Source organism: Vanacampus margaritifer, chromosome 1, assembly GCF_051991255.1.
Source record: "Vanacampus margaritifer isolate UIUO_Vmar chromosome 1, RoL_Vmar_1.0, whole genome shotgun sequence".
Classification (NCBI taxonomy): Eukaryota; Metazoa; Chordata; class Actinopteri; order Syngnathiformes; family Syngnathidae; genus Vanacampus; species Vanacampus margaritifer.
Window position 1 is genome coordinate 26,897,700 of NC_135432.1, and position 72,089 is coordinate 26,969,788.

Sequence of the window (72,089 nt, forward strand, 5' to 3'; positions counted from 1 at the left end):
CAGAAGTCCACCAGGTAAATGTCTCCACTATTCAAGATTTCGCTCAGCAAATTAAAGATGAATGTAGTGACCTTTTTGAGGAAGAGTTTGGGAAGCTACCAGTCACGCATTCAATGACACTCGACCCAGAGGGGAGACCTGTAGTTCGGCCTGCACACCGCATTCCTGTAGCAATGAAAGACCAAGTCAAGGCTGAGCAGAATGGAGAGGCTAGGTGTCATCACACCAATCTCACAGCCCACTGACTGGGTATCCTCCATTGTTGCTACAAACAAAAAGGATAAAAAAGAAATTTGGATTTTCATCAATCCAAAAGACTTGAACACAGCTTTGAAAAGACCACATCATCCAATGCGAACAGTGGATGAAGTTGCATCACAAATGTCTAACGCAGTTTTCTCTGTCCTAGATGCGAAAAACTCATTCTGGCAGATATCACTGGACCACAAATCTTCTTTGTTAACCACTTTCAGTACCTGCTTTGGTCGCTACAGGTTTCTGCGAATGCCGTTTGGAATGAGCTCTGCCAGTGAAGTATTCCAACGTTCTATGGAGCAGATCTTCGCTGGTTACCCCTGCACGATCATTGTGGATGATAAACACATTGGAGGCAAGGACATTGAGGAGCATGATGCAAACCTGAGAAAGGTACTCAACAGAGCCAGAGAAGTCAAACTGAGACTCAACCCGATCAAATGCAAGTTCAGGCTGGAACAGGTCAGTTATGATGGACATTTTTTTCACTGCTCAAGATCTGAAAGCTGAACCATCCAAAACAAAAGCAATCAGCAAAATGCCAGTGCCGACTGATGTTCAAGCTTTGCAAAGATTTCTCGGCATGACTAACTATCTTGGGAAATTTATCCCCATTATCAGTGAAATCTCTGCTCCGCTCCGACAATTAACACACAAGGACACTGAGTGGTTATGGCAGGTAAAGCAGCAACATGGTTTTGAGACTCTAAAGGCACACATGTCAAGCCCCCCAGTACTGTCATATTATAATGTTTACAAACCTGTGACACTGACTTGTGACGCTTATCAATATGGACTTGGCGCAGTGTGCCTGCAGGAAGGCAAACCTGTGGCTTATGCCTCACGCACCCTCACTGACACAGAGCCTCGGTACACCCAAATTGAAAAAGAGCTGCTAGCAGTCGTATTTGCATGTTCGAAATTCCATGATTACATCTATGGCAAACCAGTGACCATTGAAACTGACCCCCAACCCCTGGTGACAAGGATCAAAAAGCCCATCGATGTAGCGCCAGCCAGACTACAACGCATGATGTTAAGGCTTCAAAAGTACAACATCCACCTCGTGTACAAGGGTGGAAAGCAGCTGCACTTGGCTGATGCTTTGTCAAGGGCTCCCAGAAACGCCAGAACTCAGCTCGCTGACGAAATGGATGATTTTGATGTGATGTCAGTCTGCGAGCACACTGCCACCGATCCAACTCGTCAGAAGCTCAGCTGTAATACCAAGAACGGCTGGCCAAACAAATTGCACAACCTCCTGAATGAAGTACGTCCCTACTTTCCATTCAGGGATGAACTGATGGTGGAGAATGACATTGTCAAGAAGGGTCAGAAGACTGTTATCCCTCTGTCCTTACAAAAGACTTACACGTGCATTCTGCACAGGGGACACCCAGGTGCAGGGGCCACAAAACGGAGAGCAAGAGGCATCGTGTTTTGGCCAACAACGACAAAAGATATTGAAGAGGAGGTACAGGCGTGTTCAGTGTGTAACAGTACAAAACCACACCAACAGAAGGAGCCGCTTCTCCTCCGCCCTGTTCTAGAGCTCCCATGGTCAACTACAGCAGTAGATATCATCGATTGGCATGGCCAGCAGTATCTGGTACTTGTTGACTCATACTCGGGCTGGTTCGAGACTGACCTGTTACGCAATCTGACATCTGCTACAGTCATTTGGAAACTCAAACATCACTTGTCAGTCCATGGAGCACCTGACACCCTCATCACGGACAATAGACGTCAGTTTACAAGTCAGCGCTTTAAAGATTTTGCAAAGCAGTGGGACTTCAACCATGTGATATGCAGCCCTGAGTATCCCCAATCCAATGGACTGGCGGAGAGGGCGGTCCGTAGTGCTAAAGGCCTCATTGAGAAATCTCACAGAGACAAAACCGACATCTTTCTCAACCTACTCAACTTAAGAAATATACCTCGTGATACCAAACTTGGATTTCCAGCACAAATATTGATGTTACGACAGACACGCACCACTCTACCAGTCTCCAAAAGACTGCTTGAACCCAAAACGTGCAAGCCTCAAGAAGTCCATGATCAACTTTTCAACAAAAGATTGACCATTTTGTTGCGACAAAACAAGCCGACCTCTCCAAGGACAGTTGGTAAGGCTTTAAACAACCAAAATATTTGACCGCATCGGAGTTGTGAAGGAAACATGCAAAGAGCCGAGGTCATACCTGATTCAGTCAGAAGGACAATCCTACAGGAGGAACAGGAAGAACATTTTACCTGTTGCTGAACCTACACCGACGCAGACCAACCCGCAAGACCCTTGTCAGGACACTGAGCCGAATCCAGCAAGGCGGGTGACACTTCCAGGGCATGAGCAAGTTGGACAGAACATGGACAACGATCACTCTAAGACCCAAAATATCAGTACCTGACCAGTCTTGCTAAAGAGAATGGTTGTACGCGCGCTCCCGCGAAGACGTGCTGGTTTTGTTTTGTACTTCCTGTTGTCCACTTTGCAGTAAACACCACGTTCTGCTGAAAATGTATGTCTCTTTTTATTACCACCACACAACATGGGGGAACACGACCACCGGCAGTTCTGATCGGGTTTGTTAACAGGAAGAAAATGATTGCTCTTTTGAGAGATAGCTACAAGCTTAAAGGTAAACATGTCTACGTGAATGAAAATCTCACAAAACGAAATGCTGACATTGCCAGAAAGGCGCGACAATTGAGAAATAATGGATTTATCGAGAACACATGGACAAAAGACTGTCAAATCTTCATAAAAATACGGATTGTGAAAAGAGTGGACAAATTGGCGGAGTTTGAGAGACAATAACTGCAATCAGTAATTCACATCATTAAATTGTAGGTTATGTCTTACCCAAACGAAATTATTGTAACATATTACTTACTAGTTAACCCAAAACTGGAGCTGCTATGATTTGAATAATGTAAATATAGCATATGATTACTGACACTGCAAAGGTTAACTCTTGTTTATACACCTGCATTGACAACATGTATTGCTGTTCCTGTAAGAATGTAAACATTGTCTGTCTCTATTTCTCTTTGGACATTTGATGTAACATGCAAGGCGGTCGTGATAAGGTTGTATTGTGTCTGTTGTAAATAGTTACAATGGAGTTGGTGAACATGGTTCCGGGATGCAACTAGCGGAGGCTACCCCGCCGGGTGGGCTGGCCTTGGTGAGCGCTCTGGAGTATCAAGATCTAAGCATTATCGGAGGCTGGCAACAGTGGTGGCTGAACTGACCAGAATGGAGTGAACATTGCTGTGGACGCAATGGGCAGAATGCAAGCCCATCTACTCTTCTGGAAGCCACAACATGTGTGAAAGCTGATCCAAGGTTAGCAAAGACACTACTGGTGAAGGAACATGCGCTCGCCTTGGCTGCTCGCCTGGTTGGGTAGGCCTGTTGGTGGCATCCGGGAACTGATTTACCAATTCAAAATGATTGGTACTAGCTGCAACTTATACACGGACATTACTCAAGATGAACTGAGCGAGGAGTGTGCAGACTTGAGTCTGGGATTGATAACGATATGAATCAATGACCTTCATAATCAATGAATATGACCGTTAAGCCATGGCTTCCGTCAGCCCTTCTTTCGGATGTCAATTTAGCAAATAATATTATGTGATCAATGTAACCTATAATAATATGTCAGAAAGGAAAAAATGAATAAAACAAACAAAACAAAACAAACGTTAAAAACAACAACAGGATAGTCAAAACACTCCAGCCAGTCTGAATCATTCTGTTCCTTACAATAAATTACTTCCAAGTTTCCTGCAAATTCTCCTGGTGATAAAGTGAATTATTTGCAAGTAAATTGTTTGAATTGTCCATACATGTATGTGCCCTGCAATTGGCTGGCGACTAGTCATCTGGGATAGGCTGGGCCAAACTGCGACCCTAGTTTAGATTAATCCATTGCAGATTCAAACTGTCCCCATTATAAAAGCTTTTTGTGACAGTACAAGGCAATGTTTTGTTTGATACACGTCGGAAAGGTATCCATGGTAAGCGAAATACAGCTAAAATAAGGTAGCATGGTGGTCTAATGGTGAGCATGTCTGCTTTACAATTATAAGGATTGGGGTCCAATCTCACCTGCCCCCCTCCGTGAATTCTGCATATTCACCCCATGCTTGCGTTGTTTTGCAATAGGCACCCTGGCAACAAAACAACCCCCCCCCCCCCCCCTCACACACACACACACACACATTTTAGGTTAAAATATCTATATCCTACTGTATGTTTGAATGTAAGTGTGAATGTTTGTTTGTTTACATGTGCCCTGCGACTGGCTGGCGAATAGCCCAGGATGTGTGTGACGGACAGCAAGGAAAATAATGTCAAACTCCTCACCCTTTTAAGTTGCACGACCTCGAGGAGATAAAAGGTGTTTGTGGAGCAATACTGCCACCAAGTGGCATGTTGTACTGTTGGCGTGCAGCTTGAGAGCATATTTAGCTTTGAAGTAGCTAATTGCTTTATTGATGGGTACCGATTAATGAATCAATATACAGTAAAGAGGGAAAAGGAAAAATACATGTTTTCAGCACAGAAAACCGCATCATTTTATTATTATTATTATTATTACAGATGCTCCCCGACATGTCTTTAGTGCACAGAGAAAATTGTGGGCCTCAAGAAATCAGACGTCCGCTGTTTATCCATCTAATGACTTTGTGTAAGAGATTTGGTATTGAAACAAGTAAATGTACTTTTTGTGATGAAGTAGAACCGATCTGTACATTTATTTTTTGATTGTATCACAGACATTGTGGATCGATATACATGACTGGCTTCATCCGAAAATTATTCAATTAAGATAATATTTCTCAAGAAGATGTATCTGTTAGATGTTATTGCTGGTTAACGTTATTCTTATCCTTATATTTTTTTCTACACAAATGTAAATTCTTGAAAATGAAAAGAAATTTCTGCTATTTTCACAACGAGTTTGTTTCTTTTTCGAAGAGCCTTAGACTGATGAAAATGTATTTTTTTATTTAATGTATTTTATTTTATTGTGTAGGCTATTTTATTTTTATTGTATACTTGTTCCTCTTAGAATTTTGTAGTGTGCTATAACAAAAGCCATCATTTTTGTACATGTTTGTCTTTGATGCAAATGTGTATGTTTGAAAGTTGTTCAATAATAAAAAAATAATTAAAGAAAAAAAAATCAGATGTCAATTTTTGTTATAACCTAATGATGCTCCAGTATCCTACAGATCATCATCTGTCTAGCCTAGAGCACCACCTTTTTGGGCATTCTGATAAGAGGGAATGAAGTTAGTAGATTGAGGACCTTCTAGGCTTTTTCAAGAGCACTTCTGGCCTTTCCGGCATAGAAGTGACCAACCAGCTTCTTGCAGACATCCACAGCATGCGCTATACGTCCATCATGTCTGAATGCATTTTCTATGGTGAAATAAAAACAGTAATCATTTCACATGCACAGTATTTTCAATAACAACATGTTCATATTTTATCACTTGTATTTGAATGGGAAGTCAACCCAAAACTTTCAAAACAATAATATGTTCAATGCAGCCCTCCTAGTCTAAACAAGGTATTTTTGATCAATATTGCATTTGTGGAATATGAATTAAGTAGCAACATCCACCCGTTTTTATCCATCACAGAGGGCGGCCAATTTACCAGTTGCAGACATAACGCGCAACTCAGAAAACCGTTGAGCCATGATTGGTCGTTAGCTTTGAGCAACTGTTATGATGTATGTCATTTTCAGTCAACAGCAAATGGCAAAATGGCCAACCCGAGATGGATAAAAACAGGTAAATGTTGCTGCTTAAATCACATTCCACAAATGCAATATTAATCAGAATACCATGTTTAGACGAGTGAGCCTCCTTAGAACATATTACAAAACGGAAAATTTTGGGGTTGACTTCACCTTTAAACATATATTGTATTACTTCTGCATGCTGTGTTCTTTATAGGTTTTAAATCATCACCCTCTTAAAATAATTGTCTAAATCATCTCCTCATCATGCAAAAGGTTAAATTTTTTTTGTTTTTCTTGAAAAATCTGAAAAAAATGACTTAGACAATTATTTCAACAAGGCACCAAAATATGACAGCACTGTTTGTCTTTCTTGGAACTTGAAACTTGAGTCTAGAGTTTCACATTTCATGCACACACACTCACACATACAAAGAAATATCACTTACGTCATGACAAGAAATTGATATTAACTCATTCACTGCCATAGATTCATTAAAAAAAAAGATTATTAAAAATTAGAGGCGACAGGCAATTAAATTTTGTAATCATAATTAATCACATGACTTCACTAGTTAACTCACGATTAATCACAAATTTTATATCTGTTCTAAATGTACAATATTTCTTTTCTATGTTTTCATACTCTTGTTAACAAAAGTGGATAAAAAAAATAGTTGAAATGAAATTTTGACTTTTATAGTCGTCAATGGCAGTGAATGAATTAAAAATAAAATAAAAGATTATTTAAAAATTAGAGGGGACAGGTGATTAAAATTTTAATCGTAATTAATCGCATGACTTCACTAGTTAACTCACGATTAATCACAAATTTTATATCTGTTCCAAACAACAAAAATTCTAGGTTTTCATACTCTTATTAACAAAAGTGGAAAAAAAATGTTAAACTAATAGAAATAGTTCAAATGAATTTTTGACGTCGATAGCCGTCAATGGCAGTGAATGAGTTAATTGTTTAAAGCTAGAATAACATTCATGGAAGCAGAATAGGCAGATAGTTTAACCGACTCTCCGATGACGATGTTATTAAAACCAAGTATTAAAACAGTTTACCCACCTACATCAAAGTATTGTTCAACGTATAGTCATGACTCACACAGGAAAAAGCAGACTGAAAACAATTACAGTAAAAGTGCTGTTTATTTATTTTAGTATATACGCAAAGAGCATCTCAGACAAATACATTTTTTAAACATACACTGATGTGACAGACGGACTGACAAAAAGAAACAGAAAAAACAATCTGTTATGTAACAACACCACACAGCTCTTTTTTTATTTGAACAAAAACACCCTTGAAGAGTCACTTTATTGCACCAACATGCTCACACTTGATCATGGTGTCAGATTGTTAAGGCACAAACAACACTATACCAGAATACAATACAAGGTCCTGTTGTGGAATTATCCTTATTTTTTTCTGGAATATAACGCAAGGATCAGATGCTATTTTGAACTTCAGTAAAAATAAAAATAAAAATTGGCTCAATCAATCTCACATGTCATTTCATCATCACATACATGCAACTGAGTTCTCTTCCTAGAAATTTTACATTTGTTGACATAAGAGAAATTATTGTCCCAGGATGCGTGCTCCCAAATAAAGCAAAACATGCCAAGAGAAAGTTCCAACATTCATGATGTTTTTTTGTTTTTGTTTTAAATCACAATCAGTGAGCATTAAAAAAAACTCTATTCAATCTCATGAGACACAGTCATACATTTGTGGGACTGCATACAACTTCAAACCAGTTTCCAAGTTAAAAAGTTACAAATTACACTTTGTGACAAGGTATAAAAAAGTGCAATGTCCTGAATATTTGATCAGTACACACACTAGCCTGTAACCTCCAAAATTGACTTAGCGCTGCTTTTGTACAGTGTTATATTTGTTCACAGAATCAACCACTAAAATTCCACCAATCATGTTAAACAAAACAAAAAACAACAACAAAAAAACAATAAATTATCCTAAATGCCCCACCGGTAAGGTTAGCTTAATATTTAATTTAGGTTCTCAGACATAGAACAGAAAAACAAAAAAACAAAAACATTTTACAGCCCAGATCAGAAAGGTATAATTACACTATTTTGGAATCACACATATCAAGGTCCATCATACTAAAAAGAAACAGTCATAAAGTCAAGGTTTAGAAAATAAACCGGCAATGACAGACTTGTGCTGCAAACCATTTAGCAATTCCTCCCACACATAAAATTAGCTTTCTTACCTAATATAGGAGACTAAATAAAGATACTAAGTCATGATGGTTATTATACATAAATGGGTGCTCTCTGTACATACAATGTTTATACACCGTACTCTATATAGGCTACTATATAATGGAAAACAGTAATTGTGCATGACTAATTTCCAAGCATGGCAAAGCTGCAAAGAGGATTTTGTAAAAGTATAGAGTATATTTCAATAGAAGTTAACATGTTCACGTAGGTTCACCATTGTATGAACTGTAACTGAGCAAGCAACCTGGCTCATTGCCCTTACAGTATTTTTGGGGTAACTTCCATGGCGGGTGTCCAACTGTCTTCTTGCCGGGCAATTGAACCTCTACCTCAAGTTGCCAAGGAAATAGAATGTGGAGTGTGACAGGCTGATGGCCATTTTTTCAATTAAGAATGGGTGGGGCGTAAATGCTTGTGACCCGTGCATTCTGCCGGCAACAGGTGACAGCTCAACAAATGTGACAAAGAAAAACAAAACAAACCGACTTTGATGTGCTTCCGAGATAGGCATTTGGGGCAATTTTGCCTAGCAACAAATGACCATAACAATGTGTTATGTGACCAGTTATTTTCAGCGTCGCTTCACCTATTTTGCTGACCCTGTTAGCTAATCTTGCCCCACATCCTCTGCATTGCATCAAGCAACCAATACAAATCTGTGACACAACAAGAAAAAAAAAACAATCTGAGTAAGCAAACTAATTAAGTAACTGTGCCTCATAAATTCTTCCTAGCAACAAGTGACCAATAGAAATACAGTATTCAGTGTTGCTGAGCCTGATATTTAGCTAATTTTGCCCCACATATTCGGCCTTGCATTGACGACCAATATAAATGTGGGCCATGTATTCTCTACATTGCTGGACCTGCTAGCTAACGTTGCCCTATGACCTCTGTTAATAACAAGTATTACATTTGGCTAAACCTGCACAGATTTGAGGAAATGTATATTGCTTGGATATGATCACTCTGAAAAAAAGTTGATTCCAGCAGAAACACAAACAGCATAACCGCCAGAATTGAATTAGTGTTTATGTTGCTTCCATTACACATCGTATACCAATGATGCTAACTATACTTGCTCATCTGTTACAGCTCACACAAAAGAAACTCCTCCGAGCAAAGCAGGCCCTGAAAGTGCAACATCCTCTCATCTCACATGCTGCACAATTAATGGGATGTTAAAAAAAAAGAAAAAGCACTCACATAAAAGGTGCTGCCATGGTTACGACCAGCATATCGTTCTCTTTCCTTTTATTCCGCTCAATCACCCCCAGCCCCGCTGATATATGCTAATGTTGTGTGGTAAAATGCACTCATGTCAAAAGAGAGAGAGAGAGAGACAGAGAGAGAGAGAGAGACAGAGAGACAGAGAGAGACAGAGAGAGCACTTCTTTATAAGTTACAACAGGAGGAGCTATTTTCTAGTTACGTCAAGACGACCAACTTTTCAAGAGCTATCTAGTTGAGGTCAGCAGTAATTTGATTTTGTGTGAGCAAAACAATGCAGTACACTGACCACTAGAGGCAGCATGCAGCGGCAAATGTAGCCTTGCTGGTGAAATGGACAAAGCTCGCTGGTCACCACAGCAACTCAAAACAAATAATAGGGAAAAAACTAAACAGATCCTTTGAAGCATTGGGTGTGATGGAAGGCTGTGTGAAAAAGAACATGCAAAGGTAAAAAGGCTCAGATGGCCCCAGAGCCAGAAATTAATCTTTCATTTCAGTATTGCAGTAATATCCCCAGTTACAACACATTAAATATGGAATGATCTGCATTAGTCATTAACTGGATTCTAAAACTAAAAAATAAACTCAAATTAAAATTAAGCACTTCTCAATCAAATTCATTCAAATCAAATTAAAATCAAATTTGCATTTTGTGGAGTCCAGTCTGTCCTCTATGTTACATACTTCATTACATCTTGAATCAAACTAATAGCATGTGAACCAACCAACTCTATCCACAAACATTAACAGGGCAACGTGATCTGGCGAGGACCTCAGACAACAATTAGCCCGATTGTACTTCAGTTAAGACCACCGTCAGTGCTTAATTTGGACGGACTTGCATATGCCTACATTATACCATCACCATTCATCCATGAATCATTGAGAAATTAATAAAAAGAGCTCATAATGCCTTACCTAGTGATTGAAAAAAAAAAAAAACTGGACCGACAAACTGTTTTTTCTTTTGCCCATACCTAAATCAATAAACTAGTGGAAATCGATTAAGTCGTATTTGCATACAACTATTTAGGACTAGGAAATGTGGAGGCAAGGATTTGTAACTTCTCTAAAGGTGTCCTTTGTAAAACATTCATTTGGGGAAGGCTTAGGAGTACAACTGGCATTATAAATGCAAAACAAAGATTTGTCATTATTGCACTACAAACCTGAGCATACTGCAACTTGAACTTGTACATCCATTGTCTTACTATGGTTTGGCCTGACTACTAGTTAAACCATAGAGCTATGTACTGTACAATCTATTTTCAAGAAGGTGGTTTCCTTGGAACTTTGACTGGCCTCTCTCTACATGTTGCGTCAATCTACGACGAGCCTTATGGTGATGTTGTAGTGTTGGGAAGGCGTTCTCTGATCCAGCCCGTCACCTCCTTCAGCACGGACTCCGACACCTCTGGCAGTTCGTGGTGAAGGGAGTGGTAGGCTCCCTCATACACCTGCCAAAATAGAATGCACCCGTCACAAGGGTCATGGTATTGGTGGAGTAACTGGTGTATGTAACAACAGACTCGAAATTCTGCACAAAAATAAAATTTTCCAGTCAAATTCATTTAAAATGTTACAAAAAATCAGTATACATCAATGAAAATCTAGCAACACAAAATTAGCACAATAATACTTTTCAAATGGGTCGTCATCCATTCATCCAATAGAAAACAAGCACACACTGTTGGCACCTTCATTTTCTTGTCCGAGCTGGGCGCCTTGTCATACATCATTTGGGAGCCTTGAATGTCGCAGAGCTTGTCAGCGTCACCGTGCAGGAGCAGGAAGGGCCAGCTGATGGACGGGATCTCCCTCTCAATGCGAGCCGCCGCCCCCATTAGCTGCATGCCGAATGACACACGCATCCCGCCGTGAAAGTTCAGTTCGTCAGCATCATAAGCCTCCACCTGGAAAGAGATACACATGCTATCATAAGACACATTTCCTTGCTGCTCTTTTGTCTGACACACAAATGATCTACAACATGGATCAGCAACCTTAAATACTGAAAAGATTGGATTGGGTCTCACAAACAAATTAAAAGAAAAAGAAAGAAAGAAAAAACACTTGGAGTCACAAAATCCTTTTGCATACATATACTGTATCCTTTTTTCTTACTTGCATGTATACGAAAGTAAGGCGTGTTGCATTTATGAACTGAATGAACTGCTACAGAGAATATTACATTTTATTTCTGCATGAAACAAAAACATTTTTAAATCTGAAAAAGACACTTGGCTCAAGCTTACTTCCAAATAAATACTCCTCATAGTCATGGTCTGTGTTTTGGTTTTGTTTATGGGTCATGTTATCCTTGTGTGTCTCCCTTTGTCAATGTCTCGTCAAGTTTTATCACGTCCTCCTGTTCTTGTCATCCGTCCCTGGTGTTACCCAATCAACTCGCCAAGCCACGTGTGTCTTGTCCAGGTGTCTCTCGTTGTCTCGTTACTATGTGTATTTAGTTCCCTGCTTTCGTTCAGTTCTTGTCCAGTCATTGTCATTGGGTGGGTTTCCAACCACCTATTTTTATCCGAATTTTCAAGAATTGTGAAAAAGAAGCTGAATGGAAACGCCAGAAATTCGCAAAAAGGCCCAAAATTCGCAAATAAGTTTTAACGCTGGCGATGGAAACAGGTTTTGCGAATAAGCGACTACAAGACTAGTGTCGGTCCCAGATGTGATCGGGCTGCTCGATTCTATCTCCTACAGATAACGTCACGCTACAGGATTGGCTGGAAATTGTCCGTTGACAATTGTTCAATAAAGTTATATTTTTAAAAAATGACGGTAAAACATTGGAAATAAATTAATAACGATGTCATTGAAATAACAAAATGTATGGACTAAATTTGTAAAAAGGTGAATAAACCTAGGAATATAAAAGCAGGATACTTTAAGATTGAAGAAATAATAAAATAGATTGAAGTGCCTTTGCTGAAATAATTGTATTTGTTATTCTGCATTCTTCAGAAAGTTTTTTCTTTATCCATAGTATATTTATGTGTCATATAGCTCAACACATCTTCTTGATGCCCGGTGTGCCACATCGACAGTTGTGTGCCCAGGCTTGGGGCATAACGGAATACATGTACCGCCGTTATGTAATCAGATTGCAAAAAAAATGTAACTGTATTCCATTACAGGAAAAAACATGGAATCAGATTACAGGTACATTTATTAAAAATGGGGATTACTTTGAGGGATTACAATTTCTACGATGAAAGAGCGCGCGAAAAAGAGGGCGAGTGAGAGAGAATGAGAGAGAGAAAGAGAGAGATCGAGAGAGAGAGAAGGACAGAGTGAGAGAGAGTGCGTGCACGCCCGCGCGCGTGGGACAGTTGTTACATGTCGGGGAGGTGGGAACGAACGAACTAGACCAGTCGTGACTTCCATACGCGGGCAGTTTGAAAAAGCTTCACGGACGGGAGGAGGAAATGACGACCGGTATTCACTGGAACTTACTCGGAGCAAAAGTTTGAGCTGAGAGTCCAGCGGCATGCTACGCGCTGTAGCTTCTTGCTAGCTAGCCCGCTAGCCTACAACCATAATGTGATTTACACCTTCCAAACAAATCTTCCTCCCAGCAATTCACTATTTAAACATCATGAACAACACATACACGGCTAAACTTGTGACTGGGATAAAAGTCCATCCATCCATCCATCCATCCATCCATCCATCCATCCATCCATCCATCCATCTATCTATTTATCTATCTATCTATCTATCTATCTATCAAACTGTGAGGTGTGGTTGCTTTCAGTGACAGTTCAAAAACAGCATATGGCATTCAATCAATCAATCAATCAATCAATAGCCTACATGCTTTTTAATTACACAAGGATTTTTGCTATTTGTAGGCTGCCCGGGTCCCTATCACCCGCAAATAGCAGGGGCACATTGTATAGCTTATATATTGTTGTGATATTTATTTTTATTTTGTCTTCATGATCATACTCAATATTGGAGTAATCCAAAAGTAAACCAGTTACATTCCTTTAATATCATGGTACTTGGATTACGTTACTAACTAAAAAAATGTTGCAGATAACTTGTAACTGTAATGGATTACATTTTAAAAGTAACCCTCCCAACCCTGGTTGTGCCACATATTGTGACAGGCCAAAAAAAAAGCATACATATCAACCTATAGCCATCCTGCGTCAAATGATAATTCCTAGATGTGTTTTATATTGTCTTTAGCTTTTTAAATGACATTCATACAGAAGAATTTTTCACTTTGAAAGAAAATGTGTCTTTATACACTACCCCATAGGCCGGCCATTTAATGAATATGGGCAATTGTTGTCACGTCTACGACATAACCATGTTTACATTTCTGATGATCCTTTATTAAGATAAGATAAGATAAGATCCACTGATTGTCACACCCATCTAAGTGGGGCGAAATTTGTTCTCCGCATTTGACCCATCCCCTGAGAGCTCTAGTCCAGGGGTGGCCAAGTTCGGTCCTCGAGAGCCCCTATCCTGCCTGTTTTCCATGTATCGCTCCTTCAGCGCAGCTGAATCTAATGTCCAGCTCATCAGCACGCTTTGCAGAAGCCTGATAACGATCCTGATCATGAATCAGGTGTGTTAGTGGGGAGAAACATGGAAAAATGGCTGAATAGTGGCTCTCGAGGACCGAACTCGGCCACCCCCTGCTCTAGTTTAAGGCCTTTTGGCAGCCTCCCTTCTTTGCGATACCATCATACATGATGTCGCCACATGAAGCATGACCTCAGTTCAGCATGGATGAAAGGATCAACTCTCGGTTCGTGTTTTTCTCGTTTTGTGGCTTGTTATGAGACAAACAACAGTAGTATTTGTTTTAGAGTGGTTAACGTCTATTGTGCGAACAGGGAGGAGTCCTTTAAGAAAACAAAGAAAAAGTCGCTAGAATAAAGGAGGATTTAGAATCCTTTAAAAATGCACTTAAAGAGGACACAGACTTTTTGTTCCACCCAACACCGATAGTCACACATCCGCTCATATCGCATATATGCGTTCAGTTGAACAGAAGCTCCTGTGATGCCACATGTTCCACTGCTGTGAATAATGCATTGAGTGTGAAGTGAAAAGTTCACCAGTTCAGTAAAGACTTCCAGAATCAATTTTATTCACTATTTTTAGACATCCTTATGGAATCCAGATGGAGTCATAATTTATTTTAAAAACTGGGTTTAGCATAAATGACATTAAATTACATAAAAAGGCATAAAACATCACAAATAAGATGAGTTATAATATGCATTTCACACACACACACACACGCATACACACACACAACCATTCTATAAACATGCATACTTTCACGTAACGATTCCCCATGAGACCTTGTCAATTCTATTGTTCACCTGCTTCTTGTCCCTTGAGACCCATTTGGAATCAATGGAGCCCAGACTGAAGTTTGGCAGCATGTGGTTCATAACCTTGGCCAGGAAAACCTGTAGACGGTGAATAAACAAAGACACAAACAAAGCCTTTAATGTCTTTTCAATATGACCTGAACAGGTCCATGTAGAATGAGGACAGTATACAGACCGGAAGAACATGTTTTGCAACCTGAGTTGACCTGTTTGTGGCTATTTTTTCACACCATCTGCCCAAACTGTAGCCAAAAGTAGCTTGCTAGCACCAATAACACCAGCGTTGCATGTTTAAAAAATAACAGATAACAACATTAGTTACTGCAGCAACAACAAAAAATATTGATTAGCATTTTTTTCCTCTATTTTGCAAGTAGTACATGTATACATACTGAGATGACATTTTAGCGCCGGTGCTCTCGAGCATGGGTTAAAATTTCCAAAATCAGTTGGGTTGTTGCTCTCCCTGATAACGCATAAAAGTTTGGAAATGAAGGTGGTAACATTTTAGAACTTGGCAAAAAAAAAATTCCTTCCTCTGACCATTACTAGCCCTACTCTCAAAATCTGAAGTGTTCTAGCAAAGAATGAAAATAGCTCAAATAAAAAGCATTCAAAAGTGAGACAAGCAGCGAGCTGAAAAGGGAACATTTGCAGCGTAGGTTCATAAAAACAATAACATTGTGATCAAATCCTACCAGAACTACAATAAGAAAAGAGATCAGCAAAGAACATATAAGTAGCAGCATAGAATAAAATGCACCGGTACCTTGAATGGTGTGGCTGAATCTGGGTTCATCTGAACCATGGGGCCAATCAGAACCACTCCGGCAAAATCAGTAGGCCTCTCACAGGCTGTGAGGATGGATATTGCGCCGCCCTGTGTGGAGCAGATAATTTATTTAGGAAGACAGTGGCAGTCAGGCAAGGGCACTTGTACTAGATATCATTAGATTACGTAGGTGGTCATAATTTGTAGGTCTAATTATGTCAATACCACAAAATGCGTGGATTCAACTGAGATAAGAGCCACTGTCTGTTTTTCTCTTGATTTGGCTGAAATATATGAATAATTTTACCAAATGAAAAGTGTACATTATTTACATTTTTGTTTGGATACAGCCTCTTTCCACCTGATTGCTGACAGATTAGGGGTTGGCTTTGGTCGACCTTTTTGTGGGGGAAGTGCTCATTTAAAAATCCATAGACATGGGGGATGAGGATTGTGTGTCCTTTAGTCCTGGGAGACACTGTGGAAGTGAGTGAGGTAGGCAAAGGGGTGGGGTGGGTGTTAGGTCAGTGTGCCTAGAGGTCGGGAAGGGTCATGTACACGTTGAGCTGCTTCCATACGCCCCCTCTTATCAGCCAGCCTGACCAGAGAGGCTTTGTAACTGCACTGTCCGTCTTTGGCTCAACATGGCTCTGTTCACTATTGCTGCTTGTCCATTGGCAGAACAAGGTATTATTTCCAATCCCTAGTAAGTGGAAATTCATTTCATCTTTGTTGCGTCAATAAAACATATGAGAATACGAATAGATGACAAAAAAAACCAACTTGCCCTAAGCATTAGCTGCCTGTGCCTATGATTCAAGAAGTGCAGAAAACATTGGTTAGGATCAATTCAATTAATTAATTAGCACGTCCGCCTCCCACTGCAGAGGACGTGAGATCGAGTCCGGGCTTTGGCCTTCCTGGGTGGAGTTTGCACGTTCTCCCCGTGCTTGCGTGGGTTTTCTCCGGGTACTCCGGTTTCCTCCCACATTCCAAAGACATGCGTGGCAGGTTAATTGAACACTCCAAATTGTCCCTAGGTGTGATTGTGAGTGTGGTTGTTCGTCTCTGTGTGCCCTGCGATTGGCTGGCAACCAGTTCGGGGTGTGCCCCGCCTACTGCCCGAAGCCAGCTGGGATAGGCTCCAGCGCCCCCCGCGACCCTTGTGAGGACAAGCGGTTAAGACAATGGATGGATGGTTATATATTATAAACATATTTATCTTTTATTTATTACAACATTAATTTAGTTGTTCAAAATTATAACTAAGCCATGACTGTTAACCAGAACAACAAACACTTCATCTTTTTGTTTACATTCGCCTTGAACGCTTTGAGGTCGGAAGTGGGAGAATCCAAGTAAGACATCCAACTTCCTCGAATGCAGCATTAGTTTTCAATGACAATCAAACCGCTGAACCTTTTGTCACTGGACGGCCAAGTGGGCCACTGCAAGGAGAGGTCAAAATGATAGTGTTTTGGGATCACAGCTTGCAGTTCAATTGCAGTTATATAGGCAACTATGATTATGAACCCTTTTTTTTTTCAAAATCAATTAAGGACACATGGAATCTAGGGTTTGATCGAAGTTTCTTAAGGAAAATCTTTCCTCCATCAACTAGTGCTACTTGGTTGCTGTGCCTTGGCTAAGAGTGCTGCAGTATTATACTCCACAGTCTCCACTCATATTACTTGTTGCCCTCAGTCACCTCTCACGTGGTCATAAGTCACATGCTGAGAAGTAAAAACCGTGGTGCTCCTCCTTTGTTGTTTTGTCAATGTCATGCCAACTGAAGTGTTCAATGCGGCATGCGTCTTGCAGTTTCCCACGCTACTATTCAGACGTGGACACCTCACCACCCTAACTGAGGCACCTACTTAAGTACTGTTAAGTAAACCATGTTTTTCCACACCATAGGGATATCGCTCCTCTTCTTCAATGTTTGGTAGCTTCACCAGCTGTTCCCATCCGCTGCAGTTTATTTCACAATAAATCCATTTAATAGTCTTTTCTGCCATAATTTCAAATAATTCCATTTTTCTTTTAAATTTCCAAAACCTCTTGAAATGAGTACTATATATATATATAATCAGAGAGTATAGATGTAAGCGCAAAACATTTAAGGAGTTAAAAATTGAACAAAGCTTTTGATTCATTGATGGGGTGACGCGGAGAGCTTCCACTGTGACAGACAGTAAGGAAGGATTGTCTGTCTTCTAGTTCTAATAGGAGTGGGAAGCAAAGTAGGTGAGAGGTTCCGAGGAGAACAGTTCTGGGAAAACTACTCAGAGGCCAACAAGACCGTAAAACAATCAGGCTTTTGTTTGGGTGGGCGTGAATATCCATCCTGCTGTGTGTTTTTTTTTTTGTAGTGTTGCTTTAGAGACAATCGGAGCAATGTAAAGGGAGAGGACGACACAGCAAGGCCACACCTTCGCACCCATGCTGAGATACAGAGTGATGACAGTTGTGTTACAACCATAAGCCCCAGTATTTGACACGAATGTGATTTCTCCACCCATAAGCAAATATCATATACAGGCGCAAATAGCCCCACCAGCAAATAAATGCACGCACGCATGTACATATAAAGGGCGGCGAGGTGAATTCCTTTCTTTTTGTTGTCCTGAATGCTGAAGACATTTGAGTTTCAGATAAAAAGTTAAATGTGAGACAAGAGTTCAGAACTCCAGCTTTTATTTCATGTTGTTTGCATCTATAGATATGTCAAACAACTCAGGAGAGAGAATCTTTTATTTGAACCAACCCATTATTCAAGTGAGCAAAAGTATTGGAACGTGTGACTGATTCTAGTCGCTCAGGTATAAATATTGATTGCTTAATGCTTCTTGCGTTTGGCTTTGGATTTCACCAGTGAAAACTGCATTTGCTATTAAGGAAACATGAAGACCAGAGAACTGTCAATGGGAGAAAAGCCAACTATTTTGAAGCTGAGAAAAAAGGGATAATCGAATCACAGCATTGCACAAAGATTGGGCATATACAGTGATACCTCGGAGTTTGAACATCATTTGTTTCTGTCAAGTGTTCAAAGTCCAATTTGCTTAACCTCAGAAACTTTTTTCCCCATAGGAAATAATGTAAATGCAATTAATCCGTTCCCAAGCTCCCAAAACAGAAAATTTCCATTTTAATTTATTTCTAATTTAATTTAACTTCTATTTATGTAAAAACATGTACACCCTGCACAGTATTTAAACAATTAAGAATACCTTACTGTAGGAGCCATTTCGTGTTGTAGCACGAGGGTCGCCATGATGGCCATTAGGTGTCACCCTTTGCCTTTTTTGTTGTGGTGCGATGGATGAAAGGAATGAAAAGAGCCTGCTTTATGTTATGTTAATGCATGATTTAGTTCAGTGCTGAGTTGGTATATTTCATATTAGGCATATTGTTAGACTACAAAGGGGTCCTTGCGAGCGCTGTTTAACGTCAGGCACATTGTTGAACAGCTAAGGGGGTCCTCGCTCCAGTATTTACGTAAGTAGTGCCAGTAGATACAACGGCGTGATTATCTCCTTCCTTAAATCCACTGTGGTTCATAGCACTTTGTTTTTCTTTGCAGTGCCTTGTCTCGACTACAGTGACGTGAGCATTCAGCATTGCTCGGCTTCACTCAGCTACCCGTTCAAGTCACGTTCGGCTTTGCTTGGGTGTTCGGACTCCGAGATCGAGGTCAAACTCCGAGGCATTTTTTTCCTTCGATTTTTTGGGTCAAAGTCCGATTTGTACAAGTTCCGAGACATTTGAACTCCAAGATTCGACAGAACATTTGGAATGTTCTGAAAAACAAACTACTTGGTACAGAGCAACAGACATCGAGCAGGTCGGCCAAAGGGTATCAACAGCAGGTGATGACAGAAACATTGTGAGAGGTGTGAAGACACACTTTAGGACAACAGTCATCACTGCCAACCTACACATGGCTGGGGTGAAAGTATCACAATCACTGCTCAAAGAAGACTCAAACTAGCAAACCACTCACCAGCAAAAATAATCGGTAAATCGTCAGATTAGATTTTGCAAAGAACAGAGATGAGCCACAAAAGTTTTTGAACAATGACTATGTTTACATGCAGTCAATAACCCTTTTAAAACCCGAATATGCTCTTATTTGGGTTTTTAAAAACTCAAAGAGCCCTGGGTCTCCTTTCATAACCGGAATTCTTGCTCATATAAACGCATTTGGAATATCTCAATCGATCGTCTTCTTTTCTTCTTCGCTTATTTGATTCACAAGGAACCTTGGTTTATGTAATCACGACTTGTATGCACAGTTCTGACCTACTTGCTAAAGGAGCCTCCATTGAATACGTACATTGATTTCTCCACTGCATTTTCACATTATTTTGTGTCTCTACGGCGAAAACAGTTTGTGCCTATTTACACATACAGTAAATACGAGTATATAAGTCAGTGCTTCTAGTGTATAACTCAGTGAAAATACTCAAGACGATGTCAACAAACAAGAACCACACTTATGAAGCGAGGAGGAAACCGACTACTTTATTTAGCGTGGTGCGTGACATAAATATGTATTTTTCTTTATGCATAGTAAGTTAACTCTTTGACTGCCAGCCGTTTTCAGAAAAGGGATGCTGTGGGTGCCAGCCGATTTAAGCAGTTTGACTGATCTTTCAAGGTCCACAGAAAATTTTGTGTTTGGACTATGGAAACACAAATACTTCCAAATGAAAGATTGGAATCTCATCTTTCATCAGAAAAAAAAGTTTGTTTCTACCTTATTCCGTTTTTCAGTAATCAACAATAGAAAATGGTTAGTTTCACCCAAATGCTCTGTTTTGAAACAAAATACGGAGAAATCAAGCTTTTTGTGAAACGATATTATTTCATGCACTCTAGTGAATTTGACACCTTTTTTTTTCTCCATAAATGATGCCACAAACATCTAAACAGTGCTTTAATTCTGTAAAACACTACCACCAACAATGAAAAAGTGTTTTTTGATAGCAAAATATGTTTATTTACATTCAAAAGTGTAACAATTTGACAAAACAATTTGGCAAACTTTTTACAAATGTGTGCAACCGTGGTACTATTTACAATTGTGTGGATGTTTCAAATACAGTTTTTCTTTTTGTAACACTCCCCTGCGTGCAAGGGGACGCAGCAGGATTTGCACAACAGATTAGTTTTACTGTGATGGCCTGGCTTCCTCATGTCCTTCTGTTCCTATACCGGGTGGTAAGAGATGTTCTGATCCATCGTATCCACTCCATTCATGGTGGCATCGTAGTCCATAACCAGTGTCTTCTCCGTGATCAGACTGTACCCACTCCTCCGATGACTATGCATTGGACTCGTCGTCCGATTGAACGTCCGCCTGAGCAGAAGTGCTCGGTTGTGCTCCGCGTTTTCCGGCGTTAGCATCGCTAGCCGGTGAGGCTTTATGACGTGGTCATAGCTGCCGCGTCAACACTTCCAACTTCGGCGTCAACCTCTGAGTCACCATCATCATCATCGTCGTCATCAATGTGCTCTTTAGCATTGGTCGATGCTTTTCATCTTTGAAAAAAATGCTCAAGCGTGAGCTGCTTGCAACCGGTCGCCATTTTCGCTTTCTCAGCCATTGTCCCCTCAACACTCTAGCTCCGCCTCACGTCTTCTACTGACGCCTACCCAATCTTGTCCAAAGAGATTCATCGCTGCCATCTAGTGCCCAAAAATAGGCATTATACTAACTAGATCTGCTTGATACTTTCAGCACAGCTGGCCAAGGCTTTCCTCCACCCGTCTCCCAAAAAAAAAGAAAAAAAAAAACTTGGTGAACGTCTTTTAACGTCTTTGGCGCTCTTCCGTAGGATTTTACTAAACGTTATTTAACGTTTTTGGCAGTCAAAGAGTTAAAAGCGGAAATTCCGTTATTTACGTAATTACGTCGTCAACGCGTCAGGGTCCGAACGGGTTATTCCAATCGAGCACAAACGAGCATGTAAACGGGAGTAACTCTTTCCGCCACGCATGTAAACGTGTTACCTTGATTGTTTCAGAAACCGGGATTCTGACCTTAACCCGAATATTGACTGCATGTGAACGTAGTCAATGTTCTATGCACTGATGACACCAAGATTAACCTCTACCAAAGTGATGGAAAGCCAAAGTATGTAGAAAGACATGATCTACTTAAGATCCCAAAGGAGGAAAAGCCTGCATTTGACCTCCTGAATTGGAGAATGAAGGGAGAAGCCCGCAGCAACAAACAAGAATTGAAAGAGGCTGGAAATGCATTTCCAATGAAGAATACAACAGTCTGGTGAAGTCAATGGGTCACAGGCTTGATGTAGTTGCAAGTAAGAGTTATGCTACCAAATATTAAATGTTATTTAGTATAAGGTAATTTAATAATGTATGCTGGCAGGCGACCAGCTCTTGTGAGGATAAGCGGTTCAGATAATGGATGGATGGATGTTCCTATACTTTTGCTTACTTGAAAAGTGGATAGCTTCAAACAAAAGGAGCTCTGTCCTGAGTTGTTTGGCATATCTAGATGTAAATACATGAAATAAAAGCTGCATGTCTGAACTTTTGTCTCATATTCATCTTTTGATCAGAAACCCAAATGTCTTCAGTATACAACAAAACAAAGGAATTGACCTTTCTGTTCCAATACCTTTGAAGGGGGTTGTATACACAAGAGTAATGATTGTGTGCCTGTGAATCCATCCTGCTCTTCTGGAGACTAATTGGCTCCAACTTTGTTTATGTGAGCACTCTTTGTCACTTGTGTGAATATTCAACAGAGTTTGGCCAGTGACAGTCTTACTTGCTGAAAAGAGCCACTAAGTAGTTCCCACCAGAAAATCTCACTTTCAAAAGACACTCACAGGTCTGCTTACATACAAATCAACACAAACGTTTGAGAAATCGTCTCGCAACTCGCAAGCATCACAACTTACTTTGGTTCATTTTACTTTCAGGTCCCTCCAGACGCAAAGTCAAGTGTGAACACATAATTACTAAAATGTTGATTGTTGCGATCACGTGTAAAACAAAAAAAAAAACAGAATTAGGGGGGAGGATTTAGTGAGAACAAAGATGCTCTGCTAGACTCAACAAATATATTTTGTGTGTGAGGATTCACTCACTTTCTTTTTTTTGATCAGAAGACAAATAATGTTACAATGTTGTTTACTTATTAAAACTTCCGGTTTCGTAACTTTAAATATTTTTGTCTTGTCCTCAATTTTCTCTTCGCTATCCCAACATATGCCTCCCTCTCCTATCACACTCTTTTTGACTTGTACTCCCCCCTCTTGGATTGGTTGTTAGAAAATGAAAAGTTATGGGTAACAATGCTATTACATGTATCACTGTTATTGACGTCAGGAATAATGCAAGCAGTAGTTCTGTTCATAGCACAATTAAATCGTTTTCCACTTATTAATATGTACTGTAAAATGTAACCACTACTGATTTAAATACCAGCACTTTGAGGCGGAACCAGAGCACGCTGCAACAAAAAAAGCGTCAGATGTGCTGACGCCATGTGATCTCTAAAGAATGTATTGACGTCAGGAATAATACAAGCAGTAGTTCTGTTCATAGCACAATTAAATCGTTTCCACTTATTAATATGTACTGTAAAATGTAACCACTACTGATTTAAATACCAGCACTTTGAGGCGGAACCAGAGCACGCTGCAACAAAAAAAGCGTCAGATGTGCTGACGCCATGTGATCTCTAAAGAATGCCTTTGTATCAGCAGCATCTCCGCAAACATTCGGTAAAATCCACAGGTGGTTGTTCATTTTATCCTCCCTTGTGCGTCATCCTGGCCACTGATGAAAAGAAATCCATACAAACAAACCAGCAGCAAAAAAATCTAATAGCAACAGGATACAGTCACAACACTGGGAAGCTGTAAAATGAGGCCTGTAAAAACACAACTAAAATTGATAGGACTTTGCTAATAAACACCCTGCCGGGTCAGTGCGCTTTCAACAGGATAAAAGGGAAGTAAATCAACATCTGTATAAAAACTTACTTAGTGTACCAATGAGCTTGAGTTATTATTAACTAATTACTGGTGAGAGCCTGGACAACTCAAAAAAATAAATCCTGAAGATGACTATTGTTAAGACTTGTGCACAAGAATGTTGAGAGGGTTGAGTCAGTTATTAACCAAGCAAATATTTACATATTGTTCCATGTGGACTTTTTGCATTCTGCAGAGTTGTTCATAGCTACAGCAAACACCTGATTTTTCCCATTAAGTACAAGAAACAATGAAAAAAAAACACAGAACTGACTAAAGCCAATTATACTGTAACATAAAAGACAAAATAAAAGCAATTTTCACCTCACCCACGTGTTTTTCCTATTTCACAATTGTTCTAATATTGTTTGCATGCCTCCTACCATTGAATGGCCAACGATGAAGACAGGTAGGCCGGGATGGCGAGACTTCATCAGGTCGATGTGCTGCAACGAGTCTCGTATGTACATCTGAAAGTCCTTTATGTTCATTCTGTCTCCTTCACTCTGACCGTGGCCAACTGTGGAGGTAAAACAACCAAGTCAGAATAGTGATAAGCTATGAAACAGGTATTAAATAAGGGATGGTTATAACTTGAATTTTGGAATCAGGTAGGTTAGAGGGGTGGCTGGTTTCACAGTTTGGAGTCCTATAACTGTCAAGATGATCTTGACCAAGGAAACACCACAATCTTCTCCCCCATACAAAAACACTGTGCACAGCAAAGTGTGAGGTTCATAATCCATCCATTTTCTACACCACTTATCTTCATTAGGGTCGCAGGTGGAGCTGGAGCCTATCCCAGCTGGCTTCGGGTAGTAGGCGGGGTACACCCTGAACTGGTTGCCAGCCAATCTCAGGGCACAGGTTTATAATAGATATGCTAAATTTAAAAGCATATCAAGTTTAAAATAAAGCAAATGGCAACATAGGTGGAGAAGGAAAATACTATATTTCCTAATACATTGACAGGAGAATTTACTTTACTTTACTTTTGTATGGCATTTCTTAGCAGGGAAGCCTTCATTAAATGCCTTTTGATGAGAATAATAGTTTTTTTTTCTGCAAAAATATATGCTATTGGTCATTCACTGAAAGGTGGCTCTGCATCCTTTCTCATCATTTTTTTCTGGACACCATTCCGTTGTGTCCATGTCTCTGATGGAATAAATTCACTCGAAAGGCTTTCTCTCACCTTCTCGTTAACTTTGGTCCTTGTAAACATAATTTGAATTGAGGAGTTTAACTGATATGGACAACTCAGCCTGTGATTTATGGGGGTTTACGACACTTCATGGAAACATACATGATCATTCGTATGGGTGTATGCACAGGAAGCAGAAGTACATGCAGAAGCTGGGAGGTGCTAATGGTTGCCTTGGCAACCATTGATCCAGTAACACCAATGATGCCCCCTATGCATTCACATCACGTGCATGTGAGACCTTCTTCACCTTGTGCAGTTTTAGGTGTGTGAATGAATAAATTGCTGGATATGGATTCTTTCAACACTCACTAAGATGAATGGAAGCTATGTTCTTTTTGCATATTTCATGAAAAAAAAAACGTTTTGTTTTAGGGAGCGGTTCAGTTTGGAGCTTATTTAACAACCAATGTGGGCTACTACATGTTTGGAGGTATAAAGGATACTGTCTGCTGTTTAAATAGATGGGCATGGCCTCCAGTTTGCTAGTAAATAAGTTTCCTTTTTTGTACTTACTATCATGTGTGTGCATAGAGAGTTGCTCCACTTTACTCCAGTATATTAAAATGAAAAGACTGTTGATGTGTACACAGCCTGAGTCATTTCTGATCATAATTTACAGCATCTAGACAAACAACACACATTCCTAAAATTTTTAAGGTTTATGTTAAAATGGCACAATGTTTCTATACCAAACACTTAGAGCTATGTGCAAAAGTGCTAAAATGTTAACAAGCTACTATGCAAACAATAGACTCCATGAACGCAACAGTTACGCGTTAAGGGTGAGGTAGCATCGTTATTTTCAGTCACTAGGCTAACACTAAATTCTAACAAGGACAGCGTCAAACTCTTCAAAGTATACTCGCTGTCTGCTAGAATTAAAGTTACTAATACTAAATTTGACATTTCTAATTGCTCCACTTATCCTAACTTCGGCAAAGCGATCAAAGCATCCAAGCAAAGTACAACCTAATCGTAATAGAAAACAATACAGAGCTCTCTAGCCCCTCCCCCCTATTATATAAACTCCAGTTTCACTTTACCTATTCACTGTAATTAATATTTTTCTACCCAAGAACCATTATTTATTGGTGAAAATAATGATGGAATCTATGTGATATTGTTTAATATGATTCTAAGAACATGCAAATGAATGTTCCCAGACACTGAGATAATGTCGTAGCATTTAAGCATGCTAGCATGATTATAAAGAGCACCAGGCTACTTTGTAAGGATAACAGCAAAGGGTGACATTCATCAGGCTAGCGAAAATATTCCATCACCCCAAGCCAGTTTTTCACAACCTTTATCAGAATGGCACATCAAAAGCATGTTGGGTCATCCTCTGCTATCTACACTTAGCATCCACCCAGACAGGTTGTGGTGTCTCGAGCATGATACCAATGTCCTGAACTGCTCCTCGGCCATTAAATCACTCACTACCACTAACTGTTTGTGTAGCAGGACTCACTGTGACGGGTAAAAGCAGAGGAAAAAACTTGTGAATATGCAAGTACATTTCACATGACAATATAGATGATTTATCAGCTTCTCTCATTAAGCTAAGGTATATATACAACCGTAAAAAAAATCTCACAGCACATCACCAAACAAAAATGTCACCAAAAACATTTATAGTGAAATGATGTTGATCTAATCACAATTTATATACTCAGTGTGAAATCTGGGGGCAAAGCTATTATTCTGTTGTATGAATAGCAACAGGCGGTGGAAGCTATCTAGTGAAAGAGCATTTTATTGTTGTCCTTGTCCTTCAAAATGCAATGAGGTTAGGTTTTCAATGTTACTTAGTGATCAGCAGTATTAAGAAAAAACATGACAAAGATTTCTACAAAATGTATGGCAAAGAACAGGGATAGAGGAAAAAACATCAGTCCTGCAGATAGGGAGCAGCTTTTTTTCTCGGAATGTCTGCACACGTCACGGCATGTGTGAAGTGAGTATTACAGTAGGTGTAAATATATGCGAGAATGAACAGAGCAGCGCTGTAAGTGGTGGCTCACCGTGGTCATGTGAGAAGACCAGCAGGGACAGCTCCTTCAGTCTCTGTGCAATCTCATTGTATGGACCACAATGCTCCCCGGCCCCATGGGCAATAAACACCAGCGCCCTGGGAAGAAAAATTAAAAATGATAAACATAAAAGAGAGTTTTCTTGTCATCTGTCTTGATCCAGGTCTATCGGCTTCTTTCCACACTCTAATAACATGCATATTAGATGGAAGGAAGTTGACCTCGGCAATAGGTGTTTATGAGTGTGAAAGTTTGTTTGTCAAAATGTGCCCTGTGATTGGCTGGTGACCAGTCCAGGGTGTACCACCATCTTCAGGCCAAATTCAGCTGGTATAGCCTCCAACTCACCCATGACCACAATGAGTATAAGCAGTACATACAGTAGGAAGATAGAGGAACCTCAAACTAGATTCAGCTCATTTCACATCCATGAGGAATGCTCAGTTTTAGAGTCATATTTACACTTGAAAGAGTAAAATAAAGAATTGAAAAAATACAATAAAAATAAAAGTCACACAAGGGTTGAGGAACGAACTCACGACCTTCAGCTTGGGAGATCTACTCCCTGAGCCACGCAGAGCCTGCTGTGTGTTAATATATCGCTTGTGTCAGATGGAATCCAATGTTTTTGGTCTTGGAGATAAGCAAACAGTAGGAGGGGCATAGCTTAGGTAGTGTGGCAGTCTCCCAAGCTGAAGGTCATCAGTTTGTTACTCAACCCATTAGTGATTTTTTTTTTCAATACTTTATTTTGCTCTCTTCCTAGTGTAAATATTATCCTACTCTAAAACTGAGTGTATTTGGTCCTACTGTTACGTGCCGGGTGGCAGGCAAATGATAGCAAGGGTAGCACACATGGAGGAGGGAAGTGGTGGAAAAGGGGGCACACTGAACAAAACGGGAGGACATGAAGTGAGACAACACACGAATGGGGCAACACATAACGGAACACTATACCTCCGAACACAGAAACTAATCAAAATGGAGCCAATGCTCCCAAAGTCCCCATTGTCAAAGTAACACCCAAGGAAATACTAACTGCAGAATATAACCGAGTTGCTTTGGTGAACACTAATGAATCGTGGATAATGAAACAAACAGGAAACAAACTATGGCAAACGGTGTACTTCACGAAAGACAGTTGGACAAAACAAAAACACACAAAAGAGGTATAGTGGGTGGCAAACCGGCCGGACAGATGGGAGGCGAACACCCAAAGCCATTCCCGACCTGACCACCAGCCTTTTAAGCTGTGGCCACTAATGACCACAGCTGGTCCCGCACCTTAACCCAATGAGGTAATCAGCGCTCCTCCCCTGCCCTGATTGGTGAACCGAGTCGGGGAAATGGTCCAGCACCAATCAGGGAGGAGCGCTCACACCGTCCACACTCAAAACACACACGTAAAAAAACATCCGGCCACGAACATCGTGGGCCGTAACACCACTCAAAATAGAGACACATTTACTGTGTACAATGAGCCAAGAAGGTCCAGTTATGAGGGACGGCTGGAGGATACCCCAGTGCTCAAATTTGTTAGCATTGTGTGTATTTAGTCTCCTGTGTCCCCTCTGTTTGTGTCGGTTCATTGTCATTTCCCTCCTGTCATGCTACCAGTTTTTGCCTTGTTGTCCTCCCCACGTTTTGTTTTCTCTTGCCATTTGGAGTTCGCTTTTGTTTTGTACTAATTAAAGTCCTTCTTTGTACATCACCTTCGCCTCCTTGCCCTGCTTCCCCGCGACTGGGTCCTCCACCAAACTTTGCCTTCTTGACACATACCTGGTGCCGCAGGTACATACGGGTGTGTCATTCGCGGTATCCATCCAAGGGCCCGCCAGCCATGATTTTGCAAGATTTTGCGCTAAACTCCAGAGTCTGTCAACAGACGTCGGTTGAATATATAGAGTATAATAAAAGATTGCAGCACTAGTCACCACCAAGAGTGCCAACCATAGCATTTTCCTGGCCCCTTGAAAGTGTAGGGTTTGTGATATTGGAAAAACAACCCATTGACAGGTTGGTGGCGGGCCCTCACTAGAGCTGCATATCCTTTAGTGTCCTCTCAGGGTGGGGTAGGGGCCAAGGTGTCCTGGTTGGGGATCAGTGCTTGCCGGTTGGCGAGGAAACCTTATCTGCCACTTCAGTTAGCGCACGCTAGTCTATGGAGAAGGAGAGTGGGGAAATGGCTAGTGTGGTGCACTGGAAGCTGCCACATGAATATGTGTGTGAAAAGGCAGGAGGGATCAGCCGAGTCCAGCAACATCCTTTCCACCAATTCAGATGGTTTACCGTCGCCAAGACCATTGAGGGATAGCAGACAGTTTGCCTTTTCCAATTCAGATGGTTCAAAAAGTCTCAAAAGGAATGCCTTGACTGCATCATACTTGTTGATGGCTGGTGGAGCATCCATTTTTGAGGCATCCAACGCTGCCACCAAAAGGAAGCATTTCATATCCATCTAAAACATCCATTATCTGAACTGCTTATCCTCACGAGAGTCCCATCATCTTGTATTATTCCCCTTCGATGGAAATGGCAACTAGCAAGCTATTATTTTTTACTGTAATAGAATATGGTATAGTTTTGGTGAAGTCTCTCCTGCCAGTGTGTGACAAACTGAAAAATCCTAGTATTCACTCAAAAACAAAAACAAAAAGTGTTAGAGAAGCCATGTGGAGTGTCAATCAGGAATGACTAGCTGAGATGCATTCAGTGACACCAATAAGCGGTTGCTGTCTGCTTATCATCAAGCCTTGTTAACAGATGACTTCACTCACTGCTCTTCTTTCTTGCCTCTTTCCACTGCTCCTTTTGGCACAGAACGAACAAGTATGTGCATTTGTGTGTATGAGTGAATAGCAGCCTTTGTTTAGGCATAATTGATTCAAACTCACAAACTGAGGGTCAGTTGGAGATTAATGGAGCTAATCTGGTTTTACTGTAAAGATGGTTATACAGTGAACAGTACAGTCTACAACACTTGCACTAATGAAAACTAGACTGTTTTTCCATGTTGGACTTATCTGCGGTTAACATGATGATTACTAAGGGTGGGCGATAATCATCGTCATCGATATTATCGTCAACTTGGCTTTCACGATGTCCAATTTTACAATATAGATTTTTAATACTATCTCTAAATGGGGGGGGGGGGGGGCTCAATTGATTGGCTGCAAAGTAGGAGGAAGTGATGAAAGTTCTCATTTGTCGAATCAGCGTGCATAGATGGCAGAGGAGGACGTGAATACTTCTTCATTCCGCAAATCAGCGGGCAGGATTCAGTTACGTGACTCGGCGCCAGCCGTGAGAAGACGGGACGGAAGTGTTTACATGTGGGAACACAAAATCAAAGTCTCGTTTTAGTGACTAATTTAATGGAAACTTAGCAAGACTTAAGTACACGTTCCTAGCTTCGAAATTATTTGGGGTTGCCACCGCACATGAAACAACTAAGTTTATCTTGTCATATCGCTCAGGCGCCATGTTCCCCTCTCGCATGCATGGATGGAATAAGAAGACCAGCCTAGATATGCCTCCATTGCTGTCTTTCATAGGGGATGGAGCTTCACTGGTCTGAGGTCTCCCACAATGTTTAATTTGTTTGAACAGAGCCGAAGCCTATAAAAGGCCTTGTTAAAACATGCAGAGAGAGAGAGAGAGAGAGAGAGAGAGAGAGAGAGAGAGAGAGAGAGAGAGAGAGAGAGAGAGAGAGAGAGAGAGAGAGAGAGAGAGAGAGAGAGAGAGAGAGAGAGAGAGAGAGAGAGAGAGAGAGAGAGAGAGAGAGAGAGAGAGAGAGAGAGAGAGAGAGAGAGAGAGAGAGAGAGAGATTACCCGGTGCCCTCCCTCCTATGCAAAGCTACTCCAAACAAGCACAGACTGCAGCCTAATCCCTTTCATGTGCTGCTGCCTAGCTGCCCGAAGTTGATTTTAGAGATCTCACTAACATTGATGAACCGAGCAGGAAAATGTGGTCTAAACGAGAATATTATTCAACAAATGAAAGGCACCCACATGATAAATCACACTTTGAATGAGAGGAATTGTGAGGAGAAAACTATTGTCATTCCGTATTGTCATTACCATGGACTAGGGCTTGTTGATTATGGGAAAAAAAAAAAAAAACATGATTATTTGGTAATAATCAAAATCACAATTACTCAAAACGATTATAAGTTTTTTTGTTCAAAACAAGAACATTTGAAAATATGAAGACAAATAAAATTATGTGAAACACTATAATTATGTAAGTTTCTTTTGGACCAAAAATAATTTATAATAATATATATTTATTATGTTAGCAAAAATTTGAAGCTGGGGTGCAGCGTGTGCAGTATGGCTTGTGGGGTGCAAGCTAGTTTTGACAGGGGTGTGTGGTGAAAGAACTCGTGTGGGCGTGCCTCAAAACAACTCAAAATTAATATTATTAGGGCTGCAGCTATCGAATATTTTGGTATTCGGACATCCTACTGAAAATTCTAGCAAATAATCGGGTATTTGGATATACCAGTATATACTTTCTTGGTTAAAGAACAATTATAAATACAGACAACAAAAAACACATTTGCATGTAATAATTAGCAACCAAATGGCTTTTATTTTTAGATGATCAACTTTTTTTTTTTAAACTGTGGTTCTCAGCAAACTATTTTCCACTAAAACAGTGAGATTTTAGACAAATCTCTCCCCATAGATTTTGGTCAATGGAACTAAAGTGACGTCGGACCCACAATAGCGATTTTGTGAATAGCACATTTAAGTAAGCCTGGTTTGTTAATAAGTGATCAGTAGGAACGGCAAATTAGTCAGCCTGTTAGCATCAAAGTATGCGCAGTCCATCAATCCATTTTCTGAACCACTAATCCTCACGAGGGAAGCCTACCCCAGCTGTCTACGAGCCGTAGTATTTACGCCTTTGAGAAGTAATCAGACGGCTGGAGCACTCTACCGCTGCTAGCTAGAGCGGCTAGCTTGCTGCTTGGTGATGGTAGCTCGCTGTTAGCTAGCAGTCGCCGCTAATTGCTGGCAACAAGCGCCATACAATACAATGTCAGCATAATTGTGTCTCGGCGCTCTTAACTGGAGCTTGAACGTGACTTCGGGACTACGTTGTGTTACTGACGTCTGTCGCAACAATTTGGGGTATTTATATTGCCGTTGTTCACAAACTCTGAATAGACGAGCAGGTTGTCAGCCCTTATACCGCAACGGCACACTTCCGGAAACCACTTCAAAATAAAAGCGCTACAACGCATTGATCTACATATACTACTTGGTAAGATTTATTTTGAAATTGGGTTTCTCTCAGCATTAGCCTCGTGTACTGTCATGCATACTGCCGTTAGCTTGACTTCGACTATCTCAGCGGGTATCCGGGGCAGAAATGACGAGGACTCGTTTCAGCCCTAGCATTAATAATTGTTTTTGTGTACGATTATGCCAATTTTGTAATCGAAATCGTCATTGGATTTAGATTAATCGTACAGCCCTACCATGAACCCATAGAGACGAATTCCACTGAGGTCTGATAAACTAGATTATGACCACCAAGTTGGAAGAAAACAAGGCTCTGTGTTGCACCAAACATCTTCTCATGACATTTAAACACATTAGTTTGGGCTTCAAATGTGATTTGAGGCTAATTAGATGAATGATGTCATGTAGCATGTCAACATACCCTCAAAAGAATTCTGGTTAGAGAGGATGAAAGGATGAATTTACCTTTTTGAAGTTTTGGAATCCATTTAGTTGTCTTGTAACTATTTGTGTGTATGTATGCATGTTGGACAGGGTGGACGAGACGGTACCGTACAAAAAGTTACAGTTGATTGGCTAATTGTTTAACATTTTGGTATACTTCTTATATTGTTCATGTTAGTGTACAATTCATTTTCACTCATATTTTCAATTTCTCTTAGACACATGCGCAGCTGCAGCAATCATGACAACACACTCCAATCTCTCTAGCTGCCATTAACTCTGTCCTCCTTTGATTTTGGGGCGGTTTTGTGTTGATGATTGTGCACAACAGAACTGATTTCCTTAAAGGGGAAGTCAACCCCCCCCCCCCCCCAAAAAAAAATTCTTGACAATATATTCTATGCAGCCCCACTAGTCTACGGTAGTCTACATACAGTATTCTGGTTAATATTGCATTATTGGAATATGAGTTAAGCAGCTAAATCAGAAGGCAGCCATTTTGCCACATGGTGTCCAGTGAAAATGACATCACAGTTGCTCAGGTCTCAGGTAACAACCAATCACAGCTCAGCTTCAGAAAACAGGTGAGTTGTGATTGGTCTTGAGCCCTGAGAAACTGTTTATGTCATCTTCAGTCAACAGCAAGTGGCAAAATGTCCGCCCCCTGAGATGCATAAAAACGGCCGGATTTTGCTTCATAACTCATATTCCACAAATGTAATATTAGTCAGAATGTCATGTTTAGACTAGCGAGGTCACATATAACATATTATTGTCGAGAAATGTTTAAGGTTGACTTCCCCTTTAAAAATAGTGATCTTGGAGATGTGAGGATGCGCCTTACATTTGTCTGATGACCAATCCAGGGTTTACAGCCCAAAGTCATCTGGAAGAAACTCCAGCTCTGTGGGGAAAATGATTCTATGTCCACACACTACAGGTTTTGATCAAACTCTATAAATGAAAACAAGCTCTCAAGTGAATGTTAGCCATTCAAAAGCAACTTTAGTTGACTAAAATAATTACTAAAGCAAATATACGTATATGAAGTCAAAACTACTCGTCTTTAAACCTATTGCTCGAGGAAGAGCTGTAATGGAAACTACAAAATTGAAGTTGAACTTTTCTCTCTAACCCTCTCAAGGCAGACGTTGCAGATTGAAACAACTGTGTATCCCATAATTAATCCACAATCATGTTTTTATTTTATTTAAAAGTACCAGTGCAAAACTTTTGTTGTGCATTAGCAACAAACAGTTTCCCAGTAGCTCACTAGACGGTGAGCTCCCTCACTTTCAAAATGTCTGCCTTCTTGGCTTCACTGAAATAGATTTTCTAGGCATCAATTTCATGTAGATATCACTACCAAAATCCTTTATTTTGAAACCAATAGTGCATAAGACGACTCAGGGAAATATAGAGATAGAGTATATGGCAATTTGTAGGTTTTATCTCCTGTAGGTTTGAACCCACTGGCAGCTGTATTTCATTGTTGCAGATTTGTAACGTGTGCCCGGACATGTCCAATGGATGCCACATGCGTTATCTATTGGTTTGCCTATATTTTGAGCAACAGTCAATACTAGGGTTATTTTCCTATCACCAGTAAGTTTAATTATTACTTTGATGGTATATCCTATGGAAAATGTAATCATTTGGAGTAAAGTTACACACTATCAGAGGCAGATTTGATCAAAAGTAATAATAATCATAACCGATGGGTTGACATCAGACTAGGCCAGTAGTGGGCTCGGTCCTCGAAGGCCGGAGTGCTGCAGGTTTTGGATGTTTCCCTGCTCCAACGCGGCTGATTCCAATCAACAGGATCGTTATCAGGCTTATGCAGAGCTTGCTGATGAGCTGATCATATATCAGCTGTGTTGGAGAAGGGAAACATCCAAAACCTGTGGGGCTCCGGCCCTCGAGGACCAGGTGTGCCCACCCCTGGACTAGACTGATTTGTTCATTTTCCCATTCATGCTGATAAACATGGATGATGCAGACTGTGCTACACACAAATGCGAAGAATTTTGTGCTTTACAAAAGGCCCCAAAAAATTCTTGGACTACCACACAAAGAAGTGACATTCAGGCATGGCTTTCTCAATTAGGATTGTCGGTGTAGCATTGTTGGTATTATAGCTTGATGCAAGGGGATCAAAAGTTGTTGTTATTGTTATTATTGTAATTTTGTTCCTACTATTGTAATTTATTGTTTTCCATTTTTTTACTCACCAAGTTGTTTTTGTTGTTATTCTGCCCCTGTAAAGCATTTAGCGGTTTGCTATGCAAATATAGTTAGTGTTCATACCATATTCAGTCTTCAGCTTTTTTACCTAACCGGGCCAATGTTATAAATCTGCAACATCCCAGAATGCATTGTAGGGGTGTTAGAAAAAATCGATTCGGCAATATATCGCGATATTACAGCGTGCAATTCTCGAATTGATTCGATATGTGGCCGAATCGATTTTTAAACATCATTTTTTTATGGGAATATTCAACAAAATGGCTTACTTGGGGTTAGGATTCACACATTAAGCATGGAAGAATGTTATGTTAATGGAACATTAAGCCTTAATATTTTATTTCAGTGCAGTTCAAACACGAAACAGACTGCAACCTGTTTGTTAAATGCAATGGCTCAGTTATAAGCCTGAATTTTCAGATAAATTAATACATTTTCATACAAATCTTACTGTGTACAAGTTTACTGATTTAGTATTTTCTAAATTTGAGTTAAAAAAAAAAATCGCAATAATCAATTTATAGATTTGTATCGGGATTAATCGGTATCGAATCAAATCGTCCCCTATGAATCGTGATACGAATCGAATCGCCAGGTACTAGGCAATTCACACCCCTAATGCATTGTATGTGAAGGTGTCGCTAAAACAAATTCAGACTTGTATAATACTACCCCATATGATAATTTTCTCCAAATATCAGATTTTTCCTGTGCCTCGGAGAGCTAAAGGCAGACATAAAAGCAATAAAAGGGATGCAGTTGTAACTTCTTTATCTTGTATCCGCTTCCTGCAATAGTCCTGACCGCTGCTTTACACACGAGTCAATCCAGGTCTCTTTTATTATTGTGCTTGTGTTTCCAGTCTCAAAGTGTAACATTAACAGCAGGCAACACAAACTTAAAACTGGGAAGGAAGTCAAGCTAGACACCATCAGCTTACAAATGTGTATATGCAGTGACCCACACAGCATGCGTGTCGGTTACGAAGCAGCTGAAGCGGCATAACTACGGCGAGCACGTATGACTTGTTGACGGCACTCCGTGTGGGTTCAAAGCCTCAGTTGGACATCTGTTTGAGGAGGATCTGTCAATCATTGTTGAGGCCCCTCCCCTCTCGCTGAAAACCTTTCACCCACTTCCTAGTTCTAGTGAAAGGGGCCTTTGAGAAGCAGCTGACCTTTGACCCCATCTCATTTATTTAGTCAATGTAGGTTTTGCTATATATATATATATATATATATATATATATATATATATATATATATATATATATATATGAGAGAGAGAGAAATCCAACAAGGTAAGTGGTCTCGTGCTCATCATGTGGCTCAAGAAAGAAAATCTGGTTCATCTACAGCTTTTTATAAATCCTATGGAAGTCGTAGCATCCATTTGAGATTTACATTTTACTCATAATGACGAACAAACGACAAATCTCATTCATATTAGGGGTGTGAATTGCCTAGTACCTTTCGATTCGTATCACGATTCATAGGTCACGATTCGATACCGATTAATCCCAATACAAATCTATAAATTGATTATTGAGATTATTTTTTTTTTACTCAAATTTAGAAAATACTAATCAAAACCTAAGACGTTTTGTTGAATATTCCCATAAAAAAATTGATGTTTAAAAATCGATTCGGCCGCATATTGAATCGATTCAAGAATTGCGCGCTGTAATATCGCAATATATTGCCAAATCGATTTTTTCTAACACCCCTAATTCATATCCTTTGTAAAAGGCTAGGCTGAGGCAAATGACCTAAAAAAGGAGATGAAAACTGAAATACGATACATGAGGCCTGCTTTGTTTTAAACTAAGTGTATGTACCTCCTCCTACCCTTTGTTGTTTGTCAAAACTATCCTTGAGGACCAGTGACATGCCATGGGCATACATGTCAATGTTTGACCTAATATACTTTTGTTTGCACTGCTACATAACAACATGTGTGTGTGTTTTTAACTACCCTCCCTTTCCCCCCTTTTATGTATCAATGGTCTGCCTGGCATATATTGACATGTACATTGTATATGCATATGCATTTCATTCATTAAACTTGTGTTCTGAAATTAAGCCTGTACTGCGGATGGAATTCAGGAACATTGTACTGTTAGGAGGAGCAATTGATGACCATTCTGGTAGCGTTCCCTTTCAGTTTGGAACTGATTTAACAGCAGATGGCAGCGATCTAAAATTAAGCCCAATTACCACTTACAGCACATCCCTTTACAACTTTAGTGCTGGTGATAATAATAAAATGGCCCGGACGAAGACAAAATGGGGGCTGGGACATGGGGCAGCCTTGTTACAATTTAAGTTGCTTTTATGACTAATGACTCAAGTTGTATTTGTATTGTAAAAGAACATCTGTATCCATTTCCATTACAGGTTCATTTTCATTCCCATTGCAAGTCTAGCGTAAAGCGTAGTCTGTGCACATGGGTGGAGTTTTCTTTCTTTCGGTATTTTCGTAGACTATGCGCAGGTAGAATAAGGCGCGACATAGCCTTTTGCCGGCTAATCGTAGCGGCATCCCTCATTTACACTGAAATCAGGGAGCTCTCTGCAGAAAATGACATCACAGTGCCTACGGACTCCGCTTGCGAACGTCACATGACCAAACCCAGAAAACAGGCGAGTCCCTAGGCACTATGATGTCATTTTCAGTCGACAGCAAGCTCTGTGAAAAAAAACGAGCTGTCCCCTGAGACGGGTAAAAACGGGTGGGTTTTGCCGCTTAATTCATATTCCACAAATGCTGTATTAATCAGAATAATGTGTTTAGAATAGTGGGGCTGCAAAAAACATATTACTGTAATAAATTTGTTTTTAATTGACTTTCCCTTTAATTGTGATGTATACTTTTTTTCAACAAGTCCTCCAACATAAAACAACCATATCGGTCGTTTTACCGTACACCAAAATACGACCAAGTGTTACGTCTTGTAGTTTAGCGACCTCTATCGGCCATGTTCTATCAGCCATGTTAAATAGCGAAAAAATAGTAATGGGACTCGAACACTGGTCGTTTGGTCAGAAGACTAATGTCTCAAATACATGCACACACTGTAACGAATTGAGCGTAGAATTTACAGGAAATAATTTTTTACAAGTATTTACTGTATATAAATTACAGTTACTTACTGTATTTACTTTTACAGCAATTCACTGTAATCTAGTTTACAACCGTTTCTTGTATTCTGTATAATTTACAGGCAAATTAAATTGCCAGAAAATTCCTGTAAATACATAATACAGTATGTCGTTGTAAAATCCATCCAGCCATTTTCACTGCTTATTCCTTAAAAGGGTTGCTGGAGCCTATCCCAGCTGGCTTTTGGCAGTAGGCGGGGTACACCCTGAACGGCCAATCACAGAGACCAACAACCATCCACACTCACAATCAAACCTAGGGACAATTTAGAGCATCCAATTAACCAACCATGCATGTCTTTGAAATGTGGGAGGAGACCAGAGCACCCGGAGAAAACCCAACACAGGCACGGGGAGAACATGCAAACCTCATCCAGGAAGGCCGAAGCCCGGACTCGATCTCACGCCCTTAGCACTGTGAGGCGGATGTGCTAACCACTCGCCACCATGCCGCCCTTGTTGTAAAATGAAACCTCGTTCTGCAGCCGAGTGCTTAAATCAATGTTAGCTGTAATGTTGAACGTTTATCGGAAAAATGCGATGTGAAGACAATGCAGACTACCCTTGCGCTAAAATATTACTCTTGTCCTTGCTCTGGTGACAATATACCGCTATTTGCTCTCTTATAGTGATACCAGTATTACAGTATTTGCCTCCACATATATACATGCCAAAACATAGTTGCTGTAAAATATACAGTATTTTACAACTAATTATACAGAAAATTACTGTACTTTGTGTTTACCCATAATGCACTTTGTTTTCCCATGATGCGTTGCTGTATACAGTTAAATACTGTAAAATTAAAAAACAAGAAACTGCTGTAATTTTTTACTGTAACTTTTGCAGAAATTTGTTACAGTGCATAAAATAAAGCCTGATTGACTTAAATGAAGCAGTTTTTTTTTATTGCAGCTTTTGCCATTTTTAAATTGCATTGTGATGTCAATTTGAGTTGGACAATCAATGAATCTTAATCTTATTTATTTTTTCAGCTCACTTTAAGTGTTTGGCCTTTAGTGAGAAGGTCCATATATAAAGGTTCCAAATCTTAAGCTTTATTTTCCACACAAAGGGATAGGCAGGAACTATTTTTATACTTCCTATTAGTGTTGGGCGATATGACGATATTATTGTGAGGACGATAAAAAAATTTCACAAAAAAATGCCATTTGATAGTCAATGTCCCTAAGGATACTAATGTAAAACAATATAATTCAATGACACTTGCCAGTAATGTGATCCAAGCACAAAATCAAATGGTTTTCTGTTGAAATACAAAAAAAAGGCGGACCCTCTTAAATCGAACATTTAAATTCTGAGACGCACAATATTATGGCGTTTGCATTCAAGCGTGACATCGGCGCCAGTTAATAAGTTCAGCAAGAATTAAGTCTGTCTGAAATTTTCTTTTTCTTTTCTTTTTTGACAAGTAGCAGGGCTCAACAAAGGATTGTTTGATTAGAATGTGCCAAAGAGAATAAACATGGGACGTTAAGTGAAAAAGGCATTGTTGTTTTTAAAGCGTAAGAATCCAGTGTCAACTAATATGCCAATTGATAAAATTCAAGCAACGCTGGTATGGATTGAGTCTATGACCACGGTTTACAGTGTTTGCAGTAAACTAATTATTCAGACATCAGTTAAGCTAATGAGTCACTACTGTGCTAAGGTGGTGAGGTGTAACATCTGCGAAAAGGTTCTGTCTTGACTCCAGATGTTTTGTGGGCCTGAACATGTTTTGTGGGCCTGCACATTCTGTTACGTCTTCTGTGTTGCCACGCTGCATGCAATTACATGTTGACACATAGACATCTGTGTTTCTTTTTCTGCCACAGCCACATATGAATGAAGGAATCATGTGCAAAATGGCCAACTGCATCACATTTAGCTACAGAAATTAGAAACAACAAACTATTAGAATTGGTATCAATGTATAAACAAGGTATCCATTCACTGTAGTCAAATGGTCCAATTTTTGCAAAGCGTCCATAACGTTCGGTCAGTGTTAGCCAAGGTTAGCCCTCTTTGTGTCTTAATGGGGTCACTATCCAGCAAGGGTTCTCAGAGTAGCCATAAGATTAGCATAATTTTCATTTTAATGAGCTTTGGTCAGACAATTAAGTCTATACTGCTATGCTCAATCAGAATGTCAAGTGGGTCGGACAGACAAAAACACAGATTAGATTAGGTTAGATAAAATAGACAGACAGACAGACAGACAGACAAAATTGTTGGTACCCCTCTCTTAATAAAAGAAACCCCACAATGGTCAACAAACAAACAATCAAAATCAGCCATTACTTCCAAATTGACGTTTAACAGAATTATTGAAAAAAAAAAAATTAGGTTTAGGGAAACGGTATGGGATTTTTTAAAAAATTTTATAGGTTTTAGGTGAACTAATGAATGCACGCACGCACATACACATATTCACCCACATACAAAAACAAATAAAAATACAAAAAATATATATATATATATATATAAAAAAATAAAAATAAATAAAAAAGGAGAGCAATGATGATGACATGTCAAATCGGTAAAATTACCGAATGAACAATACTGCCCTCTCCAGAAAAAAAAAAGAGAAAAAAAAATTAAAAAAGACCAAACTAATGAAACAGGCCTGGACAAAAATGATAGTACCTCTATACAACATTGGAAATAATTTGACCAGAGAGTCATGTTTAAAGAAGTGTGACAGGTGTCTTCAAAATCATAATCAGTCAGTCTACCTATTTAAAAAGTGACAAATAGTCACTGGGCTTTTTTGGTACCACACTGAACATGAATGAGATTTGTCTCAGGAGATTAGGATGAAAATGATAGACAAACATGTTAAAGGTAAAGGCTATAAGACCATCTCCAAGCAGCTTGATGTTACTGTGACAACAGTGGCACACATTATTCAGAAGTTCAAGATCCACAGGACTGCAGCCAACCTTCCCGGACGTAGACTCAAGAGGGACATTGAAAATAAACTGAAGAGACAGACGGATAGTTCCAAAGGTATCCAAACAGTCCAGATCAAGGTGAACTCCAAGGCCAAAGTATCAGCATCAGATTGCACTATTCATCGTTGTTTGAGCCAATATGGACTTCATGGGAGACGACAAAGGAGGACACCATTGATTATTGACAAGCCACAAAGCTTCGGACAGAATGTCCTTTGGCCAGATGAGACAAAACTGGAGCTTTTTGGTAAAGCACAACAATTCTGATCATAGACGCAAAAATGAATCATATCAAGAAAAGAGCACTGTCCCTACTGTGGAACATGGAGGCGTCTCGGTTATATTTTGTGGCTGCTTTGCTACATCTGGCATGGGTTTCTTGAATTTGTGCAAGTTACAATGAAATCTCAAAACTATCAAGGCATTCTGGAGAGAAATGTGCTGCCTAGTGTCAGAAATTTTGGTCTTAGCCTTAGGTCACGTGTTTTCCTATAGAATAACGATCCAAAACACACAGCCGAAAACACCCAAGAATGGCTGAGAGAAACGTATTGGCTCATTCAGAAGTGGCCTTCTGAGCCCAGACTTAAATCCCATTGAACATCTGTGGAAGGAGCTGAAACATACCATCTAGGGAAGACGCTCTTCAAACCTGAGACAACTGGAGCAGTTTGCTCACGAGGAGTGGACCAAATTACCTGCTGACAGGTGCACAAGTCTCATTGATAATTACAGAAATCGTTTGATTACAGTGATTGCCTCAAAATATTGTGTAACAAAACATTGTGAAGGTATCATCATTTTTGTCCATGCCTGTTTCATTAGTTTTTATGTTTTTATTTTAATAATTCGGTTGAACGACAATTCAAAAGTAATGTCTGATTTTGATTCTTTTAATTTTCAATATTTTTTATTGTTACTTTTGCAAGTTTCAAGTGATTTCAGTGACTACTGGGTTTTTTTCTTTCCTTAACAGAGGGTTACTAACAATTTTGGGCACAGGTGCACATTTTGGTGATTGAAATTTTCCTTCATATTAAGAAGCAATGTAAACGGTTTGTTTTTTTACGCGTATGTTGAGTTTTAGAGTTTGTGCCATGTGCCAATCTACTAAAATGTCCTTGGTTCTTGATATTTACAAATACTGCAGTGTACATATTTTACAGACATGGCGCATTTCACGATGCCACCCAAAAAAGACCCTATTAATCAAACAAAATCACTTCATTATTTCTATGTCCAATCATGACACTTTCAAATATTATTATTTCACAACACCAAAAAGTATATTTTTAGATCAATGCCAGTGTGTGTGTGTGTGTGTGTGTGTGTGTGTGTGTGTGTGTGTGTGTGATGGTGAAGGGGGGGGGGCAGCTTACCCTTGGGATGGGTCTGCCTACCTTGTTTAATTATTGATAATTATTGTGAGAAATCATTCAGCAATCAATCGTCATCATTCATTTTCACTATCAATTAATGACTGTTAATTATATCATATACTCAAAGGTAATGTAAGCAAATTTCAGAAGTGCATATCAAAATGATAGACTTTAAAAATGTAGAAAATAAAATGCACAATTCTTTTTTGTGGTAGGTGGATTAAATAGTGATATGTTACTATGATTATACACTATATTTTTTATGACTGTTTTTTGCAAATAAATAAATAAATAAATAAATAATTAAAAAAAAAGTAGTCCCTAATCAATAATATATTAACATATCTGCACGTGTAACATTATTAAATTTAATGGTTACATTACTATGAAACACAGACAAGCTACCTCAACATTGAGGGGAAGACAATTAACTAAAGAAAAAAATACAGTATGCCTAAAAGAGTCTCTCTACTGGCTAGTAACATAAAATTAAAAGCGTTAAAGGGACACAACGGATTGCTTTTATACGAATAGCGACAGCCGAGTGTCTCCACTCCACTCCACGCCCCCCTCCCCTCCCCACCCCGCCACCAACTGACCTTGGCGGGCCGACTGGCTCCCAGTAGCGGCAGAACAGGTGCAGTCCATCGGCGTTGACGATGTGCTCCAGGTCGGTGTATGGAACTCCCTGCGGACTAAGCCTGGGAGCAGCCCCCGGCTCGGGCATGGAGGATGGCTCTGGCAGACACACACGGAGCGGCCATAGTAAAACATCGCGGCCGTACAGGAAGCAACCGAGGCCGGCCGCGAGCAGACAGGTTGCGGCTGTCACGGCGTTCATTGCCCGCGGATGCCTGTTTACGTCTTCGCTGGCAGGCGCTAATAAAAAGGCTCGTTGTGTTCACTAGAAATGGAGGCTCGGCGCTCGCCTTGAGCTAATTCCACGCGCGCGCACTCGCGCGCGCACAGCCGCTAGTTTGAATTACGTCAGAAGATGTGCTTTCTTTTCCATCCTGGTCTGCACCACATGCAAGGGACACACACACACGACTTCATAAAAAGTCATATGCGTTATACGTTATGTATAAATAAATAATGGCATATATTTATCAAACTTTAACTTAATATAAGAAAGTGCCGGACAAAGAAAGGATGGAAAGAAGAATGAAAGGAAAGAAGAATGGAAGGATGCAAGAAAGTAAAAACGTATAAAAAGAAGCAAGGGAATGAGAGAAATACAAAGAAAGGAAGGAAAGACGAAAGTGGAAGGTAATGAGGAAGAGAGGATGAAGGAAGGACAGAAAGATGGAAGGACGAAGGAGGCAAGAAACCACACCTGGATTTGAAACCATAATGCTGCAGGCCCTAAAAACCTTAATGTGACATCTTAACTCTGATTTCAAGTGCAGCGACTGCTTGAAATCATGTTTTGAAACACTAAACCTTAACCCACATTGAAACCCGTGGCATGGAACCCTATTTTTGAAACCCTTATCCTGTCTTGAAACACTGAAACAAAAAACGTCCCACAACACCCTATTTTGGAACCCTATCCCGTGACTTCATTTCAGCTTTTAATGAAATTGTTGCAGATGGAACTTGTAGTGTTCTGGAAACTTTTTAGCAACCTTGCATGTTGAAAACATTTTAAGCATTTACGATTTAACTGTTTTTAAGTAAATAAATATAAATGAATGAAAATTATTTTCATTTTACATAACGTGCCAAACCTGTTTTAATCAAGGGTTACACCATTATAATGACTGCCATCATTGTTGGGTCTATTTTTGGAAGCCAGTGATTATGTTTGATTTGACAAAATGAAAATAAAGTGAATTATAAAATGATACATTAACAGCTTAAAACGTTTTGTTTTAAGGAAGTGCAACATCATTAGTTTGCCTTCTTTTGAGGAAGTGAAGGATGCAGACAAGTGGAACAGTAACAGTCTGAACCATGTGATTTACTGTGTTATAAAAAAAAAACAGCAATGGCATTCGTTATTGCTTTGACTTCATCTGGAGAGGCCAAGAGAGGCCATTTAAATGCCACTTAAGTTGCATTTGTACCAAGCTACTTTTTGTGAGCTGTGTTAACTTGTTACGTGCAGTACGGCCCCATAAAATTCCTCATACACTAATAGCCAATATACTTTTTACTTATTTACACGCATTAATTATGTTTTTGATCCAAATCATTTCGCTAAAATGCCAGCGGAAGGCTTCTTGTATCGTATGTCTCTTGGGGCCCCCCCTCAGTTTCCACTAATGGATCAGTCCATTTTACTGCGCTAAGTGCGCATGTGCATGTGCAGTTAGCGAGACTGAGAAGAAGCGTAAAAAAATGAAACAAAGTTATCCCAGTGGGGCCGAAAAGAATGAGGAAAGCAAAAAGGAACATTTTAAACAATATCTCAATGAATACAAAAACCAATCGGAAAGTGTTTCTTCAAGTAACACCCATTTATAATCAACTGTCTGCTTGATACCTATGTAATGAATAATGAGACTCACCTGTAGACACTTGTATAGTCTAAAATTTGGGCTTTGTGGGGTGTACTCATTTTTGCAACACCCTTATTTAAGTAAAACTGAAAATGTTGTGCTCTAATTCATATTATTAACCTTACTTTCATGTTATAAGTCAAACAGATGTTATATAAATTTTGTCTTGCCATCATTTTGGAATTTTTTTGTGTTAATTGACATTGTTTAAAGTGTCATTTATGCTGTGCACTGCACAATAGTGGAGTTGAGAGTGCAGTTTTTGCCTCAGATATACAGCGGAGCAGACAAAAGTCCTCAAATTTCTACATTAGCACTTGAGTATACCACTGAATAAGAAGCCTTATATTGTGTTGTGCGTGCTTGTTTCTGAATGGAACAGGGATGTGCTGTGAGAGTTACAAAATTATGTCATGCAATTTTAAGGAAAAGTACTATATTGGGATTTATAGATCTGCCTTTAAAATGATCTGTCTTTTTTGGGGGAGGGAATTTTTATGTACTAGTGGTATCGTGTCTGGTATCAGTATCTGTGACTACTCAACAGTTAAGTATTGGTATTGGTCTGAAAAATAAAAAGCGGTATTGAACATCCCTACTTAAAATATATGTATCAGTCTTCTCATTCGAAAGGGCCCCCCCATGCCTAGCTTTGCCCAGCGCCCCAAATTTCTTAAATCCCCCACTCCGCATGCAGTTATAATAATGTTGGCATGGTGCCATTTCAAATGAGAAAATAAATTTGACGTTCCGCCAAAAGCATGTCTGATGCCAATTCTTGTCCCTTTTATGGGTGCTTCAATATGCAAAAAGATAGTGACTGTTTACTGCACTGTTGAAGTTTACTGCACCATATAGGCTACACAGAGTTGAAAAATATAAACACCTTAATAAAAATATAATGTAGCTACTTATACATTATAAGTAGCTACATTGTATTTTTTGGGCAGTCTAACAAATGCAATAACAGTGCAGTAAACAGTCACTACCTTTTTGCATATTGAAGCACGCACACTCAAAAGAGACCACACTTCACAAGCTTATCACATATTTAAGTGTTCGCCAAGTTTTTCTCCTTCGGGTATCCTTAGCAGAAAGATGGCAGTGAAACGTGTTAAGCTTCTGATGCGCGGCCAGTGTAATATTATTTAGTGATTACTAAACCTAAATGATTATATATATATATATATATATATATATATATTTTTTTTTTTTTTTTACGGTGATTTTATAAACCATATTATTTCATTCAATAGTTGGTTTTAAAAATGAATGAACATAGAAAACTCCTAAATCTCTACACTAACCCTTTTATACAAAGACTGTGTATGTCACAATTAAAACATTTTAACAGGAGTTCTGTGCGCCCAAACCAGAAGTAGCCTACACCATCATTTGAGACACCAGAGATAAACGCATCATTACTTTACTAATCAATAACTTTATAGTGCTTATCATGATCATCTAAAATCAAACATACATAGGCCTAGATTTTGAAGTATATTTATTTTATATATATATATATATATATATATATATATATATTTATTTCATTTTCATTATTATTTTTTTGTCTCTTTGTGTGTGACTTTTAATTAAACAAATTAGGGCAAATCCTTCCAAGCTTTCTTGGGCCATGCACTGAAGAAAATTACTAAAATGTGGTAAAGTGATGTAATTATCTTTTTTTTTCTCCTCAAAATAATCAAATTATATATGTGAATTTAACACATATTCATCATGTGCAACCAATGTACATGCTCGAATTAAGTAAAGTTATTAAGTATATATATATATATATATAAGTATATATAAGTATATATAAGTATATATTTTTTCCGGTGCACATAAAATGACATAGGGGACGGATTTGGGCCACAACCCTTGCATTTGATACCAGCACTATTTGAGAGTGTACATTTTTAGATAATAACAGTAAATGCAGGAACTATTGCAAACATGACCAAATACTATAATATTACCAAATATAGGACATGCAAATGTTCCCAGATTCATTCAGGTAACATTCTGACAACCAGAGCTGTTTACTGTTTTTGTTATTTACAATGCAGCTCCATTCACATGCAGGGGATACCTCAATAGGGCTAAATTACACTGCTATACACAACAATGAGACGGCCAGCGTGGTGGTTAAAAATAGCTCTGCGTGTGTAAAGCTATTCCTACCCAGAACATGATCGGATTTCATCTTCAGTGGCGATACACTATATGCAAGCCGGAGTAAATGTTTCCCATACTCATTCATACCTGAACTATGAGTGTGCAGCAACAATCAGCAAAATGCGTCTTCATTGGAATGACGTTAACTAATCTTTCCCCCCCATGCATACGGTACGGTACATGAAAATCAAAATGTGGCTATTACCGTTAACATCATGATGTACGCTGCAGAAAAAAAATATCAAAACGGAATGGTGCACGTTGCATGCACGTCTGTTTGTTGTCATTCATGCAAACATTTACGTACCTCCACACGTCGTGCAAGACATGGCAGACTGCTTGAATCTACAACGCGAGGATGCGCGCACACAACCATTGCGGCACAACAAGTGCACGGTGACGTTTGACTGTTTTTAGAGCCTTTATGACATCATCATCTTTCATCGTGAATGAGGAAAGATACAAGAACTTGTATACTTGTATTGTACACATGAAAGGAACAGACAAAAAGAGCCCACAATAAGGTCATAGCACTCCAAGTACGAGGAACCAAGTTGTATGAAGACATGGACATGACGGAAAACAGAACCGACCTGCTCCGGAACGTCTGCGGTGAAGTGGAAGCTTATTTTTGGAACGTTTATCGCCCTGGTCCGCCTTTTTTTTGCCCCGCTGCTTCACAACGCTCCTCTCTCTGCACTGACCAGGGGCACAGTGGAGCGGGAGACAACCTAGGCAGCAACCAAAAGTACTCGCACGCACGCGCACACGCATGCATACTCCACGCACGAACGCAGGTGCGCGCACACGCAACCCACAGTCACACGCACGTTTTGATGCTCAAGTGGGACATTTTGGAGAGAGAAAAAAGTACCTTGGAACTTTAAGTTTCATGTTGTTGTTGTTTTTTAATTACCTTGAAGCTAAATTAAGTTTACTGCACCATATAGGCTATACAGAGTTGAAAAATATAAACACCTTAATAAAAATATAATGTAGCTACTTATATATTATAAGTAGCTACATTATATTTTTGGGGCAGTCTAACAAAATGCAATGACAGTGCAGTAAACAGTCACTATCTTTTTCTTTTACATCAATGTATTCAATAGAAACTAGAAACTGGTTCAACAGCTTTTTGGTGTTTACATTTTTGGATGAATGTTGTGCAAACAAGTTGCAAGATCCGAATAGTGTAAAACTAAAGCCAACAAAACAGAAACGTGAGGACTTCTAAGTTCACTGGGTAAACTGTTACACAATCCCAAGGTGTCAAAACAATAAACACTGTTTATCAGCAATAAAAGTCAAGTTAAAGGCTTACATTGCGCCCACAGTGCATCCTTTCTCGTTGCTATTCCTTCTCAGGCTCCCCCTACAGTTGTAAAATGGTATTTAGCAGCTAAACAAAATGGCAAAACATTTGCATTTCCTAAGAAACACACATTCAAAATCTCACTGCAATTGTTTTTTTTTTTGTGAGTCATAAATTATTTTAGCCACAATAAGCCCAACAAAACAACTGTCACACAAGCATGCATGAAAAACAGAAATAAGACAAATGAATAATCAATCACCCTTTGATGATAGGCGAAATAGGCAACACAAACATGGACATGAGGAGAAGCTGTTGCCAACATGCTTATGCATATACACATAGGCAAAATTGTTGGTACCCCACTGAAGAGGAAATTAATAATAATAATAATAGTGTCATGAAAATTCACCATGGACAATCAGACATTTCTTTTGAATTGTGGTTCAACAGAATTCTATATATATTAAAAATCTGGATAAAAATGTTGGTACCGCTAGCAAAGATTGAAAATAATTTGACCATAGGAACAAAGTAAGTCCTCTAATTAGCATCACAGGTGCCCTCAAACTTGTAAGCAGCCAGCCCTCCTGTTTTAAAGAGTGACAGGTAGTCAGTCACTATGCCGTTTGGCGACATGGTGTGTAAACAAACATGAGCAGAGGAACTGAAGGAGAGTGTTGTCTCGGGAGATTGTAAAGAAAATGATAGACTACTTGCTGAGGTGTGGTAGCTGTTTTCACCGGCATGCCCAAGAGTTAGCCATGAAAATGATGCATCCGTTTTTATGCTGAACACACGTGCACCAGTCTACAAAAAGAAAGCTCTAGGTATTAAGAAGACCACTACTGTCTATAAAGAACACATACCAAAAAAGACACAATGGCCAAAGCTTCCACCATCATTACACTTAGTTAATGGAGAAAAAGTAGCCATAAGTAAGTATGAAGTAATTATGAAGTAAGAACACACAACTAAAAACCCACAAGAATGGCAAAGAGAAAAACATTGGATTATTCTGAAGTGACCTTCTGTGAACCCTTTCTTTTGCTAAAGCCGAGTGAGTTGTGAGTTTGTTGAAGCATTTATGACTTTAAGGATTACATCTCATAGAAGACTAGTTGGTTGAAAGTAGGCTGAAAGTTCAAGGGTGTACATCTATCAAACTGTGAGGTGTGGTTGCTTTCAATGACAGAATATGGCCTTCAATCAATCAATCAATCAATCAATCAATCAATCAATCAATCAATCAATCAATCAATGCCCGGGTCCCTATCACCCGCAAATGGCAGGGGCACATTTATAGAATATATATTGAGGTGATATTTATTTTTATTTTGTCTTCATGAACATACTCAATATTGGAGTAATCCAAAAGTAATCCAGTTACATTAATTTAATATTATGGTACTTGCATTACGTTACTAACTACATTTTTTTAGCAGGTAACTTGTAACTGTAATGGATTACATTTTAAAAATAACCCTCTCAACCCTGCTTATAGTTATACTTTTAGTTAATTTATCACAAACTATGTAAATAGTTTTCCATTCGGCATCCTTGAAGGGGGATTACCACGTTTGCGGTCCTTTCTCAAGGTTTCTCATTTTTCCCCTGATGAGTTAAAAATAAAAAAAAAAAAAAATAAATATATGTATATATATATATATATATATATATATATATATATATATATATATATATATATATATATATATATATATATATATATATATGTATAGTTTTTCCTTGCTCTCCTGTGCGGCTCGATCAGAGGATGTTGTTAATATTTGTCAACTGTGGGCACGTGAAGCCTTTTGAGACTCTTGTGTGATTAAGGGCTATATAAATAAACTTGACTTGACTTGATGGTCATATTCTGTGTCTCCTCACTGCTAAATAAAAACATACTAGTAGTCTTTGACTTGAAGTCTGGTATTGTGCTGAAGGTTCTTATAAATGTGTGTAAAAATGGCATCTACCTCCATTTAATGGAGCCAACAAAACACACACACACAAGCAATTTCAGTCAAGAACTAATTTTAAGAATTAGTTATGCTTTATTAACAAAACATGTTTAAAAAAAGTTCCTAAAGTTTGAACATGTACATATAAAATGTATTTAAAAAAATTACTACACATTGTGTCGAAGGTGTTCTTTGCCTAGCAAAAGTGCACATATAAAAATATATAGTATGAATGAATAAAAAAATAAATTGTTCTGTATATCAAGTTACAAAAATACTTTTTACTATAGAGGTTTGGCAGTTTGGCATTGTGGTGCATAGAAAATTGTCTGAGTTTTTTTTTTGTGAGGGTACAACATCAGCATTAGAAAGTGCGAGCAGGAGTGTACTTAAGTTGCTTGAAAGTGTCAGTCTCCACTGAACCCATTTTGCATGTTATTAGTCTTTGATGGGGGTACGTGGCTATATTTTTCATTGACGGCACAGCAGCATCTCCACAAATTGTTGGCCAAGGAATCTGCATTTGACATCCCAACATCATGTCTCGTCTGCATTGAATCAAAGAGGCACTATGTCCACAGTTAGAGCACGTGACTGTTGAGGCCTGAAGAGATATGTTGGTGATTTGTAGGGTTCTTTTAGATTCTGGCATGGTGGCGTTGCTATTGGCAGTGGTAAGTGTGAGTCTTACTGAATCAGTGGTCAAGCTTTTGAAGGAGTCTGTCTTGGTTCTTAGTGGCATGGTATTATCAAAAAGCATACCTTCCCTTTTTCTATATGGCTGTATCACAGATACAGACTCATTTTGTCTCATTACCAGATTCCGGCATTCTGACTTAAATCTCAGTGGGTCAGATATGGTTTCTTCTCTTTGCTTGACAGGAGCACATCTGATGGATCCAAGCCCTAGCCCTTTTTGTATTAAACCCATATTTGGTTGTGCCCTGGTTCTTAGTGGAATGGGGTCATGATAAACGATATGTCCTTCTTTGGGCTTGTATGTAGCCCGTATCGCAGATCCACGCCCTGCCATATTTTGTCTCAAATCTGCTTTCGGCCTAAGAGGTTCGAGTTCTCTATCAATAATTATTCCTCCCTTGGGTTTGTACTGACCCCGTGTCTCATATCTAGATCCTACTTCCTTTCTTTTATCTGCCACTATAGTGAACTTTTTGGCTTTGAGCGGATTGAGGTCTTGATCAACAAGCAGTCCTTCTCCAGGACTGTTTGAAGCCTGGATCTCAGGTTTTGAGCTCAAGTCACTTTTTTTAATATCTAGACTGGTGACTGGAGACTTGGTGTCAACCACTTGAGGGAGAGAAGTTGCTCGCTTGGTTCTATATGGAGACAGTGGATGGATCTCCGGCATTGGCGTTTCCTCTGTTATTCTGGTATCCGAACACCAGCTGTCAACGCTAGACTTCGGTTTGTGATATAAATCGTTAATTGGTGGTAAGTTGACACTTTTCAACGCTGATTTGTTTCCTTTTACTTGTTTTTGTGAAGCTTGTGAAGCTGTTGAGGGTTCTGGGCATGAATTTTCACTTCTTTGAGACCCTTTTCTTTCTTTGTTTAGCTCACCACAGACATCAGCTTTGCTCAGGACCTGGGGGACAACTGTGGACGTTTGATCAGGAACTCGGATTGTAAATGATGGCCTTGTTGTTTTTTTCCTTTCTCGTGTGGAAGACATTGGTCCAGATCGAATTCTATCAGTATTCTCTTTCGGTGGTGGTGGCTGAGGCCCATGTTGGTGGACTGTTTTAGACACAGATTGCCTTTTCCCTTCATTTTCTAGGAACTCTCTACAGACATCCCCAGATTTATGTGCCTGAAAAGGCGCTTTGCGCATCTTAGTTAGGATGGCTGAGCTTACAGCATATGGAGAAAGCTGTGTCTCCTTTTGATTGGGTATCTTCAAAGTAAATGCGCGTCGTAATGTTTTTACCTCATGAAGTGGTCCTTGCGGCCGCTGTGGTTGAGGTATACAAGATACAGTGATTTTTTCGTGTGGTGGGGTTCCTGAGCTAGATGTGTCCTGTACATTTGTTTCTTTTTTGGATAGATCAGAAGAACTCTTAGTATTGTACTCTTTAGACGATATTGATGTTTTAATACCTGAAGATGACGTTTGATGCTGATCAACAATGTGCCTTCTTTTAGGCCTGTAAGGAGACTTTATTTCAGTTTTAGGACTTGCCTCATTTTTTTTAATACCTTGATACTTCTTTGGTTTGTAATAAAAGTGGTCACTGGGTGATGATGAAGAACTGACATTTTTTGATATTTTCCCTCTCAGCTGTTTTTGTGCAGATGCTTTTGGCAGGACAGATGAGCATTCTTTGTCTGGCTGTTCAGGAGTCGGTGTCTCCTTGCTCTTTGGTTTGTAATAAAAGTGGTCACTGGGTGATGATGAAGAACTGACATTTTTTGATATTTTCCCTCTCAGCTGTTTTTGTGCAGAGGCTTTGGGCAGGACAGATGAGCATTCTTGGTCTGGCTGTTCAGGAGTCGGTGTCTCCTTGCTTTCCATTTTAAGCAAATCATCACATAAACCCTCTGGTTTTGGTCCCTGATGATCATGGCATGGGAATAACTGTATATCTGATACTATAGACTTTAGAGAGAGTTTTATTTTATTTTGATCAGGTATCCTCAGACAAAATGCCCGCCTTCTCTTTCGCCTCTCTTCATGCGGTGGTGGCATTGTCGCCGGTCGAGGTATGTGAAATTTAGTACTCTCTCCTGGTGATACTCGGACTAGACCAAGTAAGTCATCTCCATCAGATATGGTTGTCTCTTTTAATGATGATAGCACATGTTCAGAAAAATCCCCTTTGGATGATATTGAGGACCTTTCAGACCCACTATCAGATGATTTAATTAATTTGTGTGGTAAAAAAATACTAGTGGAGCCCTCAGTATCAGACTCCACGGTCTTTTTGTGTTGTGATGGCACTTGTCCTGACACAGTATCAAACTTTGGAAATGCTTTAGAACTGCTGTCGGTATCAGATGCAGTGGTTTCTTTTTGCTGTTGCGGATGTAATTGTTTGTCCTCTGTCTCTGACACACATGCTTTATTTGATGCTAATGAGGAAGGATTAAATATAACCTCTGTACTAGATACAATAGTCTCCTCTGATGGGGGTGACAAGGGTCCATTTAAATCCTCTAAATAATTTAAAATGGTCTCTCCATCTGTGTGTACTAGTCTAAGTACATCCTCAGTATTGGGCATTGGTTCACATCTGTTTTCTGCATTTGATACAGTGATCTCACCATGATGCTGTGATGGCATTCCTGTTGTTACCCTTTCCATATTTGCAACAAATGTGAATTGCTCTTCTATGTTAGGTCTATTGATCCCTCCATTTAGTGGTGGCATTAGTCTAGATAGTTCCTCATCAGAAACCCCATCAGAAACTGACTTTTTATTGCGTGCTGATGGCATCATGCTGAACAGATCTTCTTCATCAGATACAGTGATAGCTCTAAATTTGCATGTGTCTTCTGTATCAGACGTCATTATTTTGACCGGAGATGGCGCTGATCCAGATATGTTCCCTTCATTTGGGCATATTTCAGACACACCCTCCAGCAGTATGTTTTTCTCTGGTGAGAATACTAGTCGAGGTTGGACCTCATTGTCAGATACTGAGATTGCTTGGAATGGTGATGTGTCCTCTCTTTCACACTCAGTAATATTGCTTTGTATTTGTGGAATTTGTCCACATATGTTTTCAACATCACAAATATGGGTCTCTTTGACAGTGAAACCCTGAGCTAAATCCTCACTATCAGACCAAGGGGCCTCTTTGAGTGGTGATGGCATGGGTCTTGAGATTCCCTCCGTACCCTGCAATGCTGTGGTCTTTTCCACAAGTTCCAAAGGAACCATTCCCAATAGGTGATCAATATCTGACACATAGGATTCAATGACGGGTTGAAGAGGATAGTCATGATCCAAAACAGAGATCTCTTCATTTGGTAGTGTGACAGGTCCACATAAATCCTCTGGCAATGGGTCGAATAAGTCCTCTGTAGGTAGTGCTGGCACTGGTCTGAAAAATCCGTCTGTATCACATACAAACACATCTTTGTTTGGTGACAATATTGGTGTAGAAACCTCTGGATTTAGGACAGGTTCAGCTACATTAACTGTATCAGGTAGAATGGTCTTTTTCTGTAGCAATTGAACTAATATGGATAACTTGTCTACATCAGAAAATGTGGGCCCTTTGTGATGTAGTGGAACTAATTTAGATGGGCCCCCAGTATCAATAAGTTCTGCTGCATTTGGGAACGCTTGAGAGAGGTCTTCGGTATCAGATAAAATAGCATTTCTCTCTGGTGATGTTACAAGTCCAGATGACTGGGATAATTCCAATATGTCAGATACTGTGATCACACTGTGTGGTGGTCCAGAAAATGGTGATAGTGATATTTCATCTATGTTTTGGGGTGTATTAGATAGATCTGTTGCATGGGGTAGAGACACTAATCCATTAAGGTCCTCTACATTGAACACATAGGTCTCATTGCCTGCTGCTGCTGATGATGACGCAAATGGGAGTGATTCACATTGGTTATCCATCTCCCTCCATGGTGATGGTACAAGTTCACGTGTGAAGTCAGTATCATACAAATAAAGGTCATTGTTTTGTGATTCATTGAGTTTCGCCATATCAGATACAACGACTTTGCCATATAATTCATTTTCATGAGATTCAATGGTTTCATCAATTCCTGATGGCAGTGGTCCAGATAGGTCTTTTATATTAGAATAAGTTATATCTTTGTATGATATTGAGAGTGTTGCTGACCCTGGTGGGTCCTCTGTGGTTGGTACTGGATGAGATGGGTTCTCTGTATCATATACAACAACATCATCATTCTTTGGTATCACTTGTTCAGGTATCTCTTTGACTGATGACGACAATGGTCGATATATGTCCTCTGAAATAGTATCTTCTTCTGGCGATGGCACTTGTCCTATTATTTCTTCTATATCCATTTTTTTCTTTGGTGATGTCCTTGGTTCAAATACTTCCTCTTTACTTGTAACAATGCCATGTATGTCCTCCGATACAATATATTCACTTGGGAAAGGAACTAGTTCAAACAAGTCCTCAACATCAGCACTGTCTCTGTGTGGTGATGTGATAGGTTCATATAAGTCCACCGTATTGGATTCTAATCGCATTGGTATATTTATGTCTAACATTTTCGACTCAAAAGTTTCTATTTGTGATGATAATACTGGTTCAGGTATGTCTTCTGTATTTGAGTCAGTGGTCTCGCCACGTGGTAAAGGAACTGTTCTAAATATGCCTTCTGGCACTGTTCCAGATATGTCCTGCATGTCCTGTATAATCCTGACTTCCATATTAGTATCTGTGGTTTCCATTAGTGACGATTGAACTGGTTCAGTAAAACCTTCTGTATGTAAGTCAAAAGTATACATTTGTGGTATTGCTCCTGCTAGGTATACCATTCCAGGCTCATTGGTTTCTTTTTGTGATGATGACACTAGTTCATTGATTTCATCTGTATCCAAATTAACTGTGGCTTCATGTGGTAGAGAAACTGATTCAGATATAGTTTCCATTTCAGATTTAACATTTTCTATTTGTGGTGAAGGCAAATATTCTGCAATGTGATCTGTATCAAAGTAAGGGGTCTCTCCGTGTGATGAAGGGACAAGTCGAGATATGTCTTCTACATTAAAAATAATGGTCTCTGGTTGAGGTAAAGGAATTAGTCCAGCTATTTCTTTTGCATCAGAAGATGTTGTCTCTTTGTGTGGTGATCGCATTTTTCCAGTTATGTCTTCTGTATCAGAGTCCATGTCAACTTTTTGTGGTGGTTGAATTTGTCCAGTTATATCTTCAGTTTCACTTTCAGTGGTACCTACGTGTTGTGATGATGTAATTTCATTGATGTCTTCTTTAGCTGAGTCAATTGCTTCCCCATGTGGTAAAGGTACTGGTTCTGATATTGCTTTTAGATCAGGATTTAAGGTCTCCCTTTGTGGTAATAGCATATTTTCAGCAATGTCTTCAATGTCAGAGTCAATGGTTTCTTTTTGTGGTGATGGTGCTTGTCTAGTCTCATCTTCTATTTCAGATTCAGTGGTTTCTATTTGTGGTAATTGAATTGCTTCAGTAATGTCTTCTGTGTCAAATTCAAATTTGTATTTTTGCTGTAACTGAATTGCTTCAGTTATGTACTCTACTTCAGACTCACTGGTTCTCATTTGAGGTGATGACACTAATTCGGTGACTTCTTCTGCATCCAAGTAAACTGATTCGCCATGTGGTAGAGAAATGGGTTCAGGTATTTCTTTAATTTTAGACTCAACGGTTTCTATTTGTGGTGAAGGCAAATATTGTGTGATGTCATCTGTATTATAGTTCTGGGTTTCTCCATGAGATAAAGGAACCAGTCTAGAGAAAGGAACTAGTCCAGTTATGTCCTCTGCATCAGAATCAATGTCTACATTTTGTGGTGATTGAATTTGTCCAATTACATCTTTAGTTTCACTTTCAATGGTTTTGACTTTTGGTGATGGCATTAGGCCAGTACTGTCTTTTTTAGCTGAGTCAGTTGTCTCCCCATGTGGTAAAGGAACCAGTTCTGATATTCCTTCTGTATCAGAATCTATAGTCTCCCTTTGCGGTGATGACACTTTTCCTAATACGTCTTCAATATCAGTGTCAATGGTCGCTTTTTGTGGAGATGATACTGTTCTATTCCCGTCTTTGATTTTAGAAACAGTCGTTTTTATTTGTGGAAATTGAACTGGTTCTGTCATGTCTTTTGTATCAAAGTCAATTGCATATTTTTGGATAGACTGAATTGCTTCAGTTATGTCTTCCACTTCAGTCTCAATGGTTTTCAATTGAGGTGATGAGAGTAATTCGGTGATTTCTTGTGTATCTGAGTAAAGGGTTTCTCCATATGGTAGAGAAACTGGTTCAGACATTTTTTCAATTTCAGAATCAATGGTTTTCATTTGTGGTGGAGGCAAATATGCTGTGATGTCTGTAACGTTGACGGTCCCTCCATACGATAAAGGAACTGGTGCAGATATGCCCTCTGCAACAAAAACAGTGGCCTCTCCTTGTGGTAAAGGAACTAGTCCATATACGTCTTCTGCATCAGGCTCTATTTGTGGTGGTGGCCCCTTTGCAGCTAAGTCCATGTCATCTTTTTGTGGTAATAGAATTGGTCCAGTTACATTTTCAGTTTCACTTTCAATGGTTCCTACCTGTGGTGATGACATGACTTCATTGACGTCTTCTTTGACCTCCCCATCTGGTAAATGAACTGGTCCTGATATTTCTTCTGTATCAGGATCTAAGGTCTCTCGTGGTGATGGCACATTTCCACCAATCTCCTCAGTATCAACACTAGTGGTCTCCGTTTGTGGTGATGGCACTTTTCCTGCAATGTCTTCAATGTCAGGTTCAGTGATCTCTTTTTGTGGTAATTGTGTAGTCCTATCTTCTATTACAGAATCAGTGATTTCTGTTTGTTGTAATGGAATTGGTTCAGTAATGTTTTCTGTGTCAAAGTCAGATGAATATTGTGGCATCACAATTAATTCAGTTATGTCTAAGCCAATGGTTTTCATTTGTGGTGACGTCACTAATTCCGTGATTCTTTCCATATCAGATTCATCTATCTCACAATGTGGTAGAGCAACTGGTTGAGATATATTTTCAATTTCAGACTCAATGGTTTCCATTTGTGGTGAAGGCACATATTCTGTGATGTAATCTTTATCATAGCCAGGGTTCTCTCCATGTAGTAACGGAACAAGTCTAGATATGTCTTCAGCATAGAAACCAATGGTCTTTTTTTGTGGTAAATGAGATATTCCTGATACATCTTCTGCATCAGGGGTGTCTTCTTCCTTTTGTGGTAATGACACTGTTCCAGCTTTCACTTCTGTATCAGAATCAGTGTTTTGTTTCTGTGGTGATGTCATCGGTCCAATTACATCTTCTATTTTACAATCAGTAGTTTGTCTTTGTGGTGATGGCATAATTTCTTCTGTATGACAATCAGTGGTCATGTCTCGTGGTAAAGGAAGTGGTCCAGAATCAATGGTGTTTTCTTTGGTGAAAGAAATTGATCCAGACATGACTTCTGTATCATGGCCAATGGTTTCTCCTTGTGGAAAAGTCACCAGTCCGGATATTTCTTCTGCATCAGACATTGTAGTCTCTTTTTGTGGTGATAGAACCTTTCCAGTCATGTCTTCTATATCAGAGTCTATGTGCTCTTTTTGTGGCAATAGTTCATTGACGTCTTCTTTAACTGAGTCAATTACCTCCCCATGTGGCAAAGAAACCAGTTCTGTATCAGGATCCAAGGGCTCCCTTTGTGGTGATGGCACTCTAGCAATGTCTTCAATGTCAGGATCAGTGATCTCTTTTTGTGGTGCTGGTGTAGTCATGTCTTGTATTACAGTATCAGTGTTTTTTATTTGTTGTAACGGAGCTGGTTCAGTAATGTCTTCTGTGCCAAACTCAGATGAATATTGTGGCAATGGAATTGTTTCAGTTATGTCAAAGTCAATGGTTTCCATTTGTGGTGACGTCACTAATTCTGTGACTCCTTCCATATCAGACTCATTTATCTCCCAATGTGGTAGAGTAACTGGTTGAGATATTTTTTCGATTTCAGACTCAATGATTTCTATTTGTGGTGTAGGCACATATTCTGTGACGTCATCTTTATCATAGTCAGGGATCTCTTCATGTGATAAAGGAGTAAGTCCAGATATGTCTTCTGCATCAAAACCACTGGTGTCTTCTTTTTTACAATCAGTAGTCATAGTCACCAGTCCGGATATTCCTTCTGCATCAGACACTGTAGTCTCTTTTAGTGGTGATGGAACCTTTCCAGCCGTTTCAGACTTGATTATTTCCATTTGTAGTGATGACACTAATTCTGTGATTTCTTTTGCATCGGAGTCAATACTCTCCCCATGTGGTAGAAAAACTGGTTGAGATATTTTTTCAATTTCAGACTCAATGGTTTCCATTTGTGGTGAAGGCAAAGTTTCTTTGATGTCATCTTTATCATAGTCAGGGGTCTCTTCTTGTGGTAAATGAAATGGTCCAGATATGCCTTCTTTCTCAAAGCCAATGGTCTCACTTAAATTTAAACTTAAATTGACTAGTCCAGATATGACTTCTGTGTTAGGCACTGTGGTCCCTTTGAGTGATGATGGCACTGTTCCAGGTTTGTCTTCTGTAGGAGAGCCAATTTTCTCTTTCTGCTGTGATCGAATTGGTTCAATTGTATCTTCTATTTTAGAATCTTTGGTTTCTCTTTGTGTTGAGCACACTGGTTCAGTTGTGTCTTCTGTATGAAAATCAAGGCTCACTTCTTGTGGTAAAGGAAGTGGTCCAGTGTCAATGGTCTCTTCTTGGGTTAAATAAACTGATCCAAACTCGACTTCTGTAGCATAGCCAATGGTCTCTGGTTGTGGAAAAGGAACTCGCCCAGATATTTTGTCTGGATCAGGTGCTGTTGTCTCTTTCTGTGGTAGTGGCACATTTGCAGCTATGTCTTCTGTGTCAGAGTCTATGTAATATTTTTGTGGTGATCGAAAAGGTCCAGTTATACCTTCAGTTTCACTTTCAATGGTTCCTAACTGTGGTGATGACATGAGTTCATTGACGTCTTCTTTGACCTCCCCATCTGGTAAATGAACTGGTCCTGATATTTCTTCTGTATCAGGAACTAAGGTCTCTCGTGGTGATGGCACATTTCCACCAATCTCCTCAGTATCAACACTAGTGGTCTCCGTTTGTGGTGATGGCACTTTTCCTGCAATGTCTTCAATGTCAGGTTCAGTGATCTCTTTTTGTGGTAATTGTGTAGTCCTATCTTCTATTACAGAATCAGTGGTTTCTGTTTGTTGTAATGAAATTGGTTCAGTAATGTCTTCTGTGTCAAAGTCAGATGAATATTGTGGCGACACAATTAATTCAGTTACGTCTAAGCCAATGGTTTCCATTTGTGGTGACGCCACTAATTCTGTGACTCCTTCCATATCAGACTCATTTATCTCCCAATGTGGTAGAGTAACTGGTTGAGATATTTTTTCAATTTCAGACTCAATGATTTCTATTTGTGGTGTAGGCACATATTCTGTGACGTCATCTTTATCATAGTCAGAGGTCTCTTCATGTGATAAAGGAGTAAGTCCAGATATATCTTCAGCATAAAAACCAATGGTCTTTTTTTGTAGTAAATTAGATATTCCTGATACATCTTCTGCATCAGGCGTGTCTTCTTCCTTTTGCGGTAATGACACTGTTCCAGCTTTCTCTTCTGCATCAGAATCAGTGTTTTGTTTCTGTGGTGATGTCATCGGCCCAATTACATCTTCTATTTTACAATCAGTAGTTTGTCTTTGTGGTGCTGGCACAATTTTTTCTGTATGACAATCAGTGGTCATGTCTCGTGGTAAAGGAAGTGGTCCAGAATCAATGGAGTTTTCTTTGGTGAAAGAAATTGATCCAGACATGACTTCTGTATCATGGCCAATGGTTTCTCCTTGTGGAAAAGTCACCAGTCCGGATATTTCTTCTGCATCAGACATTGTAGTCTCTTTTTGTGGTGATAGAACCTTTCCAGTCATGTCTTCTATGTCAGAGTCTATGTGCTCTTTTTGTGGCAATAGTTCATTGACGTCTTCTTTAACTGAGTCAATTACCTCCCCATGTGGCAAAGAAACAAGTTCTGTATCAGGATCTAAGGGCTCCCTTTGTGGTGATGGCACTTTTCTAGCAATGTCTTCAATGTCAGGATCAGTGATCTCTTTTTGTGATAATTGTGTAGTCCTATCTTCTATTACAGAATCAGTGGTTTCTGTTTGTTGTAATGGAGCTGGTTCAGTAATGTCTTCTGTGCCAAAGTCGGATGTATATTGTGGCAATGGAATTGTTTCAGTTATGTCAAAGTCAATGGTTTCCATTTGTGGTGACGTCACTAATTCTGTGACTCCTTCCATATCATACTCATTTATCTCCCAATGTGGTAGATTAACTGGTTGAGATATTTTTTCAATTTCAGACTCAATGATTGCTATTTGTGGTGTAGGCACATATTCTGTGACGTCATCTTTATCATTGTCAGGGGTCTCTTCATGTGATAAAGGAGTAAGTCCAGATATGTCTTCTGCATCAAAACCACTAATCTCTTCTCTTTTACGATCAGTAGTCATAGTCACCAGTCCGGATATTTCTTCTGCATCAGACACTGTAGTCTCTTTTAGTGGTGATGGAACCTTTCCAGCCATTTCAGACTTGATTGTTTCCATTTGTAGTGATGACACAAATTCTGTGATTTCTTCTGTATCGGAGTCAATACTCTCCCCATGTGGCAGAAAAACTGGTTGAGATATTTTTTCAATTTCAGACTCAATGATTTCCATTTGTGGTGAAGGCACAGTTTCTTTGATGTCCTCTTTATCATAGTCAGGGGTCTCTTCTTGAGGTAAATGAAATGGTCCAGATATGCCTTCTTTCTCAAAGTCAATGGTCTCACTTAAATTTAAACTTAAATTGACTAGTCCAGATATGACTTCTGTGTTAGGCACTGTGGTCCCTTTGAGTGGTGATGGCACTGTTCCAGGTTTGTCTTCTGTATGAGAGTCAATTTTCTCTTTCTGCTGTGATCGAATTGGTCCAATTGTATCTTCTATTTTAGAATCATTGGTTTCTCTTTGTGTTGAGTGCACTGGTTCAGTTGTGTCTTCTGTATGAAAATCAAGGCTCACTTCTTGTGATAAAGGAAGTGGTCCAGTGTCAATGGTCTCTTCTTGGGTTAAAGAAACTGATCCAAACTCAACTTCTGTATCATAGCCAATGGTCTCTGGTTGTGGAAAAGGAACTCGCCCAGATATTTTGTCTGGATCAGGTGCTGTTGTCTCTTTCTGTGGTAGTGGCACATTTGCAGCTATGTCTTCTGTTTCAGAGTCTATGTAATCTTTTTGTGGTGATCGAAAAGATCCAGTTATACCTTCAGTTTCACTTTCAATGGTTCCTACCTGTGGTGATGACATGAGTTCATTGACGTCTTCTTTGACCTCCCCATCTGGTAAATGAACTGGTCCTGATATTTCTTCTGTATCAGGAACTAAGGTCTCTCGTGGTGATGGCACATTTCCACCAATCTCCTCAGTATCAACAATAGTGGTCTCCGTTCGTGGTGATGGCACTTTTTCTGCAATGTCTTCAATGTCAGGTTCAGTGATCTCTTTTTGTGGTAATTGTGTAGTCCTATCTTCTATTACAGAATCAGTGGTTTCTGTTTGTTGTAATGGAATTGGTTCAGTAATGTCTTTTGTGTCAAAGTCAGATGAATATTGTGGCGACACAATTAATTCAGTTATGTCTAAGCCAATGGTTTCCATTTGTGGTGACGCCACTAATTCTGTGACTCCTTCCATATCAGACTCATTTATCTCCCAATGTGGTAGAGTAACTGGTTGAGATATTTTTTCAATTTCAGACTCAATGATTTCTACTTGTGGTGTAGGCACATATTCTGTGACGTCATCGTTATCATAGTCAGGGGTCTCTTCATGTGATAAAGGAGTAAGTCCAGATATGTCTTCAGCATAAAAACCAATGGTCTTTTTTTGTGGTAAATGAGATATTCCTGATTCATCTTCTGCATCAGGCGTGTCTTCTTCCTTTTGTGGTAATGACACTGTTCCAGCTTTCTCTTCTGTATCAGAATCAGTGTTTTGTTTCTGTGGTGATGTCATCGGTCCAATTACATCTTCTATTTTACAATCAGTAGTTTGTCTTTGTGGTGCTGGCACAATTTCTTCTGTATGATAATCAGTGGTCATGTCTCGTGGTAAAGGAAGTGGTCCAGAATCAATGGTGTTTTCTTTGGTGAAAGAAATTGATCCAGACATGACTTCTGTATCATGGGCAATGGTTTCTCCTTGCGGAAAAGTCACCAGTTTGGATATTTCTTCTGCATCAGACATTGTAGTCTCTTTTTGTGGTGATAGAACCTTTCCAGTCATGTCCTCTATATCAGAGTCTATGTGCTCTTTTTGTGGCAATAGTTTATTGACGTCTTCTTTAACCGAGTCAATTACCTCCCCATGTGGTAAAGAAACCAGTTCTGTATCAGGATCTAAGGGCTCCCTTTGTGGTGATGGCACTTCTCTAGCAATGTCTTCAATGTCAGGATCAGTGATCTCTTTTAGTGGTAATTGTGTAGTCCTATCTTCTATTAAAGAATCAGTGGTTTCTGTTTGTTGTAATGGAGCTGGTTCAGTAATGTCTTCTGTGCCAAAGTCAGATGAATATTGTGGCAATGGAATTGTTTCAGTTATGTCAAAGTCAATGCTTTCCATTTGTGGTGACGTCACTAATTCTGTGACTCCTTCCATATCAGACTCATTTATCTCCCAATGTGGTAGATTAGCTGGTTGAGATATTTTTTCAATTTCAGACTCAATGATTTCTATTTGTGGTGTAGGCACATATTCTGCGACGTCATCTTTATCATAGTCAGGGGTCTCTTCATGTGGTAAAGGAGTAAGTCCAGATATGTCTTCTGCATCAAAACCACTAATCTCTTCTTTTTTACAATCAGTAGTCATAGTCACCAGTCCGGATATTTCTTCTGCATCAGACACTGTAGTCTCTTTTAGTGGCGATGGAACCTTTCCAGTCATGTCTTCTATATCAGAGTCTATGTGCTCTTTTTGTGGCAATAGTTCATTGACGTCTTCTTTAACTGAGTCAATTACCTCCCCATGTGGTAAAGAAACCAGTTCTGTATCAGGATCTAAGGGCTCCCTTTGTGGTGATGGCACTTCTCTAGCAATGTCTTCAATGTCAGGATCAGTGATCTCTTTTAGTGGTAATTGTGTAGTCCTAGCTTCTATTAAAGAATCAGTGGTTTCTGTTTGTTGTAATGGAGCTGGTTCAGTAATGTCTTCTGTGCCAAAGTCAGATGAATATTGTGGCAATGGAATTGTTTCAGTTATGTCAAAGTCAATGCTTTCCATTTGTGGTGACGTCACTAATTCTGTGACTCCTTCCATATCAGACTCATTTATCTCCCAATGTGGTAGATTAGCTGGTTGAGATATTTTTTCAATTTCAGACTCAATGATTTCTATTTGTGGTGTAGGCACATATTCTGCGACGTCATCTTTATCATAGTCAGGGGTCTCTTCATGTGGTAAAGGAGTAAGTCCAGATATGTCTTCTGCATCAAAACCACTAATCTCTTCTTTTTTACAATCAGTAGTCATAGTCACCAGTCCGGATATTTCTTCTGCATCAGACACTGTAGTCTCTTTTTGTGGTAATAGAACCTTTCCAGTCATGTCTTCTATATCAGAGTCTATGTGCTCTTTTTGTGGCAATAGTTCATTGACGTCTTCTTTAACTGAGTCAATTACCTCCCCATGTGGTAAAGAAACCAGTTCTGTATCAGGATCTAAGGGCTCCCTTTGTGGTGATGGCACTTCTCTAGCAATGTCTTCAATGTCAGGATCAGTGATCTCTTTTAGTGGTAATTGTGTAGTCCTAGCTTCTATTAAAGAATCAGTGGTTTCTGTTTGTTGTAATGGAGCTGGTTCAGTAATGTCTTCTGTGCCAAAGTCAGATGAATATTGTGGCAATGGAATTGTTTCAGTTATGTCAAAGTCAATGCTTTCCATTTGTGGTGACGTCACTAATTCTGTGACTCCTTCCATATCAGACTCATTTATCTCCCAATGTGGTAGATTAGCTGGTTGAGATATTTTTTCAATTTCAGACTCAATGATTTCTATTTGTGGTGTAGGCACATATTCTGCGACGTCATCTTTATCATAGTCAGGGGTCTCTTCATGTGGTAAAGGAGTAAGTCCAGATATGTCTTCTGCATCAAAACCACTAATCTCTTCTTTTTTACAATCAGTAGTCATAGTCACCAGTCCGGATATTTCTTCTGCATCAGACACTGTAGTCTCTTTTTGTGGTAATAGAACCTTTCCAGTCATGTCTTCTATATCAGAGTCTATGTGCTCTTTTTGTGGCAATAGTTCATTGACGTCTTCTTTAACTGAGTCAATTACCTCCCCATGTGGTAAAGAAACCAGTTCTGTATCAGGATCTAAGGGCTCCCTTTGTGGTGATGGCACTTCTCTAGCAATGTCTTCAATGTCAGGATCAGTGATCTCTTTTAGTGGTAATTGTGTAGTCCTAGCTTCTATTAAAGAATCAGTGGTTTCTGTTTGTTGTAATGGAGCTGGTTCAGTAATGTCTTCTGTGCCAAAGTCAGATGAATATTGTGGCAATGGAATTGTTTCAGTTATGTCAAAGTCAATGCTTTCCATTTGTGGTGACGTCACTAATTCTGTGACTCCTTCCATATCAGACTCATTTATCTCCCAATGTGGTAGATTAGCTGGTTGAGATATTTTTTCAATTTCAGACTCAATGATTTCTATTTGTGGTGTAGGCACATATTCTGCGACGTCATCTTTATCATAGTCAGGGGTCTCTTCATGTGGTAAAGGAGTAAGTCCAGATATGTCTTCTGCATCAAAACCACTAATCTCTTCTTTTTTACAATCAGTAGTCATAGTCACCAGTCCGGATATTTCTTCTGCATCAGACACTGTAGTCTCTTTTTGTGGTAATAGAACCTTTCCAGTCATGTCTTCTATATCAGAGTCTATGTGCTCTTTTTGTGGCAATAGTTCATTGACGTCTTCTTTAACTGAGTCAATTACCTCCCCATGTGGTAAAGAAACCAGTTCTGTATCAGGATCTAAGGGCTCCCTTTGTAGTGATGGCACTTCTCTAGCAATGTCTTCAATGTCAAGATCAGTGATCTCTTTTTGTGGTGCTGGTGCAGTCATGTCTTGTATTACAGTGTCAGTGTTTTGTATTTGTTGTAATGGAGCTTGTTCAGAAATGTCTTCTGTGCCAAAGTCAGATGAATATTGTGGCAGTGGAATTGTTTCAGTTATGTCAAAGTTAATGGTTTCCATTTGTGGCGACGTCACTAATTCTGTGACTCCTTCCATATCAGACTCATTTATCTCCCAATGTGGTAGATTAACTGGATGAGATATTTTTTCAATTTCAGACTCAATGATTTCTATTTGTGGTGTAGGCACACATTCTGTGATGTCATCTTTATCATAGTCAGGGGTCTCTTCATGTGGTAAAGGAGTAAGTCCAGATATGTCTTCTGCATCAAAACCACTAATCTCTTCTTTTTTACGATCCGTAGTCATAGTCACCAGTCCGGGTATTTCTTCTGCATCAGACACTGTAGTTGCTTTTAGTGGTGATGGAACCTTTCCAGTCATGTCTTCTATATCAGAGTCTATGTGCTCTTTTTGTGGCAATAGTTCATTGACATCTTCTTTAACTGAGTCAATTACCTCCCCATGTGGCAAAGAAACCAGTTCTGTATCAGGATCCAAGGGCTCCCTTTGTGGTGATGGCACTTCTCTAGCAATGTCTTCAATGTCAGGATCAGTGATCTCTTTTTGTGGTGCTGGTGTAGTCATGTCTTGTATTACAGTATCAGTGTTTTTTATTTGTTTCAATGGAGCTGGTTCAGTAATGTCTTCTGTGCCAAAGTCAGATGAATATTGTGGCAATGGAATTGTTTCAGTTATGTCAAAGTCAATGCTTTCCATTTGTGGTGACGTCACTAATTCTGTGACTCCTTCCATATCAGACTCATTTATCTCCCAATATGGTAGATTAGCTGGTTGAGATATTTTTTCAATTTCAGACTCAATGATTTCTATTTGTGGTGTAGGCACATATTCTGCGACGTCATCTTTATCATAGTCAGGGGTGTCTTCATGTGGTAAAGGAGTAAGTCCAGATATGTCTTCTGCATCAAAACCACTAATCTCTTCTTTTTTACAATCCGTAGTCATAGTCACCAGTCCGGTTATTTCTTCTGCATCAGACACTGTAGTCGCTTTTAGTGGTGATAGAACCTTTCCAGTCATGTCTTCTATATCAGAGTCTATGTGCTCTTTTTGTGGCAATAGTTCATTGACGTCTTCTTTAACTGAGTCAATTACCTCGGCATGTGGTAAAGAAACCAGTTCTGTATCAGGATCTAAGGGCTCCCTTTGTGGTGATGGCACTTCTCTAGCAATGTATTCAATGTCAAGATCAGTGATCTCTTTTTGTGGTGCTGGTGTAGTCATGTCTTGTATTACAGTATCAGTGTTTTGTATTTGTTGTAATGGAGCTTGTTCAGAAATGTCTTCTGTGCCAAAGTCAGATGAATATTGTGGCAGTGGAATTGTTTCAGTTATGTCAAAGTCAATGGTTTCCATTTGTGGTGACGTCACTAATTCTGTGACTCCTTCCATATCAGACTCATTTATCTCCCAATGTGGTAGATTAACTGGATGAGATATTTTTTTAATTTCAGACTCAATGATTTCTATTTGTGGTGTAGGCACACATTCTGTGATGTCATCTTTATCATAGTCAGGGGTCTCTTCATGTGGTAAAGGAGTAAGTCCAGATATGTCTTCTGCATCAAAACCACTAATCTCTTCTTTTTTACAATCCGTAGTCATAGTCACCAGTCCGGGTATTTCTTCTGCATCAGACACTGTAGTCGCTTTTAGTGGTGATAGAACCTTTCCAGTCATGTCTTCTATATCAGAGTCTATGTGCTCTTTTTGTGGCAATAGTTCATTGACATCTTCTTTAACTGAGTCAATTACCTCCCCATGTGGCAAAGAAACCAGTTCTGTATCAGGATCCAAGGGCTCCCTTTGTGGTGATGGCACTTCTCTAGCAATGTCTTCAATGTCAGGATCAGTGATCTCTTTTTGTGGTGCTGGTGTAGTCATGTCTTGTATTACAGTATCAGTGTTTTTTATTTGTTTCAATGGAGCTGGTTCAGTAATGTCTTCTGTGCCAAAGTCAGATGAATATTGTGGCAATGGAATTGTTTCAGTTATGTCAAAGTCAATGCTTTCCATTTGTGGTGACGTCACTAATTCTGTGACTCCTTCCATATCAGACTCATTTATCTCCCAATATGGTAGATTAGCTGGTTGAGATATTTTTTCAATTTCAGACTCAATGATTTCTATTTGTGGTGTAGGCACATATTCTGCGACGTCATCTTTATCATAGTCAGGGGTGTCTTCATGTGGTAAAGGAGTAAGTCCAGATATGTCTTCTGCATCAAAACCACTAATCTCTTCTTTTTTACAATCCGTAGTCATAGTCACCAGTCCGGTTATTTCTTCTGCATCAGACACTGTAGTCGCTTTTAGTGGTGATAGAACCTTTCCAGTCATGTCTTCTATATCAGAGTCTATGTGCTCTTTTTGTGGCAATAGTTCATTGACGTCTTCTTTAACTGAGTCAATTACCTCGGCATGTGGTAAAGAAACCAGTTCTGTATCAGGATCTAAGGGCTCCCTTTGTGGTGATGGCACTTCTCTAGCAATGTATTCAATGTCAAGATCAGTGATCTCTTTTTGTGGTGCTGGTGTAGTCATGTCTTGTATTACAGTATCAGTGTTTTGTATTTGTTGTAATGGAGCTTGTTCAGAAATGTCTTCTGTGCCAAAGTCAGATGAATATTGTGGCAGTGGAATTGTTTCAGTTATGTCAAAGTCAATGGTTTCCATTTGTGGTGACGTCACTAATTCTGTGACTCCTTCCATATCAGACTCATTTATCTCCCAATGTGGTAGATTAACTGGATGAGATATTTTTTTAATTTCAGACTCAATGATTTCTATTTGTGGTGTAGGCACACATTCTGTGATGTCATCTTTATCATAGTCAGGGGTCTCTTCATGTGGTAAAGGAGTAAGTCCAGATATGTCTTCTGCATCAAAACCACTAATCTCTTCTTTTTTACAATCCGTAGTCATAGTCACCAGTCCGGGTATTTCTTCTGCATCAGACACTGTAGTCGCTTTTAGTGGTGATAGAACCTTTCCAGTCATGTCTTCTATATCAGAGTCTATGTGCTCTTTTTGTGGCAATAGTTCATTGACATCTTCTTTAACTGAGTCAATTACCTCCCCATGTGGCAAAGAAACCAGTTCTGTATCAGGATCCAAGGGCTCCCTTTGTGGTGATGGCACTTCTCTAGCAATGTCTTCAATGTCAGGATCAGTGATCTCTTTTTGTGGTGCTGGTATAGTCATGTCTTGTATTACAGTATCAGTGTTTTTTATTTGTTGCAATGGAGCTGGTTCAGTAATGTCTTCTGTGCCAAAGTCAGATGAATATTGTGGCAATGGAATTGTTTCAGTTATGTCAAAGTCAATGGTTTCCATTTGTGGTGACGTCACTAATTCTGTGACTCCTTCCATATCATACTCATTTATCTCCCAATGTGGTAGATTAACTGGTTGAGATATTTTTTCAATTTCAGACTCAATGATTTCTATTTGTGGTGTAGGCACATATTCTGTGACGTCATCTTTATCATTGTCAGGGGTCTCTTCATGTGGTAAAGGAGTAAGTCCAGATATGTCTTCTGCATCAAAACCACTAATCTCTTCTTTTTTACAATCAGTAGTCATAGTCACCAATCTGGATATTTCTTCTGCATCAGACACTGTAGTCTCTTTTAGTGGTGATGGAACCTTTCCAGCCATTTCAGACTTGATTGTTTCCATTTGTAGTGATGACACTAATTCAGTGATTTCTTCTGTATCAGAGTCAACACTCTCCCCATGTGGTAGAAAAACTGGTTGAGATATTTTTTCAATTTCAGACTCAATGGTTTCCATTTGTGGTGAAGGGACAGTTTCTTTGATATCATCTTTATCATAGTCAGGGGCCTCTTCTTGTGGTAAATGAAATGGTCCAGATATGCCTTCTTTCTCAAAGTCAATGGTCTCACTTAAATTTAAACTTAAATTGACTAGTCCAGATATGACTTCTGTGTTAGGCACTGTGGTCCCTTTGAGTGGTGATGACACTGTTCCAGGTTTGTCTTCTGTATGAGAGTCAATTTTCTCTTTCTGCTGTGATCGAATTGGTCCAATTGTATCTTCTATTTTAGAATCATTGGTTTCTCTTTGTGTTGAGTGCACTGGTTCAGTTGTGTCTTCTGTATGAAAATCAAGGCTCACTTCTTGTGATAAAGGAAGTGGTCCAGTGTCAATGGTCTCTTCTTGGGTTAAAGAAACTGATCCAAACTCGACTTCTTCATCAAAACCAATGGTCTCTTGTGGTAAAGGAAATTGTCCAGATAAGTCATTTTTCTCAAAGCCAATGCTCTGTACTTGTGGTAAATGAGTGAGTCCAGCTATGTCTTCTGCATCAGGAACTGTGGTCTCTTTTTGTGATGACGGCCCTGTTCCAGCTATGTCATAGGTAGAAGAGTCAATTTTCTCTTTCTGTGGTGATTGAATTGGTTCAATTACATCTTCTTTTTTAGCATTTGTGGTTTCTTTTTGTGGTGATGGCAATGGTTCAGTGATGTCTTCTGTATGAACATCTATGGACATTTCTCGTGGTAAAGGAAGTGGTGCAGAATCAATGGTGTTTTCTTTGGTGAAAGAAATTGATCCAGACATGACTTCTGTATCATGGCTAATGGTTTCTCCTTGTGGAAAAGTCACCAGTCCGGATATTTCTTCTGCATCAGACATTGTAGTCTCTTTTTGTGGTGATAGAACCTTTCCAGTCATGTCTTCTATATCAGAGTCTATGCGCTCTTTTTGTGGCAAGAGTTCATTGACGTCTTCTTTAACTGAGTCAATTACCTCTCCATGTGGTAAAGAAACCAGTTCTGTATCAGGATCTAAGGGCTCCCTTTGTGGTGATGGGACTTCTCTAGCAATGTCTTCAATGTCAGGATCAGTGATCTCTTTTTGTGGTGCTGGTGTAGTCATGTCTTGTATTACAGTATCAGTGGTTTTTATTTGTTGTAATGGAGCTGGTTCAGTAATGTATTCTTTGCCAAATTCAGATGAATATTGTGGCAATGGAATTGTTTCAGTTAAGTCAAAGTCAGTGGTTTCCATTTGTGGTGACGTCACTAATTCTGTGACTCCTTCCATATCAGACTGATTTATCTCCCAATGTGGTAGAGTAACTGGTTGAGATATTTTTTCAATTTCAGACTCAATGATTTCTATTTGTGGTGTAGGCACATATTCTGTGATGTCATCTTTATCATAGTCAGGGGTCTCTTCATGTGATAAAGGAGTAAGTCCAGATATGTCTTCTGCATCAAAACCACTAATCTCTTCTTTTTTACAATCAGTAGTCATAGTCAACAGTCTGAATATTTCTTCTGCATCAGACACTGTAGTCTCTTTTAGTGGTGATGGAACCTTTCCAGCCATTTCAGACTTGATTGTTTCCATTTGTAGTGATGACACTAATTCTGTGATTTCTTCTGTATCGGAGTCAATACTCTCCCCATGTGGTAGAAAAACTGGTTGAGATATTTTTTCAATTTCAGACTCAATGGTTTCCATTTGTGGTGAAGGCACAGTTTCTTTGATGTCATCTTTATCATAGTCAGGGGCCTCTTCTTGTGGTAAAGGAGTAAGTCCAGATATGTTTTCTGCATCAAAACCAGTGGTCTCTTCTTGTGGTAAATGAAATGGTCCAGATATGCCTTCTTTCTCAAAGCCAATGGTCTCACTTAAATTTAAACTTAAATTGACTAGTCCAGATATGACTTCTGTGTTAGGCACTGTGGTCCCTTTTAGTGGTGATGGCACTGTTCCA

The 72,089-nt window shown here is 39.4% G+C and overlaps 1 protein-coding gene across 2 annotated transcripts; it reads right to left on the reverse strand.

Annotated features, from left to right (window-relative positions):
- Nucleotides 1–7,159: 7,159 nt before the first annotated feature.
- On the reverse strand, nucleotides 7,160–47,803 carry mgll (monoglyceride lipase). 2 transcript variants are annotated; one of them, XM_077544036.1, is made up of 8 exons: nucleotides 47,640–47,803; nucleotides 42,961–43,099; nucleotides 26,912–27,018; nucleotides 24,064–24,200; nucleotides 15,660–15,770; nucleotides 14,879–14,968; nucleotides 11,213–11,428; nucleotides 7,160–10,972 (listed from the first exon to the last, which is right to left on the reverse strand). In XM_077544036.1, the coding sequence occupies exons 2-8, from the start codon at nucleotides 43,086–43,088 to the stop codon at nucleotides 10,853–10,855; spliced, it is 909 nt and encodes a 302-aa protein (XP_077400162.1). In that variant the 5' UTR covers nucleotides 43,089–43,099; nucleotides 47,640–47,803; the 3' UTR covers nucleotides 7,160–10,852. The 2 variants fall into 2 exon arrangements, with proteins under 2 accessions (XP_077400162.1, XP_077400171.1); XM_077544045.1 differs by lacking the exon at nucleotides 47,640–47,803 and having other exon boundaries at nucleotides 42,961–44,002.
- Nucleotides 47,804–72,089: the final 24,286 nt, after the last annotated feature.

Excerpts from the sequence above, each read along its gene's own strand:
- mgll (XM_077544045.1), bottom strand. The coding sequence starts at position 43,202 with ATGAACGCCGTGACAGCCGCAACCTGTCTGCTCGCGGCCGGCCTCGGT. Across the intron at positions 24,201-26,911 it reads GGTCTTCTCACATGACCACG|TTGGCCACGGTCAGAGTGAA; the intron begins GTGAGCCACCAC and ends TTACCTCCACAG. Across the intron at positions 14,969-15,659 it reads ATTCAGCCACACCATTCAAG|GTTTTCCTGGCCAAGGTTAT; the intron begins GTACCGGTGCAT and ends CACCGTCTACAG.